At 40.3% G+C, this 61,409-nt stretch overlaps 4 protein-coding genes across 6 annotated transcripts; 2 read left to right on the top strand and 2 right to left on the bottom strand.

Annotated features, from left to right (window-relative positions):
- The first annotated feature begins 2,088 nt into the window (after positions 1–2,088).
- Positions 2,089–16,142, top strand: LOC144044750 (voltage-dependent calcium channel beta subunit-associated regulatory protein-like). Of its 3 annotated transcripts, none has more exons than XM_077559349.1 (11): positions 2,089–2,375; positions 2,495–2,628; positions 5,238–5,309; positions 7,444–7,589; positions 9,144–9,205; positions 9,287–9,449; positions 9,591–9,771; positions 10,054–10,167; positions 10,263–10,461; positions 10,552–10,753; positions 10,996–16,142. In XM_077559349.1, exons 3-11 carry the CDS (start codon positions 5,262–5,264, stop codon positions 12,746–12,748), a joined length of 2,868 nt encoding a protein of 955 aa, XP_077415475.1. In that variant the 5' UTR covers positions 2,089–2,375; positions 2,495–2,628; positions 5,238–5,261; the 3' UTR covers positions 12,749–16,142. The 3 variants fall into 3 exon arrangements, with proteins under 3 accessions (XP_077415475.1, XP_077415473.1, XP_077415474.1); XM_077559347.1 differs by having other exon boundaries at positions 7,441–7,589; XM_077559348.1 differs by having other exon boundaries at positions 2,455–2,628; positions 7,441–7,589.
- Positions 16,143–18,611: 2,469 nt separating this feature from the next.
- On the bottom strand, positions 18,612–42,385 carry stk11 (serine/threonine kinase 11). Its single transcript, XM_077556121.1, has 11 exons — positions 42,236–42,385; positions 40,713–41,564; positions 35,962–36,045; positions 34,973–35,062; positions 34,585–34,717; positions 34,357–34,493; positions 34,136–34,263; positions 30,109–30,166; positions 29,812–30,005; positions 26,229–26,484; positions 18,612–24,487 (listed from the first exon to the last, which is right to left on the bottom strand). The coding sequence occupies exons 2-10, from the start codon at positions 40,994–40,996 to the stop codon at positions 26,276–26,278; spliced, it is 1,317 nt and encodes a 438-aa protein (XP_077412247.1). The 5' UTR covers positions 40,997–41,564; positions 42,236–42,385; the 3' UTR covers positions 18,612–24,487; positions 26,229–26,275.
- Positions 42,386–43,106: 721 nt separating this feature from the next.
- sugp1 (SURP and G patch domain containing 1) lies at positions 43,107–53,017 on the bottom strand. Its single transcript, XM_077556120.1, is given in 15 exon segments — positions 43,107–43,356; positions 43,445–43,574; positions 44,262–44,407; positions 44,684–44,790; positions 44,889–45,066; positions 45,266–45,372; positions 46,896–47,224; positions 47,327–47,450; positions 49,591–49,691; positions 49,781–49,904; positions 50,067–50,244; positions 50,246–50,301; positions 52,151–52,254; positions 52,384–52,552; positions 52,872–53,017. Coding segments are annotated over 15 exon segments (1,899 nt in total). The 5' UTR covers positions 52,891–53,017; the 3' UTR covers positions 43,107–43,329.
- A 535-nt stretch (positions 53,018–53,552) lies between these two features.
- Positions 53,553–58,622, top strand: LOC144044980 (E3 ubiquitin-protein ligase RNF126-like). The gene is made up of 9 exons (XM_077559727.1): positions 53,553–53,818; positions 54,802–54,860; positions 54,985–55,045; positions 55,124–55,365; positions 55,489–55,557; positions 55,628–55,697; positions 56,007–56,100; positions 56,205–56,320; positions 57,727–58,622. Exons 1-9 carry the CDS (start codon positions 53,741–53,743, stop codon positions 57,877–57,879), a joined length of 942 nt encoding a protein of 313 aa, XP_077415853.1. The 5' UTR covers positions 53,553–53,740; the 3' UTR covers positions 57,880–58,622.
- Positions 58,623–61,409: the final 2,787 nt, after the last annotated feature.

Here is a 61,409-nt window from a genome sequence, read left to right as displayed (position 1 = left end):
CAAAAGTGGGAACAAATGGTAAACTAATACAAATAGTTCAAATGAATGTTTGACGTCGAAAGCCGTCAATGGCAGTGAATGAGTTCAATTTGTGCCCTCCAAAAAGGTGTATATATATGTTGACTTGGAAAAGTGGTTGTTGTGACGGATGGCACTCCAAAAAATCCACATCGGCGAACATGTGCCAATCCAGTATCCAGTACATGCTAACCAATTAGCCACCATGCTAGCATTGTTCATACACTTAAAGACGTGCCAGCATTTCTGATTCTGAAAGTCCCCGGTCGGATTATAGACTCTGACATCTGATTGGCATTGTCAACACGAGCCGGGGTAAATAGTAAAATAGCAATATGATCTCGGTGTGTGGTGTCCTTGTAAGAAAACCACAACGTGATTTATTCCATGCACCGGCAAACAAGAGTGTTGACATTTCACTTGATCGTTAAGACGGCGAGAACAGTCGTGCTGTTTGGATTGTGCAAACCGCCTCTGTCGTCTTCCCCTGCTGCCTCCTTAGCATTCACGTCCCATCTCTGGTGCGCATGCAGCCGGGCTTGGGGCTGCACCTGTCACGTGATGCACGCAGCCTGCCAGGGAATACAAATGCGACGAAGACGTGTGTGGCCGCGGCTCCTCACTGGGGCTAAAAATAGGCACACCCACTCACACCCCCGCCTTTTCCGGTCTGCGTCACATCTTCCCTCGCTCCAATATCGCCTACCTACCCTTCTTATTGTTCACATCCACACCAATTGGCAATCAAAAGGCACGTTGCATTCTCACGAATGCCCTTGCGACTGTGACGTTTTTGAGTGACGTTTTGAGCGCCTCCACGCACGGTGCGAGTAGAGCACACTCACGCGCACTTGCAAATGTGCACAGCACAGGTAGCTTGTGAGAAGGGAGGGCTTGAGCTATTTCACATTCTCAAGGTCTCGCCAAAAACAATTCCACAGGATGTCCTGCTCTCCGGAGCATGCACACGCGCAGCTCTGACGTCAGAGCTGTTGGGGCAGAGACACATACACGTACACGGACAGTGTGTTTCTCTTCTCCTTTACATTCCTCCCACCTCTCCTTGGGCTGTCTGCCATCGGTCCCCCCCCCCCCCCCCAGATGTGCCGAATCTTCTGGCATATCGAACCTCAGAGCTGGAAAATTCTCAGAGCCAACAAAATTTGCACAAAAGAAATGTAAAAATGGAACAACAATCTGAATCCGTTTTAGTCGATCAGTCTTACAAAAGGAGTTTGATTTGTGATTGTACATAATCAACACATGTTGTCGAGAAATACTTCAAAAATACGGGCTCGAATCTGGGCTCCAGCTCACCTGTGTGGAGTTTTGTATCTTCTAGTTTTACTGACGACAAAATTGTCCGTTAGATGTAAATGGGTGTGTAAATAGACATGTGTCTATATGTGCCCAGTGATTGGCTGGTGAGTCAATTAATGCGTGAAATTATGTTTATTGCTCCAACACAACCTGTGCTACCTTAAACGTAGCCATCCACTGTCACGCTAAAGGCTAATCTATGGTCAAAATTATATATGAATTAATCTCCAGAGTTAACGCTTTCATTTTGACGGCCCAAATAATAAACAAATAAACAATAAATAAATAAACAATAAAAAAAAAAATAAATAAATAAATATTAATTTTTGATTAATTACTGTACAGTATAATTTTTTTTGTTGCAATGAATAATCAATACTTATAATCAATAATAATGGACCCCAAATTGAAATGTTTGCCTAGCGGACCCAAATGGAGACTGTGGCTGACTGCTGACGGCACAATGCTGCCACCGTGTGGTGCAATGTCAAACTACAATAACGTCTTATTCACACGATGACGTTCGTCACGCTAATGAATGAATGAATGAATGATGAAGAACCAAGTAGACGTCAAATAAATAAATACATAAATAAATGCATTTAAAGACAGCACTGAATTAATTACAGCTCCTTCGAGAGGCCACTAATCGATTTAGACGATGAATGGATGGCAGCAAACTGTGAATGGAGGGGGTCGGCGTGGCGGGAGGTGCGGGGTGTCTTGGGTTGGGCGCTTGCATTGGGAGTCTCCGCCATCTCGCATCATCGTCATCATCATCATCAACAGCAGCAGCAGTCGCGTCAGGGCCGGTCACGTGGTGCGTCGGAAGCAGGGACGGGCGGGCCGTGTGGGCGTGTCCAATGGCGAGCGCTTTTCATTCATAACTCCGAGCTGCCCCCTGATTCAAGGATGCAGACGTGGGGCAGGCTGGACCGGAACCTTCGGCTCGGTGAGTCCCCGCGGATCAGCCCCGAGTTTACCGAGAAGGACCCCCACCACCACGACCACCGCCGTTTGGCGCGCACGCAGGCGAGGTGATGATGACGATGATGATGATGATGACGTGATACTATATGGTGTGATTACGTAAGAAGATGTTTGGCGGCCGTGCAGTGGTGGATGATCGCGCCGGCCGTGATTTGTTCCCACGCAGGCGGGCTGGGAGCAGCGGGGCATGTGGGACGCGGGAGAGTGGATGAGGATGAAGATGAGGATGAGGATGGCGAGGGTCTCCGTGTAGTCACAGCCCGGCGGAGGGAAGCGACGTCAACACCTTCTGTTTAGAACGTAAGATGCAACACACATAAAGATACATTTTGTCAAAAGTGACCGTGTGCGTGTGCGTGTGTGCGTGTGTTAGCACCCACCCGACCCACTTAATGCACAACTGCTGCAAACATCACGAGAGTGTCTGCCAAGCTTTATTGAGACAAGACACTTATTTATAGACATAACACCAACAAAAATGGCACAAAAAGTGCATATAATGAAATTATCATTCAAATTAGAATACACGGCTCTTATGGGAGAATTGCACTTTCTGCCATCTAGTAGAAAAGCATTTCATCAGTCTGCCGGTCACTATATGTCGCTGAAATAGACGGGTGAACAAAGATACTTAAAAAAAAAAAAAAAAAAACAATAATAATAATAATCTCCACCAAATAGACTACCTATTTTGAAATATATACAACTTTTTGTTTTGTTTTTAAAGAAATGATGACTTAACCTACTGATGCTTAAAAACAAACAAACTATATACTGTATATTCCCCCCCCCCCTTTTTTGGGGGTGGGTGGTGGTTTCTCTATTCTACAAAAATATTCACACACCAAAAAAATCCTGTTGAAAAAAACAACATGATTTTATCCTTGCAAGGTGAACGCATTTTTTTCCTTAAAACAAATCCACCCTTTTCCACTGAAAAATCCAACAAAAGGCAACATTCTAACTTTAAGCCAAGATTATTATTTTTTAAAGGACATTTTTTCCTTGAAAAAAATAACAAATTTCCCATAGAAAATTATACAGAAACACATTTTTTCTTGAACAAAGCCACTTTTTTTTTTTACTAACCCCCCCCACTTAAGTTTTTGAAAAGTTTAACTTATTCCTCCCACAATATTACCTTTTCTTGATTAGTATTTTTATTTTTTTATTTAAAATATGACTTTCACACAAAACGTAACATTTTTTTTTTATAATTAATTATTATTAAATTCAAATATGACTTATTTTCCTTTTAATTTGGACACATGACTTTATTTCCTATTTTGCTTCCCCCCGAATGTTCTACAAAAAATATTTTTAAGGATCCCCCCCCTCAAAATACAACACACAAAATTATGACTATGATAAAAATAAAAATTCTCTTGAAAATATTTTTCTTGAAAACACGTTTTTGTTCTTTTTTTTTTAAACCCCTTTTCTTTTTTAAAAAATCGGATGTTTTTTCCCTGTGAAAATTATATTTTTTATTCTTTCAAAAATCCTACTAAACCAGTAGTGTGTCGTCAATTTTGTGTGTGTGTGCGCGTCTTCGTCCATCACACGGCTACCTGAGCACTGCTGGTATGTACGAGATATTACATAAAATACGGTCTGAGTCACATGGCTGCAGAATGTGCAGCAGTTAGCTGATGCGTGTGCGTTTGGACTTGACGTGCACATAACGTTGTGTTGCGAGTGCTTCTGCCTCATCCTGTCTCACAGTCATAGAAACATGGAAAGGTTCACTTGACAGATATTTCACCAAATCATCATTTTTTTTTTGTGTTTTTTTGTTTCCATAACGTACATCCTCAAAAGTGAAAGTCAGTGCAAATGCACCTGTCTGATGCAAATCCATTAGCGATAACATTTTTTCAGGAAGTAGGGAGGTCTTAATCCCCTAATCATGCATGTGGATGCGTCCCCATGCGATTGCTGGGAAGCCTTTTATTGTAATTATTTGTAGGGCCGGGAATGACTGTAATCAGAGATAACAGCTTTGCAGAAAAACACAAAATCCGTCCTTGTGATAATTGCCCCGGGGCGTTCGTTTATCGCCGCCTGTGCAGGGGATTTGGATCAGGACGGCGTTGACATAATCACCCAAAAATGGTTGTAATCCAATCATCCTGTACTCGCTGGTCCATCTGCTTGGGTGGTGGCCACCCTAAGCAATCACAAATCTACAGCAGACCAAAAATTGACCTTTGTTCAATATTTTCTGGATAAAATGCACATGCAGAGAGGCCGCCACCTATTATAAAACCAGTCGGGCTCTGAGGTCAGCAGGGTCAATTAGTGGAGTCCAGAGTTCAAAGCAAGCATGGTGAGTCAGCATTTAGCTGTTATGCTGCACGCAAATGGATATATTTATAACCAATATATCCCAAAACCTGACCTTTTAGTAATTTTAGCAAACCACTTTTCATTACAGTACATCGATATAAATAGATTGTAGAAAGTATTAGCATTAGCTATAAAAGCTAGCTGGATAAGAGACAGGTCTGGGTCAGTCGGGTATTATTAGATTAAATGCCAAGTAAACAGTGAGTATGTCAGATAGACACATTAGATTTATATACGATATTGAGATGGATATTGAAATAACGATGTTGTGTCAATTGACTCCTAAATGTCCGTGTAACATTTACGTTTGTTTAGCGCTCATCTTGTTCTATGACTGAAACTGATGGATGCGCAGCTACACTGGACCTTCTGCCATCTAGTGGAAGAGCAATTAATTGCGCTGCCTGTCACAACATGTCACTGCTGCCAGTACATTCTGATCATTTTCAAACCAATAATTTGACATTTGAGCACCTGCCGATGTGTCACAATGACGTCATGAACGCCACAACGCCACCTGAGATTGCTTTTTGTCTGACTTTGGTGGTCTTCTTATGCAGGCTTGGCTCACGCTCGCCTGGACCATGAGCAATGATTCGCCCGCTCTGACAAGTCTGACGGAGAACTCGACTGTGAGGAACGCACACACTCAAACACAACATGTTTTTGTTTTGTTGTTATTGGCAGACATAAAATATATTCTTGATCCGCTGCAAAGAGACAAATATTAATGTGAACATCTTCATGTGTATGTCTGTATTATACTGCCCCCAGGTGGTCAAGGTGTTGCACAGCAAATGGAGCTGCACAATCACAATGAATTGAGGCACAAAATTGTTTAATTCTTTATACGCAATTTGATTAAGTTTTTACTGCCATTAAGTACAATTTTATAGAGTGCTATTTTATATTATCATTATTATAAATTTCAAAATAAAAGCCATATAATATAACACCCCCCCCTCTAATTTCCACAATTCTTATTACTTTTTTTTTTTTAATTACTTCTATTTTTGACCGATTCAAACTGTTCAACTCATTCCTACCACAAAATGTTTTTAAAATATCAACATAAAAGCCAAAATGTAAGCTAGCTAGCTAGAAACCCTGCCACAGTTTGGCTTTAGCCCCTGATGATAGCTAGCTAGCTAGCTAGCTAGAAACCCTGCCACAGTTTGGCTTTAGCCCCCGATGATAGCTAGCTAGCTAGCTAGAAACCCTGCCACAGTTTGGCTTTAGCCCCTGATGATAGCTAGCTAGCTAGCTAGCTAGAAACCGTGCCACAGTTTGGCTTTAGCCCGTGATGTTAGCTACATAGCTAGCTATCTAGCTAGCTCCTGGGGCTAAAGCAAAACTGTGGCAGGGTTTTTACTTTCTGGACTTGGATTTGCCACCACTGATTCCAAATCATTCTACATCATTTGACAGGCTTTGTTAGATTTCCTGTTTTTGTAATCTTTTGCGTGTTCAAATAAATCAGAGTTGAGATCTCGTGAAGAGGGTCCTTGCAAGGTTTTTTAATCAGAAGCTTCTGATGACACAAAGGAATTACACCAAGCCATGTTTCTGTCCAAATGTGTGTCGTCTCTCTCAGACACGGGACTTTTATTAGAAAACGCCTCTCCCCCCCCTCGCAAGTACAAAATCTGATTACTTTCTCCCAGTATACTAGCTCGTCCTTGAACTTTCAAAAAACGGGTTTCTGACGAACAGAAACTAGACGTCTTAGATAAATAAAATAAACTTATTAACTTTCTCATTTCTGGGAAAAGAGAACAGATAACAAAGAGGATCTTCTATTGCGATTCTTTAAACATTGCAAGAGCTAAATCTTCAAGTTGTACTCCCCCAGTACGGTAAGCCGGTTCACTTGCAGCCTCTGGGGAACGTGACATCACAACAGATGCAGGACGTTGGCTGAGCTCGCTGCTGCGGGAATTGCTCATGCGGGTCTACTATGCATCCTCCTCCTCCGTTTCCATTTTTAGCCTTCGGAGGCCTCATTTCCCCACTCTTTGAAAAGCGCTCGAAAATGGAATTAAGGCTCTGGCTGACGTTTCGATTAGCGTCCGCGGGCTCGCTCAGCCAACACGTATTCATCGGAGATGAACGAGTGCCGTCTCTTTAAACGTGCCGGTCGGTCTGGGGATAAGAATGACTGTGACCGGCGAGCAACTCCTCACTGTTCATTCTAATCCTTATTGAATAATACGCCGTTTAGCCGACCCACTATTGACACAAAGAGATTCCGAGCGCAGGGGAAGAATCCGTTACTGTACTGTTGCGGTTTGACTAATGCAGTCCAAAAAAAACAAAGCGTGCCATTTTGAAAAATAATCTGATTGTGACCCCCCCCCCATCAACATTGCAATTTAATATGCAATGTTTTTTTTTTTTTTTTTTTTTTAAAGCTTTATCCTCCTAAGCGCCATCAAATGTAAAAAAAAAGTATCACTTTGGCGCCATCTGGTGGCATCTTGTTACAAAGGAAGTGAATTGAGGAGCTTCATTTCAACAACAGTAGTCCCGTGCCACCATTTTGTGGCATCTGTAGGCAATTATATATATATTTTATAGATATTATATTATAATTTTTGCCATTTCTGCTATGTGGTAGCGCTTGGGCTTTAAAATGTATTTAAAAAAAAAAAAATCAAATATGCCAATTCCAAAATAGAAGGTCTTCATCCGAGCACAGCATCAAGTGGAAGTACTCGCGTACAGTCGCTGAGGAATAAAAGTAGTGCTGCCGGTTTCTCCCAGCAGGATGCGCCTCTGTCGGCGGGCCAGGTGGAAAATTATGTGCTGCTTTTGGTGCTGCTGAGCGTCTTCGCCGGCGGGATGCTGGTGCTGCTCTCCCTGCTGCTGCTCTTCTGCCACCGCTGCTGCATGGGTGGGAGACGCTACTCCAGGTGGGTTCGCCACATTTACACTTTACACTGAAAAATACCAGCTAAATGACAATATGCTCTCTTGTCCATTGTGGCTTTTTTAACAATTTATCATCCAAAGGTAACGAATTAGGCAAACACTGAGGTGGAAATGATTAGAAGAGCTTTCTTGTGTTCCTTTTCAATTCACAGATCAAGACAATGTTCATTTTATAGTTTATTTTAGTTCATGAAAACTAACAAAAATTGACTAAAATATTAAATTTTGTGACCAGAAATGAAAACGAGTGCTTAAAAAAAAAAAAGGGAGAGAACTGAAACTACATTTTGTTTATAAAACTAACGATCATTATAGCAACACAATGCCCTTCATTTTCATCTTTGTAAATTAATATCTCATATGAGCTTTTGGTTTTCATTTTAAATGTATTTATATTTGCCACTTTACAGAAGGAAGTTTGAACAGTTGTTTGGGGATTGTAATTTATTACATTACACAATATTTAGTGACCTTTTTTTTTGGTCTCGCACTGGACAAATTCTTCTTATATTAAAAAGTAAAAAGATTAAAACTAAAACAAAAACAAAAAAAACTTCGGGAGGTTCTAACCGTTTTTTTTTTAGGTTGATACCATACGAATATTCACTCTTGAGTGCTTGTTAATACCGATCCCACCAAAACTTATGATAAATACAATTTTAATGAACATAATGACAGATAATGGTCCAACAAGACCTTTTTTTCACCAATGGGTCAAACTTTTTTTTTTTTTTGCCTTAACCAACCCCTTCAGACTCATAGATGGCCCAGTGGACATGACATGTTCGCGTGTCTAAACTAATAAAACGCATAATTTGGATAATGTCAACACTTCCGGTTCATGATTGAATCTTAACTAACCAATCACAATTGCAAGTTGATTTGCATGATGTCCATGTTAAAAATGTTGCATATAAGCTTTAGAGCCATATTATCCCGGCGTCCACTATAACAACAAAAAACGTGATAAAAAAAAATGTCCATGTTGTTCTTATGTGGGAAAAGAGTCAAAATCAGCAAAAAAATCAATTTTGCCCAGCAGAAAAAATGGGCTACATTTTGTTGGCATTCTTCACAAGTACCCGATACCTTGAAATAAGGCCAGTATTAGCCCAATACCGGTATTGGTACACACCCATCCCTAATATAAATAAAACTAATTTGAAGCATTTTGGAGAACCCCCCAAACTAACTAACTAACTAACCTGCTCTAAAAACTAATTAAAAGTAACTGAATTTACGAACTATAATGAAAAATCCCAAATTATTATACGTCTTCTTCCATCTATTTATGCCAGCAGCGGAAAATGACAAACAGAACAATTAACTCATTCACTGCCATTGACGGCTATATACGTCAATGATGCATTTTTTCAAGACTTAAATGCTCTTCCACTAAATGGAATAAAAAACACAAAATTCACCAAACCCGTGCTTTTCATTGGACATTGACAACACCGGAACGGAAGACAAAGCGACATGAACCACCCCCCCCCCCCCAGTATGTGGTGACCAAGTATTGGTTTCCTTTCCAGAGCGAGTGATGACCCCGAGAAGACAAACACGACTTACGTTGACGATTCTCAGCCCACCCAAGGTCAGAGGTCACGCAGTCACGATTTCCACATGTCCTCGCTCATGCGTCATCACTCTTCTTCCCGCCAATTGCGTCACTCAGAGATCACCATCCGACTGGACGAGACGGACGCTCTCTCGGCTTGCAGCTGCCACGACGGCGAGTCCGAGAGGTTCGTTTCCACCGGGCTGACGGCTCGCAGGGTCTCCTTCAACGAGTCCGCTCTGTACCAACAGGAGAGGATGACGGAGGACAAAGGACGCAGGTGCGATAGAAATCAGCTCTTGATACACTCATTTAGGACAATATGTGGGACATCTAAAATCATCTCTGATTAAAATTGGCTAGAAATTGGCTAATTTGTTTGGAATGATTGATCTCAGATGATTTGGCTTGACATTTTCAGATACACTCTGACCGAGGGGGATTTTCACCACCTGAAAAAAGCTCGGCTGACTCACCTCCACCTGCCGCCGGCCCCATGTGACCTGAAGATCCTCACCATCATGGAGTGTGACTCAACTGAGAGCAGTTCTGTCAACATTAGTGAAGCGCCGAATCCCAAACTTCCCCTCACCATCTACCAGGTAATTGGGATCCATCGCACCTTAATTTTGCTGAATTTCAGATGAACAAGCCCTAACCAATCGACTTGCGACCGATCCCGGGTGTACCCCGTCACACCTCTCACTCAAAGTCAATCAGCTAACATGCAATTTTCTGAGACGTGGAAACCGGAGAACTTGTAGAAAACTCCCACAAATGGGTCACTTGTTGCAAAACAGAATTTGCGGAAGAAAAAAATAAAATAAATCGGCTTTTTTTTATACACCAAATTCTGACATGAATATGTACTCTTTCTCTCCCAGCCGACTGAGGGACGAGTGTCTGACTGGTTGGGTCAAAGCCTTAGCGGAGGCCTGCCAGGAGACACACATCACTCCATCGTCCTGGACCAGATTCCCAGACGAGGCTCTCTGACGGTGAGCGGGCATCTGACTGGCATCGTCATTATCAGTCACTGAGCGTCAACTAGCATCGATTCGCAAACTTTCTTTCTCTTCATTGCGCCGGTCAGTTGGAGGCTCTTGGAGGCAGAGTTGACGCGCAGAGTGAACACATGATGCGGGGCGAGACCACCCATGTTCCCGGCCAGACTTCAGTTTTACAGTTCTTGACAAAATTGCGGCGCCACACCAGTCTGGAGGGAGCCGCGCCCTATTTCAAGCGATGGAAGTTCGATAGGAGCCACCGAGCCACCAGTCTCGATGCCAAAGGTTTGTGAGGAAGTGTTACCATTAAAGTGGTCCCCGGAGTGAGCATTTTTAAAAAGTAGTCATGTATCGTTTCATGGGATGGTCTACCAGGATCCCCGAAGAGAAGACCCTTCCAGAGACAGAGAGCTGCAAGTGAAACCACTGACCATACAGACGACGACTCTTCTCTCCGAAATGGTGGAACGGAGTCTTTCCCTCAAACTCCAAGTCAGACCAGCGGCCTCCAGTCTCTGTCTGCCGAGTCTCTGTCTCAACCTTCCGTGGGTCACAACACCTCGGTCTTCTTCCACAGGTAATTTTGTTCATACAACACAGCAGAGGTTGAGGAAGTCACATATGGGCAAGTCCAAAGTCTCATGGCGGAATTAAGTAGTTGCCACTAAATTTGAAGAAAGTCGTTACTTTCATAGGTTTCTTCTTCACAAAATTTAGCCCAGCAAGTCCCAAGTCCTTAACATCGAGTGAAGTCCTACAACTCCAGTCCCCCACCTTTGCAGTTCTTGATTAAACAAACTTGTTCTGACTTGTGTTCAGGTTAAATCTGGAGGCGGTGGTGGTGGAGGTCAGCGATGGCAGCAGCAGGGGAGAAGAACCACCTTGGCAAACAGATGATTGCTCCAACCAGAGACAAGAGAGCATCTCGGGCAGCCAATCAGGAGTAGAAGAAGGATTAAAACCAGATGCAGTCACAAGGACAGACGGTGGTAGGCTTGACACGGATCCTCTACAGGAGGACAACTTGTTCCCGCCACGGCAGGAAGTCAACGTTGTTCAATTTGAAGACTCGCCCAGGATAACTCCAGATGGCGCAACATCGGATCTGAGGCAAAACTGTGAGATGGATGCAGATGAAGGAGAAGAAACGCTGTTTGGAGTTGGGAATAGACCAAGGGCAGATTCAGGTTCTTCTCTGTCATTCGGGTTTCGGCAGGAGACCTTGGAGGCTCAACCATCTCTCTACAGAGACATCTGGAGCTTGCGAGCCTCCCTGGAGCAATACGCCTCCTCGGACCAGAGCAGCACCGACCGCGAGTCCATCCGTAGCGATGCCGAAAGCGTCTCGTCACCGGGCTGTGCCGGAGCCCGGACCGGGCAGCTGGACAGCCGCTTGTCCCAAGACCTGGACGATGAGCCCGAAGCAGAAGGCGAGGCGATGGAGGGAGGCATCAGAGGGGCATCGGGTGGGGCCAGCGAGACGGGGAACGGAGTTGACGGCGAAGGGGAGGCGGGTAACCGCAAGCTTCTTCAGATGGATAGCGGCTACGCCTCGATTGAAACGCCATCCAAGGGGCCGGAGGAGATGCGCATTTTTGGGACGCCAGCAGCCCCTCGCGGGAAGACGGCCTCAGAGAGGAGGTTGTTCTTCACAAGCTCAGGGAGAAAAGGTTCCGTGTGCGAGAGCACAGACACCAGGTTGTTCCTGGAAGAGCTGGAAGACGATTTAACCGAAAGCACAGAGGAGAAACACAAGGGTAGTCTCTCGCTCCAAGAACCGCATCCCCTCGTTAAACCGCTTCATCCTCAGAAACAAGAAGTTCTGTCGCACATATCGTCTCAGCTGCTGAAGCCCACCTCGCAGCCCTCCAGTCCTCACCGACCTCGTCTGCACCGCCGCGACTACAGCATCGACGAGAAGACGGACGCTCTTTTCAACGAGTTCCTCCGACACGACCCGAGGTTTGACCAGCCGGACTCGCCTTTTCGAACCAGGCATCGCTCCAGAGTGCACCTGCGCAAGCAGTGGCAGAGACACAAGCAATACAGCGACCCCGGATCGGGGGCCGGCGGTCGCTACTCGCCGTCTCTGGAGAGGCAGCGCTTCACTCCGCTGCCGAGAGGCGACAGCGCCGGTTACCCTCTGGACACCCGGTACCACAGCACACTGTCGCGCATCGCCAGCGCGGCCGATGAAGAAGCCAGCGAGATTGCGGCCTGCGAGGAGGCAGCCAAAGAGAGCACAGAGGTCACGACATCCGCCGACGGAGGCGCCTCAGAGATTCGAACCAACGTGACTGCCAGCGGCCAGGACGGCAGCCCGCAAACTTCTTCCGACACAAAAAGCACAAGCGGCCGGCAGCCCGCCGCCGGGCCTGCACGCTGCATGGACCCTCGAGTTGACAACAGGAACAACAACAGCAGCCCCTCCTGCAGCCTGACGGACAAACTGGCGGCGGCGGTGGAAGAGCGGCTCTACGGCGGCCTGCGCAGACCCGAGCTCGGCCAGGGAGGAAACCAGAGCGTACTCGCTGCCTCGTACACCGCCTCGCCTGACCACAGCCCCAAGTAACGCCATCATTCTTGTAACACGGATTTTCCTAAATGAAAATTTGGGGAAATTAGTCTGACGTGGCGCATCACAAATACAGTGAACCCCAATTTATCGCAAATGATATGTTCCAGACCGCACGGCAATAAGTGTTTTATAGTATCACATTTAAATGTACTATGAAAGACATAAACTAGGTTGACCAGATTCTCAAAATAAAAAACCAGGACGCAAAAATTTGGTTTAAAATCACAAACAATAAATTTTCACTAGGAACTATTTACAACAAATGTAATCACTAGTCAATCTGGTGAACGTGTTATTATTACTTTAGCTAATGCACTCACTATTATCCAATCTTAATTTGCTCGGTCCCGGCAGCTATTGAAGATTTCTGTGCCGGTCACATCGCGCCAGTTGCACATTGTAAAATTGGAAATACTCCCGCCACAAAAGCTCAGCTTACATTGGATCTGACCGGCGACCGCAGCATTAGGCTAGTAGGACTACTTTCCCGTGATTCTTAGACAAGGAAGCAGGAAGTAGTTCTAGGTTTGACAAAAACATGCCTGCTAACGATTCGATGCGGATGAGAATGAGAGCGCAAATAGGAAGGAATCTAAGAGTTAAATGACTTTTTAATTGGTTTATCATTGAATGACAACTGTGTGATTGACATTCACATGGCCCAAACAGTTGGTTTGCTGACTGGACTGGAAAAACAAACAAACAAAAAACAGGACGCCGGGATGGGACCTGCGTAAAAGTGGTACAAAACAACGAGGCTGGCGAAATCCGCCGGGAGTCCGGACACGAGGCTAAAAAAACGGCACTGTCACAATTAAACAGGATGTCTGGTCACCCTGACATAAACCAATAATAATAATAATAATAATAATAAAAACGCTTTTAAAATACAGGGCACAGCTTTGTCACTCCCAGTTGAAATTTACTGTAAAACCTTCACCACAATATTCAACCAAAAGCATACAAATGTATCAAACACGAATCCATTAGCTCAATGCTAACCTATAATGTGAAACGTCAAAGACGGGCTATTGGAAATTAGCATTCATGTTACAGTAAACCTTCCAGCAACTCTTTGCACCCAACAATCCTCACAGGTGTGTTTGCAAGCGCGTTCTAGCGAGGGAACGCGGCGTAACAACCTTCCCGATGCCCAACCGCCGCCTGCATTTTCCTCTCAGACCTTAATCGCCACTGTGATGCCATGTGCTGTGACATGTGACGCCCCCTTTTCACCTGCCCAACATATTGCACACGATAACTGAACTTAGCATCTTTAGAAAGATTTTGAAACAAGTTGTGAGTTTACCGCATGCTACTATTACTACTGTATGTTCGAAACTATGTGTAAGTGAAAAACTGTACAGTTTTCAACTTCAAAAACAAAAAGCACTTTGTTGAAAAGAAACATCCATGTCACCGTTTCTATCATGAACAAACCATATCCTCCGCAAGTGTCCTTCTTGTTTTAGTTTGCATGATAGGAGAATTTGGCAACGAGGTGCTTTTAAACACAGCCAGTGTTTGCGCCTCAGAGTGATTTTTGCACAATGAAGGGAATTCAGTTGGATTTTCTTTTTTTTATGATTTATTTTTGATATTGGCAGGAAACTCTATGCGGAGCAATACCACAACAATTGAACCCCACTGTACCGTGGACTTTTTCATTACCATTACGGGTCAAACCATTAGGTACACCTACCTGCACAATCTCGAACTGGTGCTCAAAGGCCACATTTGATTTTTAAAATTTCATTTTAGTAATAATTCATTCTCATTAGAAAAAAAACCCCGTTCAGTATGTAATTTAATTACAATTAATTATTTAAATTAAAAATATGTCCTAAATGTACATATATAATTATTTTACTAATAAATGAATGTTAAAAGGGGACGTCAACCTTAAACATTTCTTGACAGTAAAATTTAATAGTGGACCTCACTAGTCTAAACAAGACATTCTGATTAATATTACATTTGTGGAATATCATTTATGAAGCAAAATCCAGCCGTTTTTATCCATCTCAGGGGGCGGCCATTTTGGCACTTGCTGTCGACTGAAGATGACATGACAGTTGCTCGGGGCTCAGGTAACAACCAATCACAGCTCAGCTTCAGAAAACAGGTGAGCTGTGATTGGCCGTCGCAATTGTGCTGTCATCTTCAGTCAACAGCAAGTGGCAAAATGGCCGCCCCCTGAGATGGATAAAAAGGGCTGGATTTAGCTACTTAGCTCATATTCCACTAACGCAATATTAACTCATTCACTGCCATTGACTGATATAATAGTCAAAAATTCATTTTGACTATTTCTATTAGTTTAAATTTTTTGGGAGTGTGCCAATTTAGATTTTTTTATTGTACATTTAGAACAGATGTAAAATTTTGGATTAATCGTGAGTTAACTATTGAAGTCATGCGATTAATTACAATTAAACATTTAATTGTCTGACGCCCCTAATTTTTAATAATCTTTCCTTTTCTTCTTTTTTTAATTAGGGGCATCGGGCGATTATTTTTTTTAAAATTGTAATTAATCACACATGACTTCACTAGTCAACTCACGATTAATCACACATTTTATATCTGTTCTAAATGTACAATACATTTTTTTTCATACTCGTTAACAAAAATGAAAAAAAAAAAAAGTGAAACTAATAGAAATAGTTCAAATGAATTTTTGACGTCTATAGCCGCCAGAATACCATATTTTGACTACTGGGGCTGCATAGAACATATTGTCAAGAAATTTTATTTGGGTTAACTTCCCCTTTAACTAACTAATTAGAGGGGGGGGGGGGTTAAAATATTAAATTAATGTAACAAGTATTACAGGACTATTGATAATGTGAAGGTTCTGTGGGTTTTATTAAGCCCATCGTTGATCGGGTACATACTGTACTATATAATTTCAGTTGCATCAATTAAAACCAAAATCTTATTGCGGAACAAACCATTCACTCAAGTCTTCCTTAGTTTGTTAATGTGGAACATCATCAGTTTTGTGGCTTTATTTTATTATTTTTGACCACCATGAAACTTAACTAACTGTACACCCCCCCCCCCCCCCCTAATTGTCACATGAGTCTAAAGACAAGTAAACCATTGTATAATAAAACTTAGAGTGACGTCATGGAGAAGGAAGTCAAAAGCATTTGAATAGCAATACTGTCAACTATTGGTGATTTAGAGAAATTGACAAGTGTGTGTCTGTCACATGTTGAGCTTTGTACGTATCGTTTCGCAAATCAACAAGTCGGTCGTAAAGATGCTTCTCTGGTCATTTCCATGCTATGATGAAATTCATGCAAATGTTATTTCATGATTTCTATTGTACCAAGCGGGTCACAGCATTTCCCCATGGCGCAATAAATACTATTTGCAGTTCTATGGTTATCCTCATACTTGCAAAAAAAAAAAAAAAAGTGCATGTTACATTGCTCATGGGTGTGAAAGTGGAGGGAGATACGTGGGAAAATGTTTTCCGACACGAACGGACATGGCTCGTCATCCGTCATCCCGTTCCGACGCGTGATAGAAATTTGGATGACGTCGGGTGATACAGTCGCTCTTTTCAGTACAGAAGCTCGCGCTGGCGAGCGCGCACATCTCGTCTCGCTTTATAGCACAGGATGAGTCATGCAGAAAATGCACCCATCATCCACGAGAAATACCTTAAAGGACAAGATGACGCACACCGCTCATTCAGAGATGGACATTTGGAATATTCACATTATCTTTTGCTGTGAAAGAGACATTAGCTGTCCAGTAAAAATACCAAAATAGTCATTAGGGAATAGTCACTGCGTTTGGAATTATTCACGCATTCCCCAAATATAGTTCAGGTGTTCTAGTAGGCTTTCCCTGATATTTTTGCCCAGCACAAGACAAGGTTTTACAGATTTAAAAATTAAAAAGGTTAGATTAAAAAATGGAATTGGAAAATGCATATAGAATTTATATCAACGATTTTTGAAGAATTTTTGGACTTAAAAAAAAAATCTCAATGAATTTCAGTGGGCGTCAGTTATGGATTTTGATGACACGTGAGCCGGTCTGGTCCGTCACCCCTGCGAATAGCGGGGGGGTCCGCCATACTCACAGGTGTCTATATTCTTTATCCTCTGCGAAGAATGACTAATATTACTACTGTACTGCGATGCCAAGGGAGGAGCTGAGTCTACAGTGCAGTCTTACACTGCCCCCAAGTGGCCAAAATATATTACTGTATATTCAAGTTTGTTCTTTTTTTTAAAGACAAGGTTTGTAGTTACCTTGACTAATTTCAACGTTTGCTGCGGCCTGTGACGTTATTTAAAAGTCTTAAAAAAAAAACTAGAAGATAAGATGAATGTTATTAACCATATATTATTATTATGTCTTAATCATATTTATAAAGTGCCATTTCTGGTTTTTGTGTTGATTTTTTGGGGGTGATGTTGGAACAGATTGTGATTTCCATTCATTTCTATGGAGGCAAGCATGGCAATGGAACAAATTAATTAATAATAATTATGATAATAAAAATATTTTTTCTATGTTTAGGCACAGAGTTAATGTTCAAACTGTGCATTATGTTACAGTGGTTTATAATAAATATTTAATTGGGAAGTAAAACTATCATTTTTGATAACCACTTACACCTTACTTACCGTATTTCAATGTTGGCACTTTGAGAGCTAAACAGTTTTTTTCCAGTGGTAGTTGGTGTATAATTGCATTTGCAAACCAGTGCGCTAGACAGAGAAATGCTAGGAAACGAGCAAGTCACTATTTTGTGGCTGGTGAGCGATCTCAATTTTCAAGCAGCCATTCTGCGTTTGACCTTGCTGACGTAGGAAGTGCAGCACTCTTCCTCCCTCCTTTCCACAAATAAGTCGTGACTCACCTGCTCTCTGATGTACTCGCAAGCGGGGGGGGCTGATGAGAGGCTTCCAAATAGGGAGAGGGGCTGGGGTGGTGTAATGCGGGTTCCCTGTCCATGTGATTAGCAGGCCACAACACAGCTGCTCCGGGGGCAGGCGTGCGACAGAAAGGTGAGCGGATGGCAGCAGGCCGCGCTGGTCTGATGGGATTACACGTTAGCAGGCATGAAAAGAAATTTCTTCCCAATTCCCCCCCCCCCCCCCCCCCCCACTAATTTGGGGGCGGTTATTTATTTATATGGATACATACACACACACACGAACACAAAGATTCAGTCGTGTGTGTGTAATCCTGAATTATGTCAGTCAACCCCACCGCAACGCCGTCAAAGTAAATAAAACCATTCAACAAAAGACTTTTGGGATATTTTTATATAAATAATTAAAAAATATTCATTGGAAAAACAAAACTAAAAGGGGAAAGGGAAAACTCCCCTCACAAGACATCAGTCTGTCCTCCTCTTCCAGCTTTGTACAGCATGCAGGTTGGATGTTGGTTAAAAGAGCATCATGTCACAGATTGATGGAAACCCTCGCCAGCAATTATTCCATACCCAGCTTTAAGTCCACGTATTAATACACTGTGTCCTCACTAGTGGACAATTCTGCACATTTCTTTCTATTAGATGGCATTTTTTGCACACTAGGACAACTGTCTTAGTAGTAAGGCAACACAGAGTACTATTAGACAGCTGCATGCAACTAGTATGGAGGACCAAAATTAAAAATAAATGAATAAATGACTAAACGTGAAAATAAAAACACATAAAAAAATTCAACAATTAAATCCCCCCCCACCCCAAAATTTTTTTTTAAATGAAAAATATATTTATTTATTTTTTAAATGTTTTTTATTTTTACTTTACGGTGTATATATATATATATATATATATATATATATATATATATATATATATATATATATATATATATTTTTTTTTTTTTTCCACTTATGGTATATTTATTTTTTAATTCTATATTTTTATTTTCACCTTTAGTCATTTATTCATTTATAATGTTGCCAGTTTGGGGCCTCCATAACTAGTACCACCAATAAAGAGCTAGATGCAAACTAGTAGAATTTTGTCAAAACTAATAGCACACAGCTGCCTTACTAGTAACTTGCAATTGTCCTACTAGTGAGGACAAACTAGTACATGGACCTTAAGCTGGACATTAAATCCTATAAAAACAATTTGTTTCCCCATCTGTATTGAAAAATAGGTTCGTTTTTCCTCTTTAATGTTCTCCCGCCACATACACACACGACAATGTGCCTTTTAACTGCTATAAAGTTCTGTAAAAACAAAAAGGTAGTCCAAAAGCCACTTGTACAGATTCCGCAAATACCTTTGTTAAAAAAACAAAACAAAAAGCACTCCACCTTTGAGAGGCTTGTGACCACAAAGTCGTTTTAATGCCGCCTCACCACGCCGCCCGCGTCCACACTTTCGCGGCTGCGCCTCGCTGGAGGAACGCCCGTTTTTCCTCGCTACTCCCGCTTGGAGAATCTGCTACACAGCGGCAAAGATCAAACATGATGAACGACAGGTTGCTCAGAGTCCAGTGCAACATTTTGGCCCCCCGCGAAGGAAGACTGCGTGAGGCGGACGTTGGGAGTTTTTGAGGGTGTGACGACGTGCAGGAGGAAAATGACCACCGTTGAAAAGCGTTTGCTTTTGCTTGTCTGGATCGTTTCAAGGTGTCCTTCGTCCTTCCTGTCTTTAACAGCTAAGGTTCAGGTCATTTCCAGGAAGTCGGAAATGTTCCATGGGAATTTGCAACATTAACATTGGCTCTTAAAATAGGGAACTTAATGGCATTTTTTTGGTGGGGACTTGATGCAAGTGCCATGATTTAACTCCCAAATTAAAAAAATGCAAATAGTAGTTTTTTTTGCAGGGAAAACAAAACAAAACTGTCAAAACACCCCGCAAATTCTTTTTTTTTTAAATCCAGTTTTTTTCCCCCCTTCTGCATAGTTGGGGTAATCAGGATATTAGCATAATCCTGACTACAAGCACCAGTTTTTTTTTTAATGATGTAATGTTCACACTCCCACCAGGCATCATGTCAGTGTAATTGAACTAAGGCTGCATCTAACAATTATTATAGTCACCAATAGTTTTTTGTATGAAACTTTTAATTTATATTAATCTTTGTTTTCATTTTTAATCCATTTATTCTACATTAAATGTTAAATTGGCAGTGAAAAAAAAAAGAGAACAAATGATTCTGTTACGTAAGTTGTTATTTTGAAAACACGCTCTGCTTTCAGGGAGGACTACAGAAATCAGAATGTTTACTGTTGGTAGGCTGAAACTGCAAGGATTTTAATCATTTTAATTTAGGTTATTAAATGATTAATTGATCATCAAAATAATAGTTTTTAAATCAAAATTTGCGCAATTGAAATGTGTACAACACCCTCTATAATGGGACAATATTAGTCCTTCAATATGCATTTGTTGATTTTTTTTTTAAATATGACAATGCAATGAGTCTGTTGAATATGTAGCCATCAAATATTTCAATATCCTACTGAAAATTCTGGAATTGTGTATTCAGGCAAATGATACTTTGACTTAATACAGCTGACTTTAAAATAAACAACCAATTGGTTTACTTTTTTTATATACTGGTAATCAACAGATTTTATTTCTTAAATCCACACTGTGCATAGCAGCAAACTCCTCTACGATTATTTTCAGTGGGCCAATTTCAAACAAATATCATTTTAAACTTAGCATTTCTTGTGCCAAAACCAAAAAATATGGTAAATACCATAAAGTCTTTAACCGCCTTTATGCAACTTCACTTGAGTAGCTAGCATTTTAGCTATTTCATGACTGTGCGTTTATGATGTTAGACCAGCTAATTACAAATATTCTTTATACTAGTAATTAGGGGTGTTAATAAAAAAAAAAATTAAAAAAAATAAAAAAATAAAATAGATTCGGCAATATATCGCGATATTACAGCACACAATTCTCGTATCGACTCATATGCAGCCAAATAGATTTTTAAAGATCAATTATTGATGGAAATATTCAACAAAATGTCTTACTTAGGGTTAGGTTTTACACTTTAAGCATGGAAGAATGTTATATTAATGGAACATTAAGCCTAATTATTGTTCCCAATGCGGTTCAAACATGAAACAGATTCTAACCTGTTTGTTAAATGCAGTGTCTTAGTTATTAGCCTGAATTTTCAGATAAATACATTTTCATACAAATTTTACAGTGTACAAGTTTACTAATGAGTATTTTATAAATTTAAGTTATCAAAAAAAAAAAAATTATAATAAATAAATCGCAACAAATTGAGTTATCAATTTGTATCAAGATCAATCTGTATCGAATTGAATCGTGATACAGATCGAATCGCAAGGTATTAGGCAATTCACACCCCTACTAGTAGTACAAGTTTTGGAAGTGTGATAGGCTCCAAAAAATTAAAAACTCAAGAGGCTGCAGTTAAAAAGGCAAACTATATTAATGTTGATGCTGTACTTTTCAGTTAGTGTTTGGATGACATTTGTTAGCTAATCCTTTAAGAGTTGTTACTAAGGAAAAGCCAAAAGGAAAAGAAGAGCTCAGGAAATTTGGAGAATTTTCTCAAACCCAAACTTTAGTTGGTGAGAAACAAATTTGTCATTCCGCTAAAAATAATTCCAATTAAAGATCTCGGGTCACCCGTTTACGTGCTCCATTCAGTTGAATATGCGGTGTGACAAACTCTGATCATCACCAGGCTAGCACAGTAGCTGCGATTGTTTTTGCTGCCCATAAAAGCTGGGTAAAAGGTCAGATGTGCCTTTCGCAGCATTAACACCAGGAAGGTGGCTTGTCCTGATGGGAGTTCTGGGCCGGGTGCTGAAAGACTTCACCTCTATCTACAACATCTCGCCGTCCTGCTTGCTGGTCCCTGCCTGCTTTAAAGCAGCTACGATTGTTCCTTCTTCCAAAACAGTCCAATGTCACATGTCTGAATGACTACAGACATGCAGCTCTCACCTCCACCCCTGCCAAATACCTGGAAAGACTGGTCATCAAACACATCAAAGCTGCCCTACCGCCTTCACTGGACCCGCACCAATTTGCATACGGAGCGAACCGGTCAACTGAGGGCGCCATTGCCACGGTGCTGCACGTACTTTTACAGCACAAAAACAACTATGCACGGCTTCTCTTTGCGGACTATAGCTCGGCCTTTAACACCATCCGGCCGTTCAAACTCTGGTCCAAGCTCCACCAAATGGGACTCAACACCACCCTGTGCAATTGGACTGTGGACTTTTTAACCAAGAGCGTCAGAGCGAGCAAAAACACCTCCTCCACCCTCGTCATCAACACCGGGGCCCCGCAAGGGTGTGTTCTGAGCCCTCTGCTCTACACCCTGTACACTCACGACTGCTCCGCCTCCTCTCAGCCCAACCTCGTCGTCAAGTATGCCGACGACACCACCGTGCTCGGACTCATCTCCAACGACGATGAGACAAGCTACAGGAGAGAGGTGCGACATCTGACGTCACGGTGCCACAACAACAACTTGGCTTTTTCAAAGAGATTGTGGTGGATTTTCGTAGGAATAAAACTAATCAAGCATCAACCTCTCTCTATAGGCAACAGTGTGGTGGAGAGGGTGAGAAGTTTCAAATTCCTGGGGGAGGGGGGGGGGGGTGTAACAGTGACTGAGGACTTGTCCATATTTCCACAGTGGTGGGCAAGGCACCACAACGCCTCTATTTGAGGAACGCTCAAATTCCCAGATCTGTGATGGTCAACTTTTACAACTGTGCCACCAGACACGTTCTAACATATGGATTCCGAGTGTGGTTCTCCAGCTGCACTAAGGCGGACTAGCAGGCTCTCAAGCGGGTGGTGAAAACTGCTGGGAGAATCATTGGAACGACTCTCCCTGAGATTAGTACCATGTACTCTGCTCGATGTTTGAGTAGAGTGCGCAACATCCTACGGGACCAGCACCATCCGGCTCACCGCCTTTTCCAGCTGCTGCCCTCAGGGAGAAGGTACAGATCCATACGGGCCAGAAGACCAAGACTGGCCAACAGTTTGTATCCACAGGCTGTGAGGCTACTGAACTCGGCAACATCCAACAACAACAACTGAACCGGTTTGCATTGTTGCAGAATGTCACGACTCCCTTTTTCCATTTACTTCTTACTCAATGTTTGATGACCATATTTGATGAAACGATCCGGTTTTGCACTGATACCATTCTCAGGTATCTGAATATTTCTGCTCTACACTTTATTAATGACAAGACCTTATGTTGCTGCTTAGACTTTGTTGTACTATGTCCTATACTGTGTCGAATGTTTACACTGGGTTATTTTATGGGATTTTGCACTCTAACTCTGCTATATGGATGCTCCAAACAAAGTTTTGTTGTTCCTTTGTGACAATGAGAATAAATATTCTGAATCTGGAAAATATTTTCTTACATATGGAAGACCTGACTTGTTGCACTTTTGGACAATTCATAATCATTTGAACAATTGTTGAATTAGAATTATGAACATATTTTCATCTCATCCTTGCTGATTTTAATGTTTGGGTAACACTTAAGTGACTAACATGTGCTAAAATTTACTTTGGAATTTAATATTTGTGGAGCTTTTATCATGTCCTTGACATTTAAGAATTGCGTCGGAGAACTTTGATTAGACTATCATGAGACAGGCCCGTTATACGCGACTGACGTGTTGTCGTAATAGTAATTCAATTATAGGGCACATTTGTTCACATACACTGCACAAAAAAACACTTTTCTGGCCAATGTGTGGTTTTAGAGTTAAGAGTTTTTAATAATCACATTAAAAGCACACTGGAGAAAAACCTTTTGCCTGCTCAGTTTGTGGTCAAAGATTCTCTTGGGACGTTTGAACATACACACAAGAACACACACTGGTGAGAAACCTTTTGCCTGCTTAATTGAAATGACTATTGCGACAACACATCAGAAGGCTCAAACAAACTTGCCTCATAATGGGCTAATCCCAACTCGTCTTTCCTATCAGCGGTTGAAAAAAATCAAACAAAAAAACGCTTGGTTGAACTCCACCAGCCAATCATGAAATGACGCCTGGTGGGAGTGTGAACAGTGGATGTTTGAGCCAGGATTATGCTTAAACAATTTTCACCCCCACAATTTAAGAGGATGATCTGGAATTTTGACCATTTCATTTTCTGCAAATAAAGCCTTTAATTGACAACCACAGTCATCATTTCAATGACTTTTTTGTGTGTCAAAACAAAATATGAGGTACAAACAGTAATGCCCTCACATGTGGGCAAGGCGAGCTATCTACTGGTCTGGAAATTAAGATCAGTTTCTCCAATGTTGCCAATAATGTTTGACTACAATGAACAGGATTTTGATTTGATAAACTGACATCATTTGGAGCATTTATTTGCAGAAAATGGACCCCCCCCAAAAAAGGGGGAAAAAAAGGTCAAAGTGTTTCCAGAGCTGTATTTTGCATGGATGACTGCTTATGACAATACATAATTGTTTATTGATGCTTGAATACTTTACCTTTCCATTAAATTACCCTCAATTTTCATGCAAAATTTCCAATTTGGAATATATATATTAAAAAACATATTTTAAATTCCCATGGAAATTTACCGTAGCTTTCCAGAAATTCTGCACCCATTTGCAACCCTACTCAGAGCACACGTTTCTACAAGGCCAGATGGTCCACGGAGGTACGTCAGCTTCAGCAGTTTTGTCTCAAAAGCATGTCCGCTGCAGACAGGAGGACGGGGGACAGCTCCGCCTATAAAAAGGGAGAGAGACAGGAAATTGACGTACATTTGCAGAGAGCAGAAAAAGAAAAAAAAAAAACACTGTGACGGTGAATGCCTCATCTAGACAAACATGGCGCAGGCGAGGGCCGTCAACTTGGGGGTGAGTCACTGCCTCAAAAGATTAACACGCTGCATCTGCTCAGCACTGCAGCCATGACAAACAAACCCCTGCTGGCAGTAGATGCCACAGTGTGAAAAAACAGACAACTTCACTAGAAGTTTGGAAAAAGGATTGCTACAGTAACTGAATCTATTAGTGATAGGCAGATATGGTTTTTCAGGGCTGATACAGATTAGTAGGCAAGGAGGCTGGCAATTGATATTTGGAGGTAATATTCATTTGCGGTAAGAGAAAATATTAGCATCAAATTACAAAATAAAAAAAACAAAAAAAAAACTGTAAATGCCATTAAGCATGTTAAAACCCTTCAAAATAACTTTTATGCTTTTTCTTTTTCTCAGTTTCGTTTAAAATTTCAAACAAAAACGTTTTCTATAGTAAATAGTTTTCCAAAATTTGAACAAAGGAAACGTTAAACTTTGACTTTTGTTTTAATTTTAACAAAAGCAAAAAAGTGCAGGGAATTTCCAGTTTCAGCAGCATCTCATAAAGGCAAGTGAAATTTTTCTACATAAGTTTGATGAAATTAACCCAGTTTTAAATTCATCATAAGCTGGTATCGCAGAGATGAATGTGTCAGTGTTCGTAAATGGTTTCAAAAGATGTTAAAAATGTATTTGCGAGGTCATGTTTGTAAATGAGAATAAATTCTCAAACATTTTACCTGTTTAAATAAATCTGTGAACACCTTTGTGAATTTGGGGTTTTCATCAGGGTTCATAAAATGTTGCAAACATTTGCCGCTCAGAGAGATACCAACTTTGTCGGCATCCAGATGTGAGGGGAAAAAAAAGGCAGATGCTGATATTTGTCAAAATGTCAAATACTGGCATGTCCCTAGACTCTATCATTCATTCTTGCATCACTCACTAAGAGAATAAACAGGAGATTTCAACTATTTCACTCCAATGATCATCACAAGAAATGTAAGGTTCGTCACCAATGGAAAAATTAATGCTGTTCGAAATTTGCAGTTGATTACATTCAACCTTCAGCTGCTGTGAGTGACATGCAGGCTGCGATCTGGAGATTATTATAAGCAAACACTTGGCCCAAATTTTTTTAAAATTCTGCACACTGTAGCTGCCAAACCTGTGCTCCGATTCAGCTCAAATTTAAGCAAGTTCCATTAAAATCTAAATCTGTTTTGTTAAAATGTTCTGATTATTTGGCATGGAATGACCCTGAAACAAAATGTTCAAAAATTAAATAAAAATGTGTAACAATTGCACACAAAACCCCCCAGTAAGGATTAAAATGGCATTCTGAGCTGAACGGTGCTGCTCTTCATGACGGCCCCTAGACATCCATGACTCAAACAAACTACAGCAAATCCCGTCATGATGGAAACCGTCCGATGTGTTTTCCTGCAGTTAGGCGATGAGTCACTGTAGCGCTTGCTGAATATCAATAACAGCTTCTCTCAACCTTGGCTGAATGCCCCTTTTACTCCCCATCTGCATGACAATGCGTTTGTCTCGACTCGTGCTCCGGCAGGAATGCTTCTTCCTTCAACTGAAACATTTTGACCGTTTCAAAGAAGCCTGCGGAGCTGGCACCCACTTTCTTTGGAAGCGCTTTTCACTCACCGGGTGGGCTGCTGCCAACAGAGACTGAAGAGGAGAAGGGGGGGGCGTCATTGCTGCTTGCAGGTGGAGAGCTTGCGGATCTTGCTGGCCGTGGAGACCCCCTTGCGCGAGGGGTTGGATGAGGACGAAGACCGCCGTTCGGTTTTGGCCTTGCTGTTCAGGGAAGCCGCTTCTGTCCCGTTCACGCAAACGGGCTTGGCCATTGGTGGGCTGTAGTCCGCGTGCCCCAGATCGTGGTCTTCTTCGGCCACTTGTCCTAAAAAGTTGGAGATGAGGGAAAAAACTGATTTTAGACATGACATTTAAGACCTAGAAGTGTTTTCATATAAATATTAACTTACTGATAGACTACAGCATAACTGAACATGTTTGAGAACTTATTCTCATTTACAAACATGACATGGACATTTTTTTTCTTGTCGCAAATACATTTTTAACATCTTTTGAAAACATTTACGAACACTGACTCATTCGTCTCTGAGATACCAGCTTAAGATAAATTTAAAACTGGGTTAATTTCATCAAACTTATGTAGTCAAATTTCACTTGCCTTTATGAGATGCTGCTGGAAATTCCCTGCACTTTTTGCTTTTGTTAAAATTAAAACAAAAGTCAAAGTTTAACATTTCCTTTGTTAAAATTTTGGAAAACTATTTACTATAGAAAACGTTCTTGTTTGAATTTTTCAACAAAACTGTAATATCTGTATGTTTAAATTAAAAGAAAAAACATAAAAGTTAACTGTTAACTCATTCAAACCCAAAAACGAATAAATACTTTTTTTTTTATACTTATCCCTTCACTCCCAAAAACATTTATGTTTTTTTTTAATGCTAGAGCACACAGAAGGCTTTGATGCAGCTTCTGACATGAAGAGGTCGCTTAAAGCAATGGTAGTTATTATAAAAGTGGCCATCAGGTGGCAGCAGAGTACAAGAGAACAATCAGGGCCATGTTGCGACAAGCTTTTCCCCCAGTGTTGTGAATATTGATGAAGCTATACTCTAATACTAATTGCTGCACAACGGAAACAGCTACAAATATACTGTTATTTTTCCTGATGAAAGAAGAGACTCTAATCTTTCTTTTGGTAGGTTCTATGTTTTTATAGCAACAGAACACAATATTCTTTGGGCCTTTCAAAATCAGCCAAAATCCAGTAAAACAGCCGGATTGCTTCAGTAAAAATGTAGTATGAGTGTAATGAAAATTGCACATGTGAATATGAGTATGAATTAATTAATTAATGTACATATGCTACTGGCAAATACTGGAATGTACGTAAATGCCAAAGTGCAGTTGTACACACGAACTGGTTTATTCATTTTATTTCATTGAAATATATTAACCTATTATTTTATCTATTGAAATAAGTCAAAACATAAGGGGTAGGACCAGATAAGTTTTTAACTTCTTCCTACTCCCTTTTGAACATGTAAACCCTTTTCTTTCTTTCTATTCTTGTTTTTTCTTTTATACTTGTAATGTGTTTTATATTCTTCTATGTTTATATGTTCAATAAACCAACCAAACCAAAATGGCTGCGAGTGGATGAGCTAAAGGATCAAAATCTTGAAAAATGATGTTACATGGGGAAACCCCCACACAAAAAGGAACAAAACAAAGCAGAACTACTGGTCACACTCAAAGAATGAAGTCATGTACTACTGCTAGGATGCATTATCTGTTCAACGGAAACATCATCATACAAGATGCTCTGGACTGGACGTGCAGCATCGCTTTGCACACGTGGGAGTGAATCCTGGAAAACCATTCACACTCCCAACACCAGAAGCATCTCCACTGGACTATTTATAGAACACTTCATTCACACTCAGCAGCTCCAATTGGACCTAAGTGGGGCACCACTTCGAGATGCCCGGCCAACACAGACTGCATTTATCATTTCAGGCTGTTGCCTAGCAACTGATGTGTCGTGAATTATGCAGAAAATAAGGGAGGAAGACTCTGGGATGTGGTCAATATAGTCATTATCTTAGCGCAGGGAGCACGTGTTGATGACATGCTGCCACCTAGTGGCTTGGAGCGTCCTTGCTTGTTAATCGCACATCAAGTTCACCGCTAACTTGACTTGAGTGACTCAAGTTACAAGTTTAGAGTTATGAGCCGTTACACGGTCAACTGTGTTCAGAGTAAATAAAATGGAGCAATTTGGTACTATAATGCCCTCACATGTGGGCAAGGAGGGCCAGTCCCCAACCCACTTTCAGCCTTTCAGAGATTAATTTGACAATTAATTAACAAATCATTTGGGGATATCAAAAGAGCTTGTTTATTCCTTTAAAAAAGTGAAACAAGCTTGTTTATTGCCAATATTGTCACATTTTCTTATTATATACCACTGAGATTTTAGATACATTATCTGCCTACTTGTATTATTTTTAAGAAATGCATTTAAGCACCACGTATATTAATATGTAGCAATAGATGATGTTGAATTATTTTGTATTTATTTTTCTCTCTCTCTGGTGTTTATTAAAAATATATGCCAGCAACAGAAAGACTGAAATTAAAATGAAAAGATTTAAAATAATTTTTTTAGAACATACATGATCATTAAGCACAGCTTACATGTTCAAAGGGAGTAGGAAGAAGTAAAAAAAAATCAAGAGGCCTACCTCCTTTACAAGAAAAACAAAATCACACACAAAATAAAAACTGTAGCTGCCATCCGTTTTGTGTTGATTAGGGGCAGACATTACAAGTTTTACTTCTTTCTGCCCCCTTTCATTTTTCTTGGAATAAGTTAAATCAAAGAAATCTCGCCCTGTAGATTTTGATCGATAATCTGACATCAGTAGCGATTCTGCCGGCTTAAACGGCACATTTGAGTGAGCCTGGTTTATTTAAAAGTGATAAGCCTGCGTCAGGCTGTCAGCATCGATGCGTGCGAGTCATTTTTATCTATTCAACTGCCTTTGAGAAGTAGTCCAATGGCTCTCGCTGTCTTGCTTGCTGCAGGCTAGCTAGCAACTAGCGGCTAACGCTGGAGATGCTAATGGTGGAACTGGCGATTTAAATTATATCAGGACAACGTTGTGATGTTGACGTCTTTGGCAAAAGTTCGGAAGACACCACAACCGGAGTGACTTAATTAAAATAAAGAAATAAATAAAGTCAGCGATCTGCCGGGAACAACTTTTTTGAAGCCACACCACTGGCTGCGTGTTCCGTCATAGCATGAACAATTATTGCTTTTAGCTCGACTAGTTTCGCCGACCGTCTCTACATATGAAAAACTTCTGGAAATTAGTTAGTTTGTTACATAAAATATGTTGGAATGCAGTATGGCTTTTTCTATGCATCTACGTACTGGTAAAAATCAGAATAATTTTTTTTTTAATTAAATAAATAAATACATTGTAAAAAAAATAATTAAAATAAATTAAAGTTTTTAAGTACGTAAGGGTTTTGGGTCATTTTGCAAGGGTAATAAAAAAAAAATCGTATTCACGGGATTTTACAGTACAACGCTGTCGAGTACCTTTATCATACAACGAGAACAGATCATCAATATTGTGGTGAAAGCTTGGCTGTGAAGATCCCTGAAGAGCACACAAACCTGGCACTGTGAAATCCTGAGTGTAGATGATCTCGTCCTCGCCGTCATAAAGTTCGTCATCGTCCTCTTCAGTGTAGCCGTGGAGATCCTCCAAGTAGGGCACCACTGTCATACTGCGCCACGGGTCCCTGCTCTCTGCGCTGGCGGGGATGGGCACGGGGAGCTCCGTTGGAGGGTGTTTCTTACGAACCCAGCTGGCAGGAACACGTCGAAGCAGCATATGCGCGAATGCATTAAACTGGGATTGTACTGCAGAGAGTATAGAATGGAGCCATAGAATACGACAAAAGTACTTACTTGTGTTGTCTTATGTTTTGTATGGAAAACCTCTTTGCGGGGTCATACTCAAGCATTCCTGAAAACAAAAGAAGGGAACACTTGAGGCACAACCTCAAAATTAGGGATAGGCCTGGACGATTACCGGTGCCGATATTGGGCATTTTGACAAATATCGGTATCTGCCTTTTTATTTTATTTTATTTTATTTTATTTTTTTTAAATATGACGGCCGATATAAGGTAAATCTAAAACCATTTTAATCTCAGGGATCTATTTATTTAAAATTTTCAGAGAAAAGAGATGCTTCTGACCCTGGGAAGCTTCTCAACCATTTGTTTTTGTTTGACATTAAAACAAAGAAATGTGAACGTTTAAGATTTCAGGTAATTTAAAATTTTGGAAAAAAATATTTACTGTAGAAAACTATATAGAGCTATGGTATTTAGTTTCCATTTACTTTAAGACGTACTGATTATACTTGGGAGCTCCCTAAACGCTTTGTTAGAAATTTAAAAGGATAGCATTCGTCTAAGATTTATAAAAAATTCTACATTTTGAAAAGTCTGTAAAATGGTTCAATAAACATGCTTAAAGACATTACAACAGAGTCAAAACTGGCATTTGTATTTTAAAACATTTTGACACCAAAATCCCCCCCTCCCCTTTTTTTTTTTTTTTTTTACTGAAAATTAATATCGGATTAAAATACTGGTTATTGGCCTCCATGACAACTAATAATCGGTATCAGATCTGAAAAAACACATCAGTCCATCTCTACTCAAAACAACTTACTGCCGATGTGACTGAAAGGGGACAGGTGCAAAAAAATTAATAATATAAAAAATGAAGAGCTGCCGACTGATGGCGAGATTGTCAAGGTGGAAGCAGACTGAAACAGAAGTCATGGGAGAGAAATAATGGGCTGTCGCTATAAAGCACTTTTAAAAAGCAATTCATCAAATAATTGGAACAATATTTTGCAGCAAGGTTCATTGAAACATCTGTTTAGTGTGTCATTAACCAATTTTAGTATTGTTTAACTCATTCACTCCCAGACATTTTCACTGAAGCAACCCCCTTTGCTCCCAGCTGTTTTACTGGATTTTGAGTGATTTTGCAAGACCAACAGAATATTGTGTTCTATTGCTATAAAACATTTAACCTACCAAAAGAAAGATTTGTTTCTTTTTTTCATCAGGAAAGGAAAAAAAAAGTATATTTTTTATCCGTTACGCAACAATTAGCATTAGAATATATCCAAGTTTCATCATTATTCACAAATCTGTTTAAAACGGTGGGGAAAAGAGCTTTTTCAACATGGCCCTGATTGAGCTCTTTTGCTCTGCTGCCCATTTTTGTAGTAACTACCATTTCTTCAACCGTTTTCTACAGCTGAGAGGCTGCATCAAAGCCTTCTGTATGCTCTAGCATTAAAAAAAATGTCTTTGGGGACACTTAAAACATTTTAAAAATAAACGTATTTATACGTTTTTGGGAGCAAAGGAGTTAACGATTAAGCAAATAAGCGATGTCAAATGAGGGACTGATGAGAACTATTTCTGGGTACTGATTAATGCGAACGGCTACTAGTTTGATACATTTCCATTCAAATTTGAGTTGCATAATTTTAAGAACTGGCGGAAACCGAAGACTTCCTGTATCCATTTGCTGCCCAAAAATAGTTTGAGAGTGCAGAAAATGAAGAGATTTCAATCAAACAATTCATGGGGGTGGGGTTATTGTTAAGGCAAACTAAACCACTGTGACGGACAAACACACACATTTTTGGCTTTCATGAGGGAAAAGCAAAATGTCAGCATGATGAGACAGCAGTGATGTGTTGCAGACACAAACCTAATAATAATGCACCGCTGGTCTTATTTTAGACAATGTCATATTTACGGGCCAGCTATGTCTGATAGGATGCATCATCACACGCAGACGTCAAACACAGAGTGAGGGGTGGAAGCCTGAAGACTCATGATACTTTGACGCTTGCAGCTTTTTCGCACCTATTCAGTGATGAGCTGTAAATTCAACAGCAGCCGCTGATCAAAACAAGCCATTGAACACGATGTCCTTTCATTGGCAGAATTAAACTCTCCCCACATGGAGGCATTCGTGTCCATAAAAAGGAAACACTGCAGACAGGCCACTGTATTTTTTTAACATAAGAAAGCGCACAGATTCAGCTTCACATCTTGATGTCTTCGCCTCAGTTTTGCCGGCATTTTGTTTTTCAGCATTTCACAGGCAGTTAGTTTTGCCTTGACATGAAGCCAATACGAGGTTCACCATAAAAGACTCTTGACTTCTTTTGCTTTAACGAGCGTCTTTGCAGCAGCCTGCCGGAGTGTTTAGTATTCGGCTGTCGGCTCCAGATCAATAGAAACGACGTCAGCAGCTGAAGGGATTTCTAGTGTGTGCGTGTGTGGCGGGTGGGGGAGAGACCCAATGACTTGAAATGTCATAGCGCCACCAGCTGGACACACTGATAAAGGACATAGGTGCATCATCACTGCAGTGTGCCTTTTCTTCTATTTCTGGCACAATTCCACAATTATTTTGGTTATCATTGCAGCACAATAATCAATACTATATTATCACCTGGGATTTGTATATGCTTTTCTGGATAACTCATCTTTACTTGTCAAATTTAACATAAATGTCGTTTCTCTCGTTATCTTTAGATATGTTGGTTGTGTATGCAAGCTATATAATGTTTTTCACGTTAATGTAATTTCCTAGTGAGTAACACGGAACAGAATGGCAAAAAACAGGCAAAGGTAGGTTGTGGGTACGAATAAGGAGTATAACTTTTAACTATTGTGCAATCTAGTTAGTAATTTTTAAATGTTAGACAAGCCCACATTTTCAAAAGCCACGCACACAATTAAAATAGTAAAAGCACAATTTTACAGTTGTCATGAGCCTTAGAATAGCACACCAACTTCAACTTTTTTTTTGGGGGGGGGGGGGGGTTATATCAGATGTAAATGAGTCATTACTCACTCCCACCCCGTGTATGAATTTCTTCATTGAAATTAATGTAGCGTTAGTGACAGCCATCATTCCGTCATCCTTTTTGTTTCATTCATAAAATGCATACATGCAAATGTGGGATTTAATCGAATCGTCTTGTGTTTGAACCCAACTTTTCCAAAAACTTCTAAAAACAGATTATGGTGTTAACACATTTCTTTTTACAAGTCTCATTTCAACCGATTTTATTGCAATTGTTCAGTTTTCTTTAATGCGTATGAATGTACTGAGCACTTTTACATCAGTGAGCATTTGTGGACGTAGCGGACACTTGGCTGAGCACAAATAGCTCGATATTGACAAAATCTGAAATCTTGCCTCCAGATACATATTTGGCAAATGGCAGTACAAAGTTTTATATAATTTTTTTATCGTTTCACACTTGAGACCCACTATTTGCATAACTAAAAAGTCCGTTTTCCTTAACTGTTTGTTATGCCACTCAAAGAAGAAGAAATTACCCCTCACTATCCGCCACGACTATAGACTTGAGCACTCTAAAAATTAGCGCCACTGCCACCAACTGTAGTGGATGTACACTATTCCAGTACGGGGGGAGGGGGTGGAATAAAAAAATTCAAATTATTTGAGGGTCTCACGCTCTGTTTGAGAAAGACTGCCTTAAAGGGATACTTGACTCATTTAGCCCTTTCCAGCAGTAAGAAGTTCATATTTTGTCTAATCTGATAACGTCATTTTTTTTCCATGTATAAATAATACCTTTAAAAACACATTTTACCACCTGCTGTCAACTAAAAATGACATGTATGCTCAGGGCTCAGGTCACCAATCATGGCTCAGTTTGCAAATGTTACATGACCAAACCTAGAAAACAGGTAACTGTTTATTGCTGAAGATTGCTAAAAGATGTCAAGTAAGGGTTTGTCCCTTTAAAGTCACGGTGCAATCCATGAAAGCAATAGGACGACATGATAGTCAAACCTACTGCATCTTACACTTGTAAGCCCATCACAAACAAACATTCTCTAGATTAAACACTTACCTTGCAGTAGGTCTGAGAGGAGAGGTCCGCAATCTTCAGGAATAGTAAATTCTCCTTTTCCAATGTTCTCAAATAGCTTATAGATGTTGTCCCCCTCAAACGGATAAAGACTTGTAGTAATGTTGTATCTGAATGGAAAGAAACACCAAGGCAATCACTGCTATAACTCGGGGCTGCATTTTAAACCATGCAAAAGGGTGATCAACCCCGTGACTTCTCACAGTGTTACGCCCGCCGACCAAATGTCCACTTTAAACCCTGAAAAGGTGTCCAGGCCGTTGGCGATCTCCGGAGGCTGGAAGGCCGGCGAGCCCTGACTGGTGCGACATGTGTCGTCCTCTGCAAATGGGTGCAGGGCCTAAAGACAAAAAGTCAAGCGGCACACATTGCATCTTCATCCATTTGGATGATTTTCTTGAAATGTGATCGATTGGTATGTGCAAGCTTACCTCAGCCACTCCCAGATCAGAGATTTTAAGTGCCCCATCTGTGGTCAACAGCAGATTGCCTGGTTTGATGTCCTTATGAACAATTCCCTGGCTGTGCAAATATTCAAGGCCATCTAAGAGTTGGCAAAAGTACCTGCGGAAAAGTGAGAACAACAATTAAAATCATGTCATTGTCAACAGAATATGGTTCAAACCTTAAGGGTGGACTAGTATTCCGAGACAAGTGATTACACATTCACGCCATCAACCGGCAGCTATTTGAAAAGTATAAGCGCAGCAGTTTAGGATCTAAATTTAAACCGGGAGGTATAGTTGCAGAGAAGGCAAGTTTAAAAATAGAATAAATTGGGGGGGTCGAGAAGAGCGAGGGGAAACGACAAAGACATACCCGTGAGCTTGAAATATAGGAAACCTTTTTTCCGGGACGCTGTCCAGCATTTCTTGCATCCCGCACACGCAATACTCCATCACCATATACGTAAGTCACACGTCAAGGGCATTCCAAAGTCCAAACAAATACACTCACTGGTCACAATATAATTAGGGCAAACTAGAGGCGAAGCAAATGTTGACATACTGTCAAGAGATTTATTGACTCAAAAATAATTATGTTGGTTGTAGTTTGCATTGGTACACAAACTGCACGTGTGTTTGCAGTAGTGCTGGGCAATAAATCAAATTGGATTGTCTTTTTTTTTTATCGAATTGTTTACAATTTGCTACATCTTGAAATCGAGTTTTGTCTTCTGGATTATTGAAAGATGTTTTTATGTTCTGTTAAATCCAAATGTTATTGCAAGTTGTAATTTTGCACAAGTGGCAGAAATCTGGATTGGTGGTTTTCAAGACATGTTTACACCAACTGCCAACTAAATTGGTGTCATTTAAGCGCCGAATTAAAATCAGTATACAGTATTGTCTGAGCATTTTGCACAGGAATTAGTTTTGAATACATGAAACCTTTAAAATTATAATAGTCCTGAATGACTGAATAAAAAAAAAATAAAAAAATCATCATCAACAGAGATATTTTTTGGCCACATTGCCCAGCCCTAGTTTGTAGCAATTTGAAAGAAATTGAACATTGGTTGATCTTTTACATCAGAGGTCCCCAACCCTGGTCGTCAGGGACCGGTATCCAGCCTGTTTTCCATGCCTCCCACAGCCAACACAGGTGGAGATCGTTATCAGCCTTCTCCAGAGATTGCTGATTAACTGATGATATGAATCACCTGTGTTGGCTGTGGGAGGCATGGAAAACAGGCTGGATACCGCTCCCTGAGGACCAGGGTTGGGGACCTCTGTTTTACATGACTATTAATAATTGAAATGAGATATTTATAAAAGACAAAAGCAACTAAAACCACTTGAGGATATATTTTCTGCTTCTCCTCATTGTAGAGGACATCCACCAACTGAATTACATTCTTGTGTTGGAGTCTTCGTAGCAGCTGAATCTCCCTGTGAGAAAGACAAAAACAACATGGAAATGTTTAATCGGCGGGTTTTAGCTTAACATTTAGCAGGCTTTTATGCACCCTTAAAATCGCCGTGCCAAAATTCCAGGGAAGCTCAACATTCATCACTGAGCTGTGAGGACTTACAAATAATACAGTGAACCCCCCCCACCCCCACCGCCGCTATTCGCAGGAGCTGGGGACCAGCCTTGCTTATAATAGACCAAAATCTGCAAATGATTTACGTCCCCTGTAAAAGGGATTTGTAATTGCACGTAGATGCCAAAAGATGGTGACAAAGCACTTACCGTAAAATGGAGAAGATCATAAAGCACCAACACCATACATCTAGCATATCACGAATATGTTACATAAAAAAAAGTATTTTGGATCGCTAAATTATTCAACCAAACCCCCTTTCACATGAGGCTCATCAATAGTGTTAGCTAGCTGGAGCAACCTCTTTACCGTCATCACCTGCTTTAATATAAAAGGCAAAATGTCCACAACAAACAGCATAACAAAAAGTGTGCCTTGTCTTGGTGAGCTGACACAAACTGCTGGCCCAGGTCCTTCACTTTGTCTCACTCAAATTAAAAGTAAAGGTCGGCAACCTGCTGCACGAGTAAAAAGGGACTGCCATCAACTATGTAGTCACACATGCTACGGCCAATTTAGCCAATAGCATCTTCTACCTTGTAATCAATGATAAATCACTCCCACCTACACACTAGCATGCTAGTTAAATAAAAATGGTAGCACGCCACAAACTGACGTGATATCACAACTGGGCAAACGAGTGATGCCACAAATGATTTTAAGTTTGTAAAGGAGCCGTCAACCCAAAAGAAACATTTTGACAATAATATGTTCTATGTAGCCCCGCTGGTCTAAATATGGTATTCTGGTTCATATTGCGTTAGTGGAATATGAGTTAAGCAGCAAAATCCAGCCGTTTGTATCCATCTCAGGGGGCGGCAAGTGGCAAAATGGCCGCCCCCCTGAGAAGGACAAAAATGGCTGGCTTTTGCTTTATAACTCATATTCCACAAATGCAATATTAATCAGAATGTCATGTTTAGAGTTAGACATCACATATAACATATTATTGGCAAGAAATGTTTAAGATTGACTTCCACTTTAAACTCATTGCATTCTATCATGATGCATTCAAGGATCACGTACAACACAGCACATGTCAATTCCAGGTGAACCCACCCACCCACTATCAATTAATTAAACCCAACACCACCAAAATTTCAACAAATGGCGACAAAATAATACGTTTATTGTAGAGAATAGAGATAGACTGATGTTTTTTTTTTTTTAAAGTTTGATACGATACCGGTTATTAGCAGGCGAGAGACTGAAACCTGATATTTATTGAAGGGAAAATTAGGGAGAGAAAAAAAAAGTCCTTGTTGAAATTTCTTTAAATATTAATTAAAAAAACTTTGCAGTTTTTCAAAATGTTTGTTATTTTATTTATTTATCTCTGACAATAGACGTCTGTTTTAGAATTCTAACAAAAAGTTGTGGGAGCTCCCAGGGTTATCAGCATGTCTTCAAATGTAAACGAAAATTTAAACAAGTAAAAAGCTACCTAAATTTTCTACAGTACCGTAAATCAAGTTTTCCATCACTTTGTTTTAATTTCAAACAAAAGCAATAAGGTGTATAGAGTTCCCAAGATCAGGAGCATATTTTAGAAAGTTAACTGGAAATATACATAAATACTTCCCTAAAGTAAAACCATTTTAAATTGATATCTATTGGGCCGTCAGATTATTATTATTATTATTTTTTAAAGTCTGATGCCGATATTTGTCAAAATCTTGAACATTGGTGCTGATAATCTGCCTGGCCGATAATCAGTCCATCCCCGATTCCCTACATTGGCCTTCGCACAAAAAACTGGATGGATGAGATTTTCAGCGAATAACAACGAGCAGGTTCCAACAACAGCAAAAATCTGCGACTGCTGGAACTGCAACAATGCAGGTTTGCCAAGACATCTCGGACTGACAAAAAGCTGATGGACGTGCACTGTCTGAAGTTTATCTGATGGAAGGTGCATATGTGCATACAAGCGCCGTCATTCCCAAACAAAGGCGTGTCTTGAATGTTGCCATGGAAACGGCATCGCACCGTCAACAGCACTGAGAGCAATGGGGGACACCGCAACATGCACAAGCCTCGACAGGCTCCGGGATCCTGCTCGTGGCTCGCACCAAATACAACAGACGTACTCTTTGACCACGCCATCTTGGAGACTTTCTTGCCTTTGTGAACTCGTGCAACTGCTCCCTAATGAGTCCTCTATAATTAGCGCAGACTGCAGTAATATTTAATGATGTACGGTGTGATTAAAATCCTCTGCAAGAAAATAGGAAATTCAGAAATGCTGAATAGGACAGAGGAGAAGGTGAAGGAAGACAAATGATTAACACCGTAAAAAAAACGAGAATACCCCCCAAAAATGACCATTGAAAAGCAGTTTCTTTTTCTGCATAGGTTGAATAATATGAATGAATAAAGATTTAAAACATAACGATAAAGTATAAATGATTTTAAATACAGGTGAAACGAAACATATGCTCCAAAGTATTTTTAAAATCATGTTCTATTGGTAAACGTTGGAGAACCCTGGAGAACCCAAGAACCCTTTTCTTCTTTGGAAAATTATGAATTATACATTAAATGACTGCTATAAATTCACTGAACACCAAAATATATGTTTTTTTCAATTTTAACCCTTTATTCCCTAATTTAGGATTAGAGCGAAATTTGACCCTTTTGGGATTTAGGGGTATCATTTCGAAAAATCTGAATAACAAAAACTGTCAGTAAACTATTTAGAATTTAAGAAAATAATCAATCAAATACACAGCTACATTGAACAATATAATTCTTTTGTTTTATTTGTTGCATTTTAGAACTGGATTTTGAATGTACAAACACACTTTGGCCAATGGAAACAAGAACACAGGGACGAAATCACTGCTGGAAAAAAAAAAAAAAGGTCTTTGTTATTTGAGTAGCAGAATTTGTAGGGGCCAAATTTGACCCCGTGGGTTCTCCAGGGTTAAACAAATATGAATATATTTTTTTTGTTATTAAGCCACCTAATTTGGGATATTTTATTTATTTATTATCATTTTCTTTCTTTTTTTTATATACAAAAAAAAAAGAGTGTTATTCAGGGGATTTTACAAGTACTAATTCAGGCAATGACAAACACTTTTAGGGGGACATTTGATTACCGGTGTTTTCTTGTCAGGGGCCTGTCCTTGTTTCAGTAGGATGCAGTCACACAATATGGCGTCCCTCTGGAGACACTTAACTACCGTCGACAGTTGAAAGTGATGGTGACAGCTGCTCTGGCGGTGGTAACAACCGGATCATAATCACAGTTACCATGTCAGGATTACGACCTCGGACCCAACCAGCCGTAAAACGGCGCAGGGTACTATTTCTGTCTGTGCTATGTGACGCAAGTGCAATAGCTGAGACTTTGTGGCCAATATGCAGCCACTGATACGTCTTCTGCTGATGAACAATCGTGAAAACAAGAACAAAAAAAATACATTCAAGTGAACCTTAAACATTTCTTGGCAATAATATGTTATATGTGACCTCACTAGTCTAAACATGACATTCTGATTAATATTACATTTGTGGAATATGAGTTATGAAGCAAAATCCAGCCAATTTTATCCATCTATGGGGGGCGGCGGCCATTTTGCCACTTGCTGTCGACTGAAAATGACATCAATGTTGTTCAGGCAACGAGCAGCCACAGCTCACCTGTTTTCTGAAGCTGAGCTGTGATTGGTTGTTAACTGAGACCTGAGCAACTGTCATGTCATCTTCAGTCGACAGCAGGTGGCAAAATGGCCGCCCTCTGAGATGGATAAAAATGGCTGGACTTTGCTGCTTAACTCATATTCCACTAATGCAATATTAATCAGAATACCATATTTAGAATAGTGGGGCTGCATAGAACATATTACTGTTAAAAAAAATTAAGTGTGTTTTGTTATGTGGTCTCGCTACATAGCAGATTTTCACCAGGTGGATCTGGAATGTATTCCCTGTGGTAAACGCGGTTCACTGAAATCTTTTCACAACACATATTTGAAAACATTTTTTTTATAGCAACTCTGCCAGGGCAGGGGGATTGTTTTCAAATATCCGATCGCGGATATTTGAAAACAATCCCCCTGCGCCCTGGCGGAGTTGCTAAAAAACGAATGCATGATTGTAACTACAATCTATGCCAGCGGACATCTTCTGGATTTTCACGTGTATTCTGATATGGAAACTTCTCAAATATGGTCCATATTTTAGGTAAATAAGCAGCACACAACATCAGGGTTCTCTTTTGTTAATTAGCGGTGGTAGGCTATATTACATTTGTTAATATTGATAGTTGTCGCAATAATAGATGCACTATTTATTGTGGGACGCAAGTTCTGCTTTTCAATAGACACATTACACTTTATTCTCTTTCTAAGAGTAAAATGACTCCAATTCTTTTACAGATGTCCTCCTTGCTCACTAACTTATTTCCCCTACAAAGTGTTAGTGGATGAGTGGATATTTGTTACGCAGTCCTACAAAGTATATTTAAGCACTATGCGTGCACAAACAAGATGAAAGGACACTCACTTTTTCACATTGGCTTCTCCATTGGGAATCCTCCTCAATTTCTTCTTCTTCAGAATCTTGACAGCCCTGCGGCAGAGGGTTTCAGAGTCCAGCATCTCTTTCACTTTGCCATACGACCCCTCCCCCAGCAGATCCCCCATCAAGTACTTTCCTATCAACTTCGCCCTCTTCCTGCGCGGCTGATAGATCACCTCGGTAGAGTCGATACGGTGAATAAACGTGTCCATCTCCATCAGTTCATTTTCATTCAGGTAGTTCAGGTGATGTATCTCCCCGGTACTCATGACTGATCCACAGACTGAGCCTCGTGTGCAAACGACTTGGGAACAATCTCTTCCTGGTGGCGGAGAGTAATCCACTGTTCTTGACCCGAAAATGAGAGGCAATAAAGATAAATACTGTACGTGGGAGAGGGAGAACTCAGGCAGGGGTGAGGATCAGTCCAGATTTGTAAACATGACTGTTCTTTTTAATCAAAAGCTGCACACTGAGGTGAAAATGTTATTAGGTCCACTGTCTTAGTTTTTCATTGCGTGACTTTTGTTTGAGGCAAATGCAATTCAACACAATGTATTTGTGTTTTTTTTCCAACCCTCAGCTCTATATGAATTAATACACTTCACCCTTATGCCCTGGTTTAAGGCCATGGAGCTCATTTCTGTCAAGGATCCATGTTGCATGACAGTCTGCCTCAGGACACATGCATGTAAACCTGGACTGCATCCAAATAAACACTTCCACTGCTAACTTGATACAGCACTATCAGCTGGGCTTCTGTAGGGACGCGAAGCCTTCCAAAAATGTGCTCCTCCAGGATTCAGGTGTCCTCCATTCCACCGTGGTTCCGGCTGCCTGGAAAACAACGGTCATTTAAACATTAATGAAACTGCACAGTTCTGAACTAAGTTGTCTCTATTGAGAGACAACCATGACATCAGGTGGACCGTTATGAGGGGTCCTGCAGGAATCGGTCCTGGCATAATTATGTAATTATTAATAATAACATACTTGTGCATTTAATGAAGCAATGACAATGTATTATGCTCAACTAATAGCTAGCCAGAATGCTAACGTCGCCCATCTGCTTGAATGAACTAGCTTGCCGTATTACATTGTTAACATTAGTTTGCGTTCAGCAAAACACGTAGCTTGGTCCACAAACTTCCCGAACACATAAACTCCTATGAAGTGCAAAAAAACCGAGCATGAATTGGGATGCGTGAAACGTCGTCACACAAGTAAAGCTAGCGATGACATGCAAGCATTAGCTAGCCATCATTCACACTACAAACGTCAAGACAAGCGCTTCCCATTTACCGGTGATGTTGGGAGAAAAGTCAAACGAAACTGTCGGTGTGCGTATCTTTATCCTAAACCGGAGCAGTAGCTGAACATGCCCTGACGACCACAGCATCATCCAGATAAATCCAGCTAACGCAAGCTAACCGGGGTTGCGTTCAAGTCCCAATGTAAACTGCTAGCTAGCTAGTTCATCGCCAAGTCCTCCGGCGTGGAAAACTCACCAAAATCCCGCGTGTATCTTTGCTCAGCCGCAGGCCTTATTCGTTTCTCGCGTGTCCGTCCTCAGAATAATAAAACTGCGCTTCGAGCCAAGTTTCATCTGATTTCATATTTTTCGGACTCTTCGTATTACTCTGCCAGTCAGGTTGTCGCCATCTTGTTTACCTCCCTCCTTAACTCAAGTCAACTCGCACTGACAGTCAGCGCGTTACTGCGTCAAATCAAAGTTTGCAAAGATGCAAAGTCCAAGAGCGGCCAGCAAGCTGGCTGACAAAACATCATTTTCAAATAGCAACATTATGGCTTTGTCGGAAACGTTAAGGAAGCGCGTCTCCTCAATGTTGGCATGCGGTCATTTGCAAATCATGAGCCGGTTTCATTCATCGCTGGAAAACACGAGCCACCTTGCAGGGACAACGCTTAGAAATATTTACTTTTTTCCTCCTCACACTAATAAGCAAAGCATGTGTGAGAGCTTTACAGTGTGGTTAAGTCGTCACTTAATAATGCCTTGTCCAATTCTAGAGTGACGTTTGCTTGGCTGAGGGTTTCAGAGTTATAATTATCTTGAGTAAGCCCCCTTGGGGAATGGGGTGAAGGTCCGATTTCACTTATCTGTCACCCTTCTCACGAGTGGGCTCCTCCGAACAGCAATCCCCCATGTTCAGAACCGGAGGGGGGTGGGGGGCGGTAGTATTGTTAATAGTTATTGTGCATGGGTAAACTATAAACGCCTGGACAGCTTTAGTGCCTACTTATCACACACACATCTCAGACAACTCCAGTCAATATTGTAAAATGTACTGTAATTAAAGCAGACAATAATTATGAAACAAAGAAAGGGCTTTGAAACCAGATACACTGAAAACGGAATAATGTGGGACACATGGAAATGTACAGGGCGTCTTTAATTATTTCCGGTGAAACACAGTACAGTAATTGTTGATAAAGAAGCAGTTGGGATATTCAAACCTGAATGAAGCCTAACATTTAGTGTGAATCTAACATACACTGTCAAATATTTCTACTGTGCGAGGAAATTTAATTTGACAACACTCTATGATTTCCTTCCATTTATGTAAGCAGCCGTCTTCTGTCAGTAATATGGTCTCCGTGGATTATTCTGTGAAAACATTTGATTAAATTCAGTGATCAGTTGTTTTGACACATTTATGGTGTCGTATAGAAAAGAGTAGGAGACGTCTGCTTACCAGTGGATTCGGCCGAAAGCGGTAGGCGAGCATCATCCTCTTTCTGAAGGCATCATACTCATCGTCGCTTTTTGACAGATCGGCTGGACGGTCAACGCCAAAGCCTGCTCCATTCATCGCTGTCGTGCCCCTGCAGCCCATCAGAGAAGCACTTAAATCCGTTTCCACAGCCAAGAAGGTATTGGATAATGTCTTTCACAGTTATGTAAAGAAAAAAGTGGTCTTGACAAACACACACCAGGAAAAGGGATTTTAAAAGGCGTAAAGCTTCACAAAGAGTTACTTTATATTTGTTTACTGTAATATAGACAAAAAACAAAACAAAGTAAGAGCCACTGTATCCTAAGTGACGGTTTTATTCGTTGACATAAAAACACAAGGGATGTGAGGAGGGAGGTTGTTGTGGTCAAAATGCAAAAATGATCACATTAACCAACCAAGAATTTGATCATTTTTCACTTTTGCAAAAAAGTTGTCCTTCTAAACCAGATCCTTCTTCAGTAATAACGTGGTCAACTCAAATGAAAATGTTAACTGTCATTTAAATGCTATTGAATCTGAGATCAAACAAACTAGCTTGGGAAAAAAAATCATAAGTATTATCACACATTTAATTGTGATCAAACAAAACTGTGTTCTACACACGCACAGACAAAATGAATCCCATCAAGATATAATAAAAAACGAAAAGGGTTTTGACATAATCAATATTTTGTTTTCTATGCAGGATGACCAAGTGATGTTAACTCCATTCAACAAATCAAGAATCAAAACGAATGAGATGAAAGGCTACGCATTTGCGAAGACGAATACGCACTTGTTGACAGGAGCTTTGATGCCCTGCCCGTCGCTGCCGAGACCTTCGCCTTCCTTCCAGCCCATCTTCATCAGCATGCGGAAACCCAGATTCTCCACCGTCAACTTGAACTCTTTGTACTCAGAGTAATCCGGGTCACGCCCCTCCTGCAAAGGAACGAGAGACGTGCATTCACGCCAGCGTCGCTTTTACTTTCCTCATAGAAGGAAAAAGAGGGCAAAAGAAAAGAAGCGCGGATGGAAGACAACACGTGGATTTATTCATTCATAGCTTGTCCACTCCTCGATCCTGTCAATACCTTATGTTGGCCATCATAGTTGTGCTATGCGGAACTATTGAAAATTCAACTTAATTAATTATTAAAAATATTCAATAGTAATTCCCTTCCTTGTTATTTCAAGAGAATCCCAACAACAGCTGACCTTGAGTGCTTTGAAAGTCTCCATGAACTTATCCAGCTCCTCAGGAGGCAGGAAGTCTCCAATGAAGTGTTTCCCTTTGCCCATATCGGTCAGAGATTCTGCCCACTCTGAGGAAATCAGCACAGCAACACGATCCAATTGTAAGACGCTGCTCACTGAAATGCTAGTCAACTGCTGCCTGTTTGTTAATGACTGCCAGCCGTACCTCGCGTCTTCTCCATTTCCATTTTTCGGAGCTGATGCTCCCAAGTGCCCGCCTCCTGGTCCACATCCTCGTCGCTGTCATATTCGTGCTGGTGGTCTTTGATGGCCTTGTCCCACATCTGCTGCATCTCGGCCATTGCGCGCTTGTGCTTCATGATCATGTCGTACATCTCTTGCATCTGCAAAATGATTCCATTAGCAGCTCACATCCAATTCAGCTCACCTGGTCTAGTCATGGTGTCCTTTCTCAACAAGTGCAAGGCAGTCACATGGTAAATGGAGTGCACAAGCCAGGAGTGACATTGTTTCTTTTCCTTGTGGGCCGGAGCTAAACTGATTTTTTTTTGTTTCACCTTGTGTGTACGAACAACTGCGTACCTCTTGTTGCTCCTTTAGCTGTTTCTTCTGGTCTTCAGACAGTTCTGTCACACCAACAAGACCAGCGGGCTTCCCCTTCTTATAACCAAGGCCTTGAAGATCTTGAGCTAAAACACAAGGGACATGACCACAATATTCATGTTTTAATATATATTTCAGAGCTGTCAAAATTAATTGATCAATCGACAAGTAATCGATTATCAAATAAATCGACAAATACTTTTTAAAAAAAATCGCATAATTGTAGGCTCTGGAATGCCCCGAAGGGCCCCACAAAGTGTAGAGGCCTTTAAAAAAAGATCTAAAGACACATTTATTTCAGAAGGCCTTTTAAAGCTTTATGTTTTCTATATTCAGGGATGTGATTTGACCAAAGTGAAATTATCTGAAAATTTAGCCGGGGTCTGGGGGCCGCTGGCACCCAGCTAGGTCCAGGGTAGTGCCTTGGTGGGGGGACAAGGCCGGAGCTCATGGGTTTTCCGTGTTTTTAAGTACTTTCAATGCACTCACATGACAAAGAAATAGACAAAACAACAGCATAAATTTTCAATGTATATTGAACTATCCCATATAAAATGGCAGTTTTAGTCAACTCAAAATCAGTCACATTCAAAAACATTGGACTGCCTTTGCTTTTAAAAACTATCACTGAGAATATCATCATATCTAACTAATGTGATTACTAAGTTAACACATAAATAATGTTGAAGAGTTCAAATTTCATGAACAAATAATTGTATCATGACCAAATGAAAAGTAACTCATATTAGAGCATACCACAAATGTCTTTGTTATAGCAGAAGATGTTATCTGTCGGAGTCATGTGCATACACAATGAACTACAAAAAAAATAAATAAAAAAAATAAAAAAATCGGAATTTTTTTTTTTTGGGAGGGAGATAAAAAAAAAGCGGAATTCCGCGAATTAGCGGAAAAATCACATCCCTGTATATTGTTGAGGGTGACATTGAGATCACAAACCTGCACTGTTCAACTTTTTTTTTTTTTTTGCACTTTGCCATTTCTTTGGAAATGTAAAGTGCATTACAAATACAATTTATTTTTATTATTATTGAGCCTTATTTTTTTTTTTTAAATGGTCCAAATTCTCTGATTTCAGCAAATCAACAGTAATTGTTCACGGTTTTGTAGTCCTTCATGAAAGAAGACTGATTATCTTCTGTGTTTAATTCAAATAAGACATTTGCAAACATCTGTTTTTACTTTGCTTTTGTAATGCAAAAATATAATAAAAAAATGAATCTAATGAGTTGATTAATCGATTGAATAACCGATAATCAATTCTAAAAATATTCAATAGTGACAGCACTAATCATTTTTATTTATTTTATTTTATTATATTATACTTATATATTTCATGTATTTTTAATTAATTAATTAATATATATATATTATTATTTTTTATATATTCATCAATACATATAGTTTGTCTCACTTGTTTTCAATTTAAAGGTATGTGAGAGAGAAAAAAAAAGCAAAATAAAATATATAGTGTCTGCTGGTGTCACAGATTTGATTCAGTTTTAGAATGATCACGAAAATGAGGTTCTGCCGTATTTAGGAAAAACCTGCACATTTGAAGAGTTCACTGAGCATGTATGTCAAGTACCAGAGAGAGACGGCATGTTGGGGTCCGGCACGCCAAGTTCCTGAGGGGCGACGATGGCCGGAATGGGAAGCTCCACTTTGTCATCTTCGGCCCCCCATCTACTCTTCCTCTTGCGTTTGACAGGCGCTGTCGTATCTTCCGCCTGACCGTGTGCTTGAGACGCCGGCGAGAACGCGATCTGGGCTCGTGGAGGAGGAGCAGCCGCTTTCGGCGGCTCCGTCCTGGACTCCGCTGACGACGGTGAGGACGTCTGGGAGGCTGCGGCACGATATTCCCGTAGCTTCTCTTTGTAGTAACGGTTGGCTGGGTTTTGGTGGTCAAATAAAAAACTGGAGGGATCGAAACAAAACAAAACAAAAAAAGTCACGCAAGGTTAACGACAAATGAGCATTTACTGGGCTGGTGCGAACGTTGCTTTGAAAGAAGCCGACCTGAAGGTGGGGTTGTCGCGGTTACGCTCGATGGCGATGCTTTCCACCTCTGGGCCACCCTCAGCCACAAACCTGGCCAGCTTCTCGGCCACTTGCTGGCTTTCCGCGTCCACTGGGGGGGAGACTTTAAGCAGTCTATCAGTACTGGGGCTCAAATGACACTCTACTACTGTACCAAACTCAACTGGCATCATACATCACCAGTCTAGAGCTAATGGAGGATAAAACAAAAAGAGGGAGGAGGAGCAACGAGGACAGCACTGGTGAATGGGAATCGAGTTGACCAAATACGCACAATGGCAACTCATACTTTATGTCGACGCACACCTGGTGCCATTCATACCTGTACTTACTGTCGTCACTGTGTTAATGACATCTTTGTATTCTCCCTACCTATAAGTTGCAACTTAATTTGTCTAAAATTGCTTGTTTGGGAGTAAAAAAAATAAAATAAAAAAAGGGGGGGGGGGGGGGAGATCCAAAACGCTAAACTCTCCATCCTTTAGTTAGCAAGCTACTTTCTGGTTCATGGATGATATAAGATGATGACGTCACAAACTGAGTTTTAATTGTACGAGTGAAAGCATTGAGATAAATCCGTAATAAAGAAAAAAGTAGGTTATGTCTTTTGTTCTCTCTCCCAAATCAGGGAAACGTGAGATGATAGGTAAACAACTACTTGCAATGTACGCATAGCACTAAATATGAAACTAAATGAGAACTCTGATTTGATCAACAATGGTGCCTTGACTTAAGAGTGGAATTCTGCTCAGACCACAAAACTTGTAATTTAACAAGAGTGTTTTTTTATTTGAATTGATAAATTGTATAGCTTTTTAACTCTTTGACTGCCAGACGTTTTCAGAAAAGGGATGCCGTGGGTGCCAGCCGATTTAAGCATTTTGACTGATCTTTCAAGGTCCACAGAAAATGATGTGTTTGGACTATGGAAACACACATACTACCAAATGATAGATGAAGATTGGACTTTCATCTTTCATCAGAAAAAAAAGTTTGTTTCTACCTTATTCCGTTTTTCAGTAATCAACAATAGAAAATGGTTAGTTTCACCTCTGTTTTGGAAAAAAACGTCTTTTAACGTCTTTGGCACCCCTCCATAGGATTTTACTAAACGTTATTTAACGTTTTTGGCAGTCAAAGAGTTAATCAATAGAATGAAAACATTCAGCAGTCTGACATCATGATAACTGAATGGGCATTTAATGCTGCAATATGGGGAAAAAATTCCCCCAAAATATCTTTACAGTAGCCTTCTTATTTGACCATTTATGATCGAAATGTTTTCTAATTAGTAGATTAACAACTCAGCTGTTCACAATGGGTACTCCTGCAAGCCTCTGGCCAATAGTTTTCAGGTTGGATTCGGGTTCGAATTTCTCGTGTCCCGTCTGTGGATGTGACGGGTGTGTACGTGAAGAAGGGTATGAGCGGTTTCAGTTTTTCGTCAGCAGGTGGCAGTAGCGATTCGAAATTGAAAATTCTACATTCATAGCTTTAAGTGGGAGTGGCAATAAACAGCTTGGCTTTTTTTTTTTTTAAGAAAAACTGGTGTTATTTTGATGTCACCAATTTAACAATTGTAACTCAAATATTTGCTTGCACCTCATGACAAAAAAAAAAATTCTGTCATGTGATAGCTCTTATCTACAAAAAAAAAAAAAAGTTACAAGTCAAAGTACAAGTAAATTAAAAATTACCTGGTGCAATAAAGTGCATTGTATATGACAGTAATGACAAAGTATCATTACAAGACCAAACTTGTATGTCAGATTGAACAGAATGGTAAGTGACAAAAGTAATACATTGTAGGCCAGGGGTGTCAAACACAATTTAATTCACTTTCACTCAAGTTTGATCTCAAGTGGGTAAGACAAACATCTCCGTGGCCTAATAAGATATAAATAATGATGGGTCAAAAATATTTCAAGCTTTTTTTTTTTAATTCCACGTACATTCTGCAGATCAATTTGAATTTTCTTACCAAAAATGAGCACGACATTTTTGCATCAAATCCATAGTCACGGCCAAATATCTGAACGTCCTTTAAGTGGTCATCAGTGTGCCATTCAGTGGACCAAATTAGACCCAACTGTTAATTTTGGTGAAAAACTTCAGTTTGCGATATGTCCTGATTGGCTCAACTGATGAGCCAGTTCTGGCTCACGGGCCATATGTTTGACACCCCTGAGTGCACATTTCAGCTTCTAAAATGAAGGAATATGAGCTGCCATAAGACAACTTACCATTAACTGACGTGTTTTTGGGCGCAGGCGCGTTCCTTCTTAATTCGGCAACTCTCTTTTTGTAGTATAGATACTCCATACTGTTTCTATCGGTCAAAAATCTGTGGTTGGGGGGGGGGGGGGGCACATGAGGTTAAAAACTTTATGAGTTCAATAAAGCTGGAGGAGAGGATCTGTCCTTCAGACTTACGAGAAAAGCGGATCGTCCTTGTAGTCCTCCTTGGCCCTCCTCTCCAGCTCGGGTCCCCCCTCCGCCACTAAAGAGGCCAGCTTGTTGATAATCAGTCTGGTGTCTGGGTCCTCTGGGGGAGAAACTTTAAGCAGCCTATCAGTACATTTACTCTTTTGGTCACGTGGGACAAAATGCCAGTCTTAAGCCAAGCGCGCCCTCGGAGCAGGCAGAGGGGATGACCCGAAATTTGTCCGAGCCATTTTGTGGTCCGGAGCTACACTGAAACACACGGGCCTTGATTTACCTTTCATATTTAAGAATTCTGAGAAATCGATCTCTTCCTCATCATCGTCGTCATCCGGGGAACAAAACACACTTGGCCTCTGGCTGAGAACTGGACTCTTCTTCGACTGCGAGTAGCTCTTAAACTGGCTGAGCATGCTGCCGACGCCAGGACGTTTGCCGACCAAAATGCTTTTTTTTTTGCAGTGCGTTTCCTCCGGGGGATGATGATTGGCTTTTGGTGTCACTGGGGGAACCTAGAGAAAACATAAATTACAAAAATCGAAAATTTATAAAACAAAAAGGGTGCAGTCACAGTTATTGTCTAAACACTGGGGCTGCAGCTATAAGGATATTTTTTTAGAATGATCCCATCAAATATTTGGGGAAAAATGCATTAATAATCAATCAAAATGTGCATGTTAGGTGCAGGTATTTTTGACTTCGATAGTATCCCTGCATAAAGTACCTCCCATACTGGTACTGAAACAATACCATAGCAAAAACCTAAAACATTAGCAAAAAACTAAACCAAACAAAAAAAACAGTGAATAATAGCTCACACCAAAACATCTAGTCTTTTGTAATAATTACTACATGAATAATAATTAAAATACTTTACTAAATCAAAGAATACTTAAAAAAAAAACATTTTTAAATACTACTGATGATTTTATATATGTGAAGTACAGTGGTACCTCGGCTCACGAACGCTTCAGCTCACGAACATTAAATTCGCGAGCATTTTGTCTCGGCTGACGAACTAGTTTTCGGCGGACGAACCAAATCTCGCGACACGAGAAATCACCAGAAGCTGACGCACGCTCACGGCGTCCCAGTTCATCGCCCCCTTTGTTTGAGTGCGGACGTGGTTTGTGTTCGGTAGACATTTTGGATCATTTTGGAGTACTTCTGGAGTGTACTTTTGCTACCATGGGACCGAAAAAGACCCCACAAAAGGCTAGTGTTAAGACTAAGAAGACATTGAAGAAAATTACGGTCGAGCAGAAGAAGGAGATCATCGACAAACATGAACGAGGTGCGCGTTTATCAGCATCAAGTGAGAGCATCAAGACCATGTTAGCAAAGTGGAGTGATGTGCAGGATTTTGTCGAACAGTACCATTCAGAAAAGACTGTGGCTATGAGAATCATCAAAATGATGAATGATAATGTGATGCCTCAGTTTCGTAAGACCTTACAACTCAGAAAGCAACAGGTGTCAATTAAGAGGTTTTTAGTCAGCAACAAGGATAAAGAGTCTCCTAAGAAGCAAAGAAGAGAAGCCACACCGGAGGACTCTCCTTCCAAACAGTAACTCCCTCCCTCCCTCCTCCTCCCACTCCATTCCATCAAGCCTTCAACTACTGTACCATCACAAAGGCAAGTTGCAAGTTTTGCAAATAAGAAAACTTTATTATACAGTACAGTGTATTTCTTTAATTACAATACAATAGCACATTTATTATAAATAAAATAAGGTAGATTTTGTGTAGTTTTAAGGCTTTTTTAGTAGAAAATTGTGTTTTATGGGGACCTGGGAACGGATTATTCTCATTTCAATGGTTTCCTATGGGAAATACTTGTTTGGAAGACGAACTTTTCGGCTCACATACTCTCTGTGGGAACCAATTAAGTTCGTGAGCCAAGGTACCACTGTACTGTACAAAAGTATTAGTGCACCAAAAGAATGTGTTATTAATAAAGTCTTCGGGCAGCATAAAATCTCATTAAATACAGTGTAAAAAAGTATTCGTCCAAAATCCAATAAGAAGTCTATGGGAAACTGGCCAAATACTTTTTTTGCCCTTCTGTATTTAACTTTTGACATTCTAAGCTCTAGAGCCTAGAGATTTGATGAGTTATTGTAACATAATATGGACCATTGAATGTAATTAAGTAGTGTCACATAGCAAAGTGATTTCACCCCATCATTCCTCTTGTTATATGTCAGCTTCTGAGGATTGATAGAACGCCCACATTGTTTCGATTTTTATAGTTATATCTAATGCATTGATTTTTTTCCCCGTGTGATTTTGAAATGCCCTGTTGTCTAAATATATCCACTTAAAACACAAATGATATGGGAACAGCTTGTGGTACTAACCGGAAACGCTGTTAGGTTTCTGCTTCTGCATCGTCATGAATTGCTGTAAGAAGCTGCCATCATTTACAAACTTGTTGGAGGAGGGTCCTTGCATAGTGGGAGAACTATTGGGATCGCAAGAGGAGACATTATTAATTTAGCTTACAATCAATACAACAGAATGGGTATGTAACACCTGACATTAACACAATCAAACTAACAGAATTACTGATTGTACATGAGTATGTACTTACCTTGCAGGCAGACATTTATTTGGGGTTTGTGCATTAATTTTGGCTTGCTCTGCCAACTTGGCTTCAATTTCCTTCTTTTTCTCGGCTATCAGTTGCTCTTGGCGGATAATATTCATGTTCATCTTCTGTTTCTGTGGCTGTGCGTTCTTGTTTTTCCATCCTCCTCTCCCTAAAAGAGCAAGAGGAGAAGCAACATTATGAATCTTTTACAGACGTTCCACGTTGCTACTTCAACGTGTTACCATTTCTTAAGATGAATAACACAATACTAAAACTAGACAGTGAGATGGAGTTTAACGTGGAGTGCAATTTAATTTCATGGTATGAACTAACGATTGTTCTCGCACGCTATTAGTCGCATGCTAGCTACGATGGTTAATACTGTAGTCTTTTCGGCTACAGGATGCTAACTGACGCCGAATGCTAGTATTCACTGAAACTACAGCCAAACATAAAGCCAAACATAAAACCAAACAGTATGAATGTACCTGTATCACTAGACTCCATCGTCGTAGTAGGAAAGGAATGTAATTTTACAAACGACGTCAACAGGCATACGCAAATGTTGCATCGATGCTATTGAGGCTACTCCACTCGCTAATTTGAGAGCATAAATAAGAGCACTACTTCCGGTATGCTTTTTCCCACCGCCGACATAAAAGCACAGTTACGCAGTACTTACACATGTATTTTCTTTTCCCAAATTTTCTTAAATTGAACAAGATACATAGAACTATAGCTTTTGTCAAAGTCAAATACAAAATGGATCAGGTACATTTAAAAAATAGACGAAATAAATAATAGGGCTTTTCAGATAGATTATATGCATCAATTATACAAGATTTTTCATAAATCTGAGGGCTTTTAAGAAAGATACAAACGTATTGTGTAAACGGGGGAAAATGGGTTTAAGAGGACAGGACAAGAATAGTATTTACCACATAGTCATTATTTGTATTGCACATAATAAGACCAAAACAAATGCCTTCTACTAGAGCCCCCCCCCCCCAAAAAAAAAAAACTCCTAGAAAACTTGAGGGTGAAGCCAGCCATGTATCAGGTCATAAAGCTTTCTTAAGGCACCTGCCGGATGTGCACTTGCCTCTTCCGTTTTTATCGACGAAGCTTCTGCTTGTTTTGCTATCTATCCCAGAATGCATCGCGGAATGTCGTCAGTTTCTCATAGTAAATGGCCGCACGGCGTCCGCTACTGTGCGCACACGACGAGTTCGAACGTTTTCACTCGCCTCATCGCTCATTCTTCGGTAGTGAATCGGTCAAGTCCATGCCCTCACGTTGGCGAGTCCGTTCTCGCGATCGTTTGGTAAAAACCTGCCAGTGTTGTTGAGTGGGAGAAATGGCTGAAGCTTCTTTACCGTCGTCCTGCCGGTTTTTCTGCCACCGGTGTTCAGCAGAGATAAGCCCGCGTTTACCGGTAAGGCAAACCAAGCGGCAGTTGATGTCTTGACTTTGACGAGTGGTGTTGATGGTTGTGTGTGTTTGTGTGCGGGGGACAGAGTTACGTCGCTAGCCACGCTCGTTTGCTAGCAAGTACTCGTACTACTTCTTGTTAAACTTGGTGGACGCGTTGCCGTTATAATGGTCTAGTGAACACATATATAACCTTGTCTTCGTAACAATACACTTGTGACTGTATTCAATTCTGTCGGCCTGTGCTCAAAGGTTTGCTATCCTTTCCAACGCCATAATAAAAAGCAAGCTATTACGATTGTCTGATTTTCAGTCACTGAACTTCAATACTAATTGTTGGAATACAATGTCCCTTCATTAGTAGTATAGACAGCAGAAAATGTGTATTCAATCTTGTAACTGTTGTCTCGATGGTGTTATTCATATTATTAGATTGGCTTCTTCAATGGAATGCCTATGATTTCCTTTTTATCAACTCAATCTTTACTCAAGTTGATCTTTAATAATTGTGTGTGTGCCTGAGTCAAATAAAAGTGTGTTTCTCTAGAAAAACAAACTCAGACAATTTGGCGCGCGACCTGCCATCCTTTACACAATTTGGCCCTCAGCTATAAAAACAAAACCAAAAAGTCTCTAAATGAGCTCTGACGTGCACAGGCAGCCAGTGGAGGGAGGTAAGAAAATAACAGCTCCCTTTTACGTGTTCCAGTTAAGAGGCGAGCAGCAACATTTTTGAAGCTACTGGGGACGTTTTCGAGGCGGACTGATGCCAAAGTAAAGATGATTGCTGGAATCCAGCCGACGCGATGAATGCATTGTAGTCATTCTGGAAACAACGACTTATATACAACCTCTTAAGAAACCATCAATACTAATATGCATTTCGTGCTATTTTGTATCAACATTTTCTGCGATATTCGGTGCCTATTCGGTTCTTCCGAATGTAATGTACTAATGTGACTTTCATTTTTTTGTCATTTTCTGAAGGACTTTACCTGTCCACGCTGCGAATCTGGATTCATTGAGGAATTGCCAGATGAAAGAAGGTATAAGGAAAATACTGAAATGGAAATATTGTAAATATCCCCCCCCCCCGTTAGCCAAAGCTGTGGCGACAGAATGCGGGATGATTTTTTTCAACTTTTATCCCCCCCCCCCATTCCCATGCAGAAGTGAAGATAGCTCTCCATCCACATCCTCCGCAAGTGAACAGACACAAATACCCTTTCAGGTCAGTTAAAGCCGTCGATTGAGGTTTTTTGCACCTTTAAGCCGTTGTGTGAAATCATCCCCATTCTGTCTTTTCCAGCCGATCATGAATCACCAGCACTTGTTCACCTTTCCTTCCGGGAGCAGTCCATTCACGCTGGGAATTTTCAACGAAAACTTTGAACTCAGAACTTGGCTACCCACAGAAGATAACAGAGAGACAGAAATTCAGCGGGAACAGGAAATAGATCCGCATCAACGATCGGGCACGCACCAACCGCGGGGTCGACATGCGGCTCAACGACAGGGCACACGCCATGAAGGAGTTCCCACGTTAGAGGGGTAACCATGTGTGAAGATTGCTATTGTGTTTTAGTTAACAAAAAGTCATTGTGTTAACATGTTATCACCACAAGGCAAATGTCAATCTTAAACTCTTTTTTTTTTTTTTTCCCATTAATACAGAATTATCCAACAGCTGGTCAATGGGATCATAGCACCAACAGCTATGCCAAATATTGGAGTGGGACCGTGGTAAGTATCTACTTTTCCAAAAAAAAAAATTATTGTGTAAGCCACATTAAATGGTTGAAAACTTTTGCAGGGGTGTGCTTCATTCAAACCCAATGGATTATGCGTGGGGAGCGAATGGACTGGATGCCATCATCACACAGGTAGAATACGCGTCTTTTATATTACATTCATTAAAGTTAGAAATGTCTCCCAAGCAATGGGTGACTTGTAATATGCCATAATTTAATTCACTCATAATTCATTATATTTGTATTTTATCTTTTTCTTGGTGGGCTGGAACAGATTAATGACCATTCCATTCATTTCAGTGGGGAAAGACGATTTGAGAAATGAGGGTTTTGCGTTATGAGCATGCTCAAGCATTTAAAGTACAATGTACACACACGAGTAAAAGCTATAATGAAACACTACAAATGCGTTTGCTCTATTGTGGCCTGCATCGCTTGAAGCTCCTCAACCAGTTTGAAAACACGGGTCCTCCTCCAGCGGATCGAGAAAGGATAAAGAGTTTGCCAACGGTCACCATCACAGAAGAACATGTGTGTACGTTTCAAGAAAAAAAACAATCAAACATTAAAAAATGATAAACATCTACAAATTTGGAACATATTTGCAGATGATGATGAGTTGTTGTTGTCCTTGTGCAGGCGCAGGTTTAGAGTGCCCCGTGTGCAAAGAAGATTACGGTGTCGGCGAGAGCGTCAGACAGCTGCCATGCAATCATTTGTTTCACAATGACTGTGTCGTCCCTTGGCTTGAACAGGTATTGCACCCGCACCGACTTCACACCTCATTATGTACAACCGCACGATCAAACACTCATTTCTAGAAGGAAAATGATCCAAAAATATTGGAAACACCTCAGTATGGTGCTGCAAATGACATTATGGGGAAAAAAAGCACTTCCTGTCATGTTTGTTAAAACTGTCTGTATGACCTGACAGTAAAATATTATTGAAAGTAGATCATCGCTCTTTGACCCCATCTTATGCCATTTTCACTGAAGCAATCTCCTTCACTCCTGGCTGTTTTACTAGATTTTGACAGATTTTTCCATGTCCAACAGACTATTTGTTCTATTGCTATAAAAACATGAAACCTACCAAAAGAAAAATCAAAGTCTCTTCTTTCATCAGGAAAAAAAACTATATTTCTATATTTTAGTTTCCGTTTTACAGCAATTAGCATTAAAATAGCTAAGTTTCATCATTATTCAAAAATCTGTTTAAAACGCTGGGGAAAACAACTTTTTGCAACATAGCCCTGGTTGATCTCTTATACTCTGCTGCCACCTGCTGGCCGTTTTTTAAATAACTACCATTGCTTCAAGCATTCTCTTCAGCTCGGAGGCTGTATCAAAGTCTTCTGTATGCTCTAGCATAATAAAACCTAAAAAAAACGTATACAGTAAATACGTTTTTGGGAGCATGGTATTATTTCAAATAGAACGTATTTATATGTTTTTGGGAGCAAATGAGCTAATTGATTGCACATTACAAAGAAATGCAACATCAAATCTGTAACATTTCGTTTTTGGCAGTGCAGAGAGTCCTCAAGTTGCGACGTACACGACCTACGTCATTTTGACTTTGCGATGCCCGCGCCTCGTCCGTAGCACTTTCTTTTTCGTTAATTCCCAGTAATTCCCATTCACAGTAATCACGGCATGCAAAAGTTATTTCAAGTTGTTTTGTTGTTACCTCCAGCAACGGACGTCCATCGAGCAGGTCGGCTCGCCATCAGGCGCGTCACCTTTTCCGCGTTCACGTTTTTATTAGCTCCGCTTTGCCGTCCGTCAGCAATGAATGTCCGTGCGGAAATACAAAATATTGCTTCCGGCATCTTGTGGGTGGCGCAAATATGTTTTTTTTAAATTACCGTGCAAAGTATTTTGATGTAAAAAAACAACAACAACAAAAAACAATTACAGTACTGATTAGATGGCACCACAAAATGTTGTTTCTTGGTAAGAACACCAGGGGTCGTAGTTTTTCCATTGCAGTCAAGTCAATGAGATATAGCCCTAAATTGGTAAGTTATGTGTGTGTGTTTTCCCCAAGGTTGTCTCGTTGCTCAGGGCTAGCATAGCTAGTACAACAAAGCAGGCTTGCTTCCAGTTGCATCACACCTTAAGTGACATTTTGTTTCCTTCCCTTCCCTTCCCTCCAGCACGATACATGCCCCGTGTGCAGGAAGAGCCTCAACGGGCAGAACACAGCCACAAACCCACCGGATTTATCAGGGATGAACTTCTCTCCCTCCTCCTCGTCCTCTTCCTCCTCCAACTCGCCTAGCAATGAAAACGCTTCCGGCAACTCGTAGAGTTCCCCTGGCGACCTGAACGCTCTCACGAGTCTCGCCCACAGCGGACACAAAAGCAGCTGCTAGTCTTAATTCTTACAGACGTGTAAGTTGAGATGAATTTCTCTCCGACTTCTTCTTACTCATCATTCCTCCCACTTGTGCTGACTGGTCGCCGCTGTTGCAGCCATTGAGGACATTCGCCTTGGAGATCCTCCGGCGGGTACTGAAAGAATAGCAAAAGTAGGTTCTGCCACATGGCTGGGGACGCGTTTTTCCATTTCCAAATCAAAATACCGTTTTCGAACGTTGGCCTGTGGTGGTTATCAAGTTGTCAGAAGAATGCTGAGCCAATGTGCAGCCAGTGGATCAAATCGTGTGTATGCTTCTGACTGTATTTGTTTGCACATTTGGTTATTTTTGTTTTTAATTTGCACAATGTTTAGTATTTCAATGATCAGATGAACTACCAATTTATGTTTTTTTTTTTTTTTTTAAAGGCGTTCAAGTACTTTTTCTTAATAGATCCCGTGTGTGTGGTGCAATTTGGGTGGTTGAATTTGGTGAATTTATACTGCATTTTTTTATGAGTGAAGACAGGGAAAAAAATCCAAACCTTATTTATTGTACTTATGCCACCAGTACTTGGGCATGAAAAAAAATAATTTACCTCTGTGAAACTGGTTAAAAGTGTTTTAATTGTATTGTTTTATTTACTGATTTAATGTTGTATTTTTACAGTCACAATAAAGTCCTTAAGAAAACATTTTGAAACATTCATTCACTTTTACTGCAATAGTAATGTATGATTAAAATGGAAGTCAACGTTAAACATTTCTTGACAATATGTTATATGTGACCTAGTGACTAGTCTAAACATGACATCTGATTCATATTTTTATATTTGTGGAATAAGTAAGAGTCATGAATCAAAATCCAACCGTTTTTATCCATCTCAGGGAGGCGGCCATTTTGCCACTTGCTGTCGACTGAAGATGACATCACAGTTGCTCAGGCAACGAGCAATCACAGTTCACCTGTTTTCTGAAGCTGATCTGTGATTGGTTGTTGCCTGTAACCCGAGCAACTGTGAGGTCATCTTCAGTCGACAGAAAGTGGCAAAATGGCCGCCCCCTGAGATGGATTAAAACGGCTGGAGTTTGCTGCTTAACTCATTTTCCACTAACTCAATAATAACCAGAATGCCATATTTAGACCAGTGGGGCTGCATAGAACATATTACTGTATGGGGTTTGACTTTCCCTTTAAATTATGTTTGGCCACACACGGCTCCTAACTTTTCAGACATTGACCAATAACGCTTAATTTTTGGTTGGCAGAATCCCAATTAGGAACTCTCAATGTGTTTTTCATTTCAGAGTTCCCGTTTGCTGAGTGCTACACTGCTCAATCACATTAATGCACTTCTGCTCTTTTTTTATCATTTTTTTATATGCACCCCTCAGGAAGAAAAATATATTTTGTGCCCACACCAACTCGCCGCTGTAGCTATAAATAGCATAATTGTGTCTATAAAATTGTTGTAACCTCTGCAAAGGTGCTAATACTCCTTGTGCAGGATACTGCCACCTACTGTAGTCGATGTGCAATTACATATTCTAGCAAGGCGAAAAAATTAAATACAAAATCCTGGGGTCCCAACACGTTGCCCCGACATCGCACCGCAGGTCCCCCAGGCTGTGATAAGGGCTGCATTAATGTTTGACATTAAATTTTTATCATCATTTAGCATTCTTTTATCAGAAGCAGTCCAAGTCACAACCAAAAATGGATACATATTTAACTCATTCGCTGCCATTGACGGCTATGGACGTGAAAAATTCATTTGAACTATTTCTATTAGTTTAACACTTTTACCACTTTTGTTAACAAGAGTATGAAAACCTAGAATTGTTTTATTGTACATTTAGAACAGATATAAAATTTATGATAAATCGTGAGTAAACTATTGAAGTCATGCAATTAATTACAATTAAAAATGTTAATCGCCTGACGCGATTTAAGAAAAGAAAAGATTATTAAAAATTAGGAGCGTCAGGTGATTAAAAATTTTAATAGTAATTAATTGCATGACTTTATGAGTTAACTCATAATTAATCACACATTTTATTTCTGTTCTAAATGTACAATAAAAAATTCTAGGTTTTCATACTCTTGTTAACAAAATGGAAAAAAAAGTCAAACTAATAGAAATCGGTGAAATGAATATTTGACGTCTATAACCGTCAATGGGAGTGAATGAGTTAATGTGTTCCTTTTGAATAAACAGGCCATGACTATTTAGGTTGAAATGTCCTGTTGCATTTAGGGCTGCACATTATTGTGATATTGAGAGATCCTCGAAATAAGTGAGAAGTTGGAGAACCACCGCCTCAGTTATGAGCCCCCCCCCCCCCCCAACCCCCCAACCCGCCCAACCCGACATGGAGTACACTAAATGATAAAAGCACTGTCACCTTGACTGCAGTAACAGGGTCCAATGTGTTAGCCCGCTAGAGGACACTAAACACAAATTATGTGTCGCAGAGACGGACATTGTCATTGCAAACAACCTTTCAATAAAGGACAAGAATTTTTTTTTTTTTAAACAGTATATATGTGTATAATTAGGGTGTCGCTTTGGTTCATTTGCCACGTTGAGGGAACAAGTGAGAGGCCTCAGTTGGATGGATTGAACTGATTAAGAGCAGCTTAAGCTAATGAAGGTAATGACATTTAATGCGCGGCAAGTGCTTAATTAACGGGACGCTCAAAAAGTAAAAGTATAACAGCAGATATGCAAACAAGTCACGTTCAATGGAAGCTGTTTGAGCATTTATTCCATATCCTTGACATCCATTCACCTTAACCTTAACGGCTATGCACTATATAATAAACCTGCTTTGTCCTCAGCCCCCCCCTTCCCCACCCCTTTTGATGACCTACTGTTTTATCAAATAAGTAAAATGTGTTTTTAATCAGATTTTGGTGTAAGTTTGTTGGTATGTCTTCCTTACAATTGTTCAAACATTTTGTTTGATCACAGACGTATTTTAACAACCTCTTTTAGCCATCGACAAGCAGAAATTATGAAAGTTTGGTTCCCTCTCGTAGCAAAAGAATCACTGACTTAAATGTTGAAATTGTGCGTAATATTACTGTTCAGTGGCTTTTTTTTTTTAAAATCAGCATATTTGTTACGTACAGCTCCATTGTATTTAATTTAAGTACAAATTTATTTGCACTTAATCTTTAAGAACGATGTCTGTTTTAAATATTGCCTCAGATAAATATTTTATATTATTTATTTATGTGCAATACTTTACTTTTTATTGTAATCCTATTGCTCCCCATTATATTTTGGTGCAGTGTTAATGTTAAAACTGCATCATATTACAGTGGTTTATGTCTTCTGAATATAAAAAAAGAAAGAAAAAAAGACAGTAGGCTATACTGTATTTTAATTTGGGTAATTATGATGGTACTTGCAGAGCTAGGGATTAAAAAATATATATATTTTTTTTTTTAATGTGCATGGTACCAGGTGTAAA

Source organism: Vanacampus margaritifer, chromosome 2, assembly GCF_051991255.1.
Source record: "Vanacampus margaritifer isolate UIUO_Vmar chromosome 2, RoL_Vmar_1.0, whole genome shotgun sequence".
Classification (NCBI taxonomy): Eukaryota; Metazoa; Chordata; class Actinopteri; order Syngnathiformes; family Syngnathidae; genus Vanacampus; species Vanacampus margaritifer.
The sequence above is the reverse complement of the archived record's forward strand: the minus strand, read 5'-3'. Positions and strand labels throughout refer to the sequence as shown.

Coding starts and splice junctions, on each gene's coding strand:
- LOC144044750 (XM_077559347.1), top strand. CDS start 5,262: ATGAGCAATGATTCGCCCGCTCTGACAAGTCTGACGGAGAACTCGACT. Junction 5,310..7,440: donor GTCTGACGGAGAACTCGACT/GTGAGGAACGCA, acceptor GGTTTCTCCCAG/CAGGATGCGCCTCTGTCGGC. Junction 9,450..9,590: donor ACGGAGGACAAAGGACGCAG/GTGCGATAGAAA, acceptor TGACATTTTCAG/ATACACTCTGACCGAGGGGG.
- stk11 (XM_077556121.1), bottom strand. CDS start 40,996: ATGAGTACCGGGGAGATACATCACCTGAACTACCTGAATGAAAATGAA. Junction 34,718..34,972: donor CCTATATTTCAAGCTCACGG/GTATGTCTTTGT, acceptor ACTTTTCCGCAG/GTACTTTTGCCAACTCTTAG. Junction 30,006..30,108: donor CAAAACATAAGACAACACAA/GTAAGTACTTTT, acceptor TGTTCCTGCCAG/CTGGGTTCGTAAGAAACACC.
- LOC144044980 (XM_077559727.1), top strand. CDS start 53,741: ATGGCTGAAGCTTCTTTACCGTCGTCCTGCCGGTTTTTCTGCCACCGG. Junction 54,861..54,984: donor GAATTGCCAGATGAAAGAAG/GTATAAGGAAAA, acceptor ATTCCCATGCAG/AAGTGAAGATAGCTCTCCAT. Junction 55,698..56,006: donor TGGATGCCATCATCACACAG/GTAGAATACGCG, acceptor CATCGCTTGAAG/CTCCTCAACCAGTTTGAAAA.